This window comes from Aureobasidium namibiae, assembly GCF_000721765.1.
Source record: "Aureobasidium namibiae CBS 147.97 unplaced genomic scaffold scaffold_37, whole genome shotgun sequence".
NCBI lineage: Eukaryota > Fungi > Ascomycota > Dothideomycetes > Dothideales > Saccotheciaceae > Aureobasidium > Aureobasidium namibiae.
In genome coordinates this window covers 1-57,269 of record NW_013581172.1, presented here as the reverse complement: position 1 = coordinate 57,269, position 57,269 = coordinate 1, and the positions used below count along the sequence as shown (strand labels likewise).

Here is a 57,269-nt window from a genome sequence, read left to right as displayed (position 1 = left end):
GAAGAAGAAGAAGAAGAAGAAGAAGAAGAAGAAGAAGAAGAAGAAGAAGAAGAAGAAGAAGAAGAAGAAGAAGAAGAAGAAGAAGAAGAAGAATGAGGTTACGCAAAAAAAAACAACACAATCCTATTCTACATTGTTTTTTCAAACTCTACATGTTCAAAAACAAACATTCCTCCTTCAAACGCTGCGCCGCCCTTACACTTCCTCATCACTCTCGTCGCCCAGCAACTCGCCCTCATCAGCATCAACATGCGAGTAATCGCCCCTCCCCCTCGAAAAGCTACTACGACTGGTATATGGTCTCGAGTACGCTCCTCCACTGCTACCGCCTCCGAATCTGCTACTAGCCATACGGAAAAGTCCGCCCACAACCATAGGCACAGCAGCAAGAACAGCCACAAGCGCAGACACAGCAGCAACAGGATACTTGATCCAAGGTTGTTCAGAGTCAAAGGCGCCATTGCCATTGCCCATCATGCCGGTGTCGCCGAGTTGGATACGTCCGAACTGCCCGTCGTAGTTGCGGTACACCCAGTATCCTACTCCTGCGGCTGCGAGGATAGGAATCACAATGGCGAAGAAGAGGCCTGCTCCGCTGATGCCGTGTTTCTTCTCGAATTGCTTTTCGTGGTTGGGGCAGGGGTAGGGTTCGGAGGTCTTGTCCAGTTCTCTGCCGCCGACACAGGTGGTAAGAGGGATGCGACGGTATCCGCTTGGTGCGTAGTACTCGTCCAGATCAGGGTTGGCAGCACAGTACTCGAGTCCGCTCATGGGTTGGAAGCCAGGAACAAGCGCACAAGATCCGTCATTCTGACGTTCAAAGTTGTAATCACACTCGAAGTCTTGACGAGTGCAGGAGCAGTTCTGGGAAATATCGTGGAGATGCTGAATAGCAGGGCCATTGTAGCACTCGTTATCAGGGATCTTGCGATGGTATTGAGCAACGTGACCAAAGAGGCAGTTGTTATCCGAGAGAGGATGTTTGGGCTCCCAAAGGTAGTAGTCACTGTCTTCTGCATCTGGCTTGTCTTCGTCGAGCTTGCATTGACGATCTGTGAGACCGGAGAAGTCGAGGTTGATAGCAACAAGACCTCCAGAGGAACCCCCGTCTTTGCCCCAGAGGATAAAGTTGCGAGACATGTCGGAGGGAACAGTGGAGATGTCATCAACGAGAACCTTGGTCTCGCTGAACTGGTAGGCAGTCCATTTCTTGCCTTCGTTAGTAGTGTAGAAGACAGTATCAACGGGCGTTCCTTCTTGGACAATGACAATGATTGATCCTTGATCGCCATACTCCCACATGAAGGTTCCCTTAAAAACTTCGTGCCACTGAACACCGCCATCACGAGTGATGAATGTGTTGCCTTCTTTGTAGGGACCGAGGTTGGGTCCGACGTTACCTACAGCCATCATCAAACCAACAGCTGATGGTGAAGAATAGGTGTCGCGAGGATCTTTGCGCTCAGTGTAGCCGTGCAGATGGAGAGAACATTTCTCCATATCTCCACTGCAATCGATAGGCTTGTTGTCAGAGTCCTTCTCAGGAGGAGTGATAAGACCCCACTCTGCGCCATCGTTGTGAGTGATCATGGTCTTCAGCTTCTTCGAAGCACCGCCATCAACTTCTCCAACGTTCGAAACAACGTTGACAACTGCGACACCCTCGAGTCCTTGCATCTTCTCGAAGTCGACATATCCAGGAGTATTGCGGTTGACTGCTCCGATGCTCATGACATACGAGGTACCATTGCTGTTGGACTTGACGATCGAGCCGTACTCCTGACCTTCTCTGTTGTTGACGGTGACGTGCAAGAAGATGGCATGAGTTGAGCTATCAAGAACAGTGTAAGCCTGCTGATGAGGGACCTTGAAGTTCTTGGGGAATTGAGCATTGGCAAAAGTTCTGCCGTCAATACTGGTGTCCACGCGCAGATCTTTGCCCTCTTTGTCTCTGAGGGCGACAACCATAAATTCGGACATGGTAGCGAAGCTGATGACATCGTCGAAATGGACCTTCTTGTGCTCGTAGAAGTCGTCACTGGAAATCAGCTGCAGAGGCTTGTCAGGGTCTTCGTCCTGGTGCTGCTCGCAGAAGACCATGCTGTCGCTACCGTTGCGATCTTCTCTAGCGACAAACTGGCATTTGCGAACGAAGCGCAGAAGAGTAGACCAGTCCTCACCGTTCTTCTTGGAGACATGAGCGACAGAGTGACAATCGGTGCCAAAGCCCTTGCAATCTTGACCTCCAGTCCAGATGAGCCAGTCCTTTTGAGTTGGGTGGAAGCTCAGGATTTGTACATGATCTTGATTGGGTTCCTCTGGAGCTTTGAAATGATGAATGCTCTTGCCACGATTTTCCGAGTAGTACACTTTCTTGGAAGGAGTGATCAGGTAGACGGTATCCTGGTTGTACTGATGGGGGTAAACAGAGACAATTTCTTCATCAGGAAGCGCTTGATCCCATTTCTTGCCACCGTCATGAGAGATGTACACCTCGCGTCTGTCAGTACGCATGATGATCGTCTCGTCATCTCCAGAAGCAGAAGCGGCCCTCTCGAGGTAATAATATTCGGCAAACTTGGCACCCTTGAACTTGTTGAGCTCGTGAGATATCTTACCAGATGCTGGTTGCTTGGTAGTGTCCTTGCAAGGTCGCTTGACAGGCTTGTCTTTTACGGCACCGTCCTTCTTGTCGCAAGTGTTGCCAGGAATCAAGCGATAACCAGAACTGCCTTCGTACTCTTCATCACCATTCTTGCACGCGCCTTCAGGAGCCTTCAGAGGTCCAGCGGGTACACACTCCTTGCCGTCCTCAGACCGCTGGAAGTTGTAGTCGCATTCGTAATCTGCATCAGTGCACTTGCAATCCTCGAACTCAGGCTGGGGATCCTTGAACTCAATGTCAACGAAACAGTCAGCGTCAGCCTTGCGTCTGCGGAAAAACTGTTTGTGGCCCATGATGCAGCTTGCCTTGCCATCTTCGTCGACACGTGCAGCCCACTTCTCGAAGTCAGAGTCCTTGCACTTGTCCTCATGAAGCTCGCTGAAATCAAGAGAGTATGTGAAGTGCTCCAATTTGGAACCACTGCCCTTTGAGGCTACAAGGATGAACTTGAGACTTGTAGAATCGGGGACAGTCAGGAGGACGACGGGTCTGATCTTGTCCTTCAGTTCGAACGACTCCCACTTCTTTCCGTGGTCAATGCTCCATCGAATCTTTCTCGTTTCGGTGTCTTCGACTGCAACAAGGATCGCACCTTGATCGCCCATTTCGTAAAGGTGAGGACCTTCCAAGGCGAGTCGCCATGTAAGGCCAGCATCGTCTGAGACAAAAGTGTCGCCTTCTTCATATGTCTTGAGATATTTGCCAGTGTTTCCAACACCCATAACAATTCCAGGAGCAGGACTGGTGAAAACGCGTCCGATATTGCGCTGGTCGGTGACGGAGTGGAGATGCAGATCATCCTTGTCGACCTTCATGCCATGCCAGACTCTTCCATCGTCGAAACTGATCTGTGACTTGGTCTTCTTGTCGGCCATGAAATCCTTCTCCACCTCTTCCCAGTTGTCGACAACGTTGACAAGGACAATGCCCTGGATGTTTTGGATCTTCTCGAAATCGACGTATCCTTGCATATTGCGGTTGGTGTGCTCGATGTTCTTTGTGAAGTATGTGCCGTTCGAGTTGCTGGTGAAGAGGGCGCCCATCGGAGAGGACATGCTGGAAGTCATAAGATCGACCTGAATGCTGTAGTTTGTAGACTCCAAGAGAGTGTATGCGTTTTCCTCGAGTTTGTGGTTGCCGAACTCTGCGCGATGCCATGTCTTGGTATCGTCGGTGACATACATGGCGAGCTCGCTTGTACCCTCGGACTTTGCAGCAACAGCGATGTATCCCTTGACAGCAGCGACGTTGACGACGCCGGGAACAGTGCGACCTCCAGAGATGGTGGGTTCAACCTCGTTCTTTTCGAAGAAATCGTTGGACATCAAGAGGCGGTTGTCCTTTTGCCACGTCGAATATTTGCCTTCAACAGCACAGAGAACCTGGTTCTTGTCAAGCTTGTCGTCGCCGGTGGTGAAGAGGTCGGTGGACTTGGCCCAGAGACATGAAACAGCCTTGTCTTGGAGCAGATCAATGTCCTTGAAGCCGTTGAGGGTGTAGTAAGCCTGTAGCATGTTAGAATGGCCATCTCATGGTGCAGTGGAAGCGCGTTACCTTGGGCGTGCAGTCACCCCAGATGGAGCCATGGCAATCGAGAGTGCTGATGATGATGCGGTCCGGGTCGTCTGCGTGGAAACTCAAGGCGCGTCCGTTGGCGACTTCGTACTTTGTCTTGAACTCGGTCCAAGAGTCACCCCTATCCTTTGTGATCCAGTGCGTCTTCTCTTGACCGATGGCGATGGCTGCCTTTGAGTCGTATGGGTGAGGGAAGACTTGATCAATCTGACCCTCGGTGATGTCCTTGATGGCTTTCCATTTGACACCAGCATCGGTGGAGCGGTATACAATGCCAGGCTTGATGTCGGTGACCAGGACGGTGTCGCTATCGTCGAAGTAGAAGATGTTGGCAGGCAGCGACTTGAAGCCTGTTTCTTCGACGGCAGGCGCGTCCTTTTTGGCCGTAACGGCTGTTAATGACAGGGCCAGGCATATTAGCCTTGTCACTGTCGCTAGCCTCGTCCTCATGGTGCTTGCTGTCTTCTGAGGAAAGTGCAAGCTGGATACCTAGGCATAGCTGTTGGCGTGTTAAGCCGCATGACGACGCCTCGAACCCCCGTCTTGGCACCTCCCGTGGCTGATGCTCCCGTCTCCGCCGCTCTTCTCCGAGCCTATCACCCTTGCGTCTACGTGTTCATCTTGCAACCACACATCCAATTCTTCTGTTATCCTGTTGTTATTCTTGTGCTCCTTTGTTCATCCAGTTATATGCCATGAGTTTCCTCCAACCTGCCACTGTTCCGGTACTCGCGGAAACAGCATGGACAATGTGGACAGACAGGTCTGGACTCCTGAGATCCTGCCAACCACTACTCCTGGCAAGTGGTCCGTTGCCTATGAGCAACATCTGTCTTTGATAACACCGTCTGCTCTCCTGGACGACAAACCTGTATCGTGGCTGCAATCCCAACTACACAGCCAAGTCTCTCGAATCTCTGGGCATGCTAGTTTCAATGCATCATCTCAACTCGAGCTGTTTGAGTATCCAGATACGCACATGCAATAATCTTGAGTCGGCATATCACCTCCGTAATCGATCTCTGGATTGACCACCCGGCTGCATTTCGACTCGGCAGCTGTCCTTGACCTTTGGCCATGGATTTGATTGATTCCAATTCGACAGCTACGACGACAAGCACGTACATTCGTCGGTCCGAGCTGTCTGCAAGTTATACTAGGTTTTTCGGCAACTTCGCGGTGGAGGTACTGGACCATGCTTTCACCGCGGCCTCTACCGGTCGGGCTGCCTAGGCGTACGTGATGGTCGAGATGTGTACGAACAAGTGTCTGTTGATATACTGTCCGGGCCGTCTCATCTACATGTCAGCAGCCAGTTGTGTCACACAACTTGATCATCAGACCTGCCGGGGTAGCTCAATCGGTAGAGCGTGTGGCTCTTATCATCTACGATATATCACAACCTCAAGGTCGCGGGTTCGAGCCCCGCCTTCGGCTATTCCTAAACCATCGCTGTCAATCTTTTTGTCTTTTTGTTCTGATGCCAGAAAAACGATTTTTGAAGGTGGTTGAAAATTTGGTCAAAACTTCGAAGCCTGCCAAGATTTTCGCGGACCGACGCCCGCACGGACCCAGTGCCGAGACTCGGCTTGCCCTATCATCTCCTTCCTTTTCCCCATCCTCTCTGTCCATCGATATTCTTGATGGAATACCTGAGTGTTTTCTCACTACGGACGCAAGGCGAAAGACTAGACGATGCCGAGGGCGATACTAACCCGAGACCACAATTTTCGACCTGACGAACATGAAATTACCAGTATGGAAGACGGAGGTAAATATGTTGTCCTCGCGCACCTGGTTTAGTCCTATCGATTCTAGCTAATACCAGTCTTGAAGCGTCAAAGACATCTGAGTTCAATCTCCAGGCGATTACATCCGAAAGCATGAAGGATTATGCTCAAAACGAGTCTTACTAACAGGATCTCGATTCCAATGCTATTAGACATGTCAGATAGGGATTCAGCTTAGTCATGGACAATTCCCTATGGGTATCAGTTTGCATATTTCTTCTCGAAAACTTCGTACTACTTTCTACCCTATCGGTCCTAACATCATTTTCATTACATCCCTTCGAACTTACCACTTCAACTTACAGCAGTTGATGATGTACACACACGCGGGATTTGTACGGAAAAGCTCGATTTGATCAGCAACATCCGATATGGTCTAGTGGCTAGGATTTCTCGCTCTCATACCGTGTTGACTACGACACTACCAGGTCCGAGGAGGCCGGGGTTCAATTCCCCGTGTCGGAATCATCTTTTGTTTCTTCCCTGTGAGTCTTTTTGTCGAGGTTGTAGGCAGCGAAGTGAGACCGAGAAAGATGAACTCTTTGTTGCCAAGATTTTCGGCTTTTGGTGAACGTGGGTTCAACTCCAGGCACCGGCTGGACCCTATTTACCTTTTGTGGGCTTGGAATCGATATGGCCTGAAATGGTGGAAGAGGAGAGTGGACATCTGAAGTATCGTGGAACATCTGAACTCTGATTCCCATGCCCTTCGCTATCTTGCAAATGTGGCTTCAAAGGAGATATCGCCAACATGCATTGCTTCCGTCCATGGCGAAACTCGAACAACACACGACCAGGCTAGTCAAACCAACACTCTGCAATCGCTCTTTCATGCGAGCGATTTGCCATGAATCTGTCTAGGATGTACGACAAAATCCGGGCCTCGAAATTCGGTGGTGTGAAACGAGGCTTGCCAAGAATACCGCCGTGCATGCATATGCCTCGAGTCTCATGCTGCATGCAGCTCTTGTTCTGTTTTTGGGATTGAGATTCTTTTGCACTGCCATAGAATTATTTTGGTCACTTTACACCGAATGTCGTTGGCCAATGGTACATGAGATGTAGTCCTGATGATCACCTGCATAACTAGGTTGGTGGAATACAGCCTATCCAGTCACTGTTGGTGGTGGCTCATACTAACTCCTGTATTACGTGGACAGCTATGAAAATGTTCTCAAGTGGAGTACGCTTGATTTGAAACAAAGATACCGGCGAAGACAGATATAAAGACCTGGTCATCCCACTGAGCTAGGAAGAACATTGATCATGCCATTCTATCCAAGCAATACCAGCACAACAACTACAACACTCAAGACCCCAGAAAACTACAGCTTATGAGAATCATGCATCTCTCTCTCCCTCTCATCATTGCTACCGTTTCGCTGTGCACCGCTGCACCCGTTACCATTACCGACAGCACCCTTATCGAGAAACGAGCCGATCTGATTGAAGTCACTCCCTTCTACAGCGGCGAATGGATGAACCTCGATGAGATCGAGAGAGGCGTCAATCAATGGTGTGCAAGTATGTCATCCCCTCCTACAATCTGATCACAAAAAAACATACTAATCACTGCATCACTACAGATCAAAACGGCCAAGTAGTCCCCTGGGGAAAATCCACGAACGCCCAAATCTCCGGATTGACCCTGCACAGTGGAGGTCCTGGTATCCTCGCCGGTAAGTGCTCTGCACTCTTCGCAAAAGACCGCCGAGGGTTTAGATGTTGACGGAGGAAAACAGCTCACTATACAAACGATGACGTTCGCTCTGGTTGGACTATCAATGAGGGCGAGTGTAATGATTGGATGATGCAGATTGCGAGTTTGAGTCCCAGAGGCCGCAGTGATGGTACCCATACTCAAGGTGGGCATGGCAAAATTGGTGGGTATGGCAGTATTTGGATTGATCCTAATGCTGCTTGAGCATGCTCTTGTTGTGCGAGCGTTGACGCGGTCTTTCCTGGGCTGCCTTATGACTCTTTTTTGTTCGGTATTGGCTAGTCTTGTGTTTGCTGATTTTGTCACGCTCCTTCCCTATCGATTACCACGCTCGTTAGCTGCTTATTCTAGTCTAGTCAGCATTTTCAGCAAGTTTTGTCGCACAGTCTATCAAATTCTTTGATTTATGGTGTACTACCTCAAGCATGCCCTTCATTGTCAAATGAGGCGGATGTGCCTTTCGATCATTTCAGTGGTGCCTACAGAGTTCAAATTCATGTTCCATATCGAAAGACCATTCCACTTCTGCAGTAGAACCCTCTGATCCTCTGCATTGCACGTGCTCCCAAAGCACAGGATCACATGTCTGCAATAGCTCTCAAAACCCCAATCCGTCTTCCCTGTCTTCTCAACACCACAGCCACCACCGCAACCGCCACGGCGAGCGTCGGAGCTGACAGTTTCGGCTACTTAGCACTCCTCATTGGCAGCACTTCGACGGTGCAGCCGCTCGGAGCCGATAGACGACGAGTGCGCGACGCACATACAAAAGACGTAGATCAGGTACAAGAGAGTATTGATGGCCGATAAAGCGCTCGTGGCAGCAGGCTTGAGAATACATAGACACGATGCGTAAACGCAAGAACTTTAGTGCTGTATAAGAGGAGATGACTAACGCGGGAGATGGGAATTATGGATGTCGGGCAACTCTATCTCTTTGGATTACACTTTGTTGTTGATCTCCTTGGTGAATTTGCGCAAACAATTTGCCCAACAGTACCCGCAACGCAATTAGTATAGACACATTCTCAGAAGTTCACCATCCGAGCATTGGCCTGCTGATTGACGTTGGTAAAGACAAACTATGCCCAATCTCATGGTAGATTGTTGAAACTCCTTTGTGCAGACGTGCAATATCTAAAACGTCAAGGGTATGGCAGAGGATAAGATCTGCGATGAGATACCCGGAATCTACTTGTGTGGCGTATCTCTAGTCAGACCATGAAAGATCTCTGTCCTATACGTCTGCCTTTGTGCGTCTCGATGGTGGAAACATAGAACACTCTCGAGAGGTCGGATCATTCAGGACGCGTGCGGTGCTCGAGTACTGTCGCACTCGTGTGGTCTCTGGTTGTCGTTGCGCGAGCAACAGTCTCGCCGAAAGACGGAGCTCTGCAAAGAAGAACTGATCTGCGTGTGGTTGTAACGCCTGGCGCCTGGAGTGATTGAATCATAGGGGAAAGTTCCTCCACTGTCAACGCGATCGAGTCTTGTCCAGTAAGGGCGCTCAATCGTTGACTCTCCATGGTCGATCTTCATAGCCGAATCGTTCCATGCTTTGCGATAGCCTTATCCTATAACATCCGGCCAGGCAGAAAGAGAGAACCTTACATTGCTCAAAAGGTGAAACTCTTGAAACTCTTATATCCAGTGTTCGGCCTGGACCCTTCTTCGACTTGAACTTCTGAACGCACGTGTATGATATCCGGACCGTTCATCAAGGAGTCTCTCATACTATCGCCGTCTTCTAGATCTAGATCTTTGTTCTTTGGGCAGGAGATATGCGTCTTGTGGTTGTAAGGCGTAGTTGATCGGAGCGCATAAGACTGAAAGTCGCTTAGGGGTCTGGAACCTTTTCTCGGCGAGTGAGAGTGATGCGAGCCGAAGAAAGATATGGATTTGACCAAGGGCTTGAGGGAGGGAATGGTGCCGACAATGATGGCGATACCGGTCTCGATGACCGACCACAGGACGACGTTGGAGACTTTGACTACAAGAACTGTCAGCTACAATTCGTCTGGTGTTTAATTTGGCGACTAACATGCAAGATCATGACTCGCAGAGTACGAGTCTATGTACTTGATCCGGACAATGGTTGCTGCACTCGCTCTGCATTGCTGTCAGTTCTGAACATTCGCCCAGGGAGGACAACTTACAAGAAGCCTAGGCTCAACATGGCGGCGATTGTGAACTTCAGCCTCTTCCTCATCTGAAGATTCCACAGAATGACGAAAGGCATTATGGCGCAAGCAGAGTCGGTTGTAATCGAGCATGCCGTGACGAACCACGAAATGTTCATGATAATCTTTCCGTTAGAGCATGTGCCGGCGGCCGGGTCCCACGTGGCTTTGAGTGGTCTGCACTGTAACAAAACTGTCATCATTGCGATAAATCCGTAGCTGGCACTGAGAGCCAAGATTGCATAGAGCGTGTATAGCAGCCGCCTGGATATGACGAGTCGTATGAGAGCCACGCAAATGCTGCTCTTGATGAAGATGAGACTGGCACAGTAGAGTATCTGAAATGTCATGAGAGCCTAGTAAAGAATCAGCCAGTGTTGAAATATCAAATTCAGGTATCGTACGCGCTTGATCTTCGAGTAGTCACCTTCACCGAGATCATAGTCGTGTTGGCCCAAGCCGACTTTACATCCACACAGAACTGTGATGAATGTCATGATGCCGAAGACCTGATGATGTTTTTAGCAAAAAATCGGTGCATCGTGATAACCAGAGAGTAATACTGTGCCAATGAGCATAAGCCAGTCATCTGAACCGAAACCTTTGATGCATATCCTTGTACAGCATCGTAGTGTGACCATCACAAAGCAAACGATGCAAAAGAACATGGTCACTGCAAAGAGTATCAGGCATTGCCCTTCTAATGTGTCGGAAGCCATGATCTGCTGGTATGGATCATAAAAAAACACGAAGGGTAGAAGGTGGTGACACGTCGAAACTAGAAGCCTTACCTCTGATCTGTGGATACACTCACCATTAATGCTGGACGTATTTGGGGTCTCCCGCCAAGCTTCAAGTCTGGTGATCCTTGTCCTGAAGCACCATGTACCTGACTTCGAAGTAGCGTACCAAGATGGAGGTATCTCCAGGCTGAACGATGTCGTCAGTGTGTCCGGTGCTCGACCCTTTGCTGATTGACACCCAAGAAACGGGCTGCCACTCGAGACAATAGAGCCAGGTGCTGAAGGTTCGGCGCCTCTGTCCTCTGCAAGACATTCCAGAAGGTTTCCATGGAAGAGCTGCGATTGGTACAGAGGAGTTTCAGAGGCAATCTGTGCATGAGTGTTGACGTTTCAAAAAGTCGAATGTTGCGGCTTACGACTCAGTGTTGTGAAAGGAACCAACGCAGAAAATCCGGGCAAAAATGCGATGACTTGCAGGCATGCCGTGTGATCAAGTTCGGGGAAACCACAGGACTTTAAGGCGGCCTGCCTTATCGCGTCAGATTCGTCACGCATGACCGATCTAAATTGGCCGCTCAAGAAATGGTAGTGGTATGATGGACATATCGCAACGCGATGATGCTCGAATGGTAGTTTTCGTGTGTTGTAGCAGTCATATTCGGACTACACCTTCTCGTGTTGTTGTGACGCGACAAGGTGTGGACTGTTCATCTTCGAGGACGACAAGTTCGCCATGTTGTAGCGGGACGTGGTACTTGAGCGAAATGATACATTCGGATATGTTAGCATCATATTGCGAGCTTGCACCCTCGAGGCAAACTCGAATGTAGTTGTTGACCAAGGAGAGCTCTCTTGTCTCACTACGGGGAGGTTGTCCAAGTGCCGACAGCGGGGCTCTCCGCCGGGCCGAGGTCGCTACTCGCCTGAGCTGCTCTCTCTTCGACTTTCCAGCGGATCTAAGCAGCGACAGGATTATTCGTATGGGTAATGGGAACGTAGGCCAAGACGAATGAGCAGTTTGAACAAAGCGATAATTGCCTCGGGTGATATCAGTAGGCTCATGTTGCCAGTGTCAGCCGTTCCTTCCGTGGAGGAGGAAGGTACAAGCGCAACGCAGATCCACCCCGGGCGAACGAGCGGCGATGAGGTCTGTATATAGGCAGGACGCTCCGACGAACGCCATGAATCTCTGACTCCATCTCAAATCCGACCGAAACTCTCACAATGCCAAAACAAAAAGACCAAAAGATCTTGATCATCGGTACTGGCACCTTCGGAGCCTCTACAGCTTACCACCTAGCAAAACGAGGCTACACAAATATCACATGTATCGACAAGTGGCCATACCCAAGTCTCGACTCTGCAGGATACGATATCGTGTGTGCCATAAACTTGCTCTCTGTCGACCTCTACTGATCCCACTCCCTCTCACAGAACAAAATCATCAGAACAGAATACGATGAACCGCTCTATGCAGAAATGGCCCTCGAAGCCATCCAAGCATGGCGAGATCCTCTCTACAAGGACATTTTCCACGAAACCGGATGGATATTGACTACTCTTGGTGACCCAAAGGCTACCGCTCACCTTCAGAAATCATACGAGAATCTGAAAGCAAAAGGTCAAGCCCACAATATCGACTTTGTCAAAGGCAAAGACGAGATTGCAAAATATGTGCCACAGCTGAAGAATGCTCGCGATATCGACAACTGGAAAGGTCTATGGAACAAGCAAGCTGGTTGGGCACACGCAGCGAACGCAATCACCAAAATCGCCGACGAGGCAGGCAAGATGGGCGTAAAGTTCATTTCCGGCGCAGCAGGCGAGATGGTATCCCTCGAGACCAGCGGCTCCAAAGTCACAGGCATCAAAGTCAAATCTGGTGACATCTACACCGCAGACCGCTACATTCTCTCCACTGGCGCAGCCTCTCCCGCTCTCCTTCCCGAACTTTCCACTCAGCTCTGGAGTAAATGCTGGACTTACGGCTTACTCGAACTCACCGAAGAGGAAGCCGCTCAATTCAAAAACATGCCAGTAGTTCTCAACCACGAATTAGGTTTCTTCTTCGAACCCAGTACTGAAGGCCGCTTGATCAAAATCTGCAACGAGTTTCCTGGATACCAATGGCAGAGAGGAGAATACACCGATCCCGCTACTGGCAAGACAAGTAAATACAGCATTCCTCGCTACTTCTCCGAGTATCCTCAAGACGGCATCCCAGAGGAAGCAATGAACGCTATCAAGCATTTCATCAGTACCGTGATCCCGCAATTCGAGGGCAGAGAAATAAAGGGTGCGAAAGTGTGTTGGTGTACAGATTCGCCGGATGCGCATTATCTGATCGATACGCATCCCAAGTATCCTGGTGGGGAGCTGTTACTGGCGACGGGAGATAGTGGACATGCATTCAAGATGTTGCCGATTATTGGCAAGTATATCGCGAATGCGTTGGAGGGCGACTTCAAGCCAGAGTGGAAGTATGGAAACCGTGAGCATCTTGATAGTGGAAGGCCCGGAGATGAGGTCAAAGATCTCGAAGACGTGGGCATCGGAGGGCCTCAAGCCAGATTGTAATGTCCATGTACGTACTCTTTTTGACATCTCACCCAAGTATTGCAAAGGTACAGTGGACTTTCGAGGTCTTGAAGCGGTATCTAAGCTGGTCTATTTTTAGTGTCTTGGCTCTCCGTTACGTATCTCGAATTCTTACCAGCTCAAAACTTCTACCTGTCACCACTCACAACATCTTCCTGCTGCTGTAAACGAAGTCAAGCGACGCCAGTAAGGATTAACAACCTCGCCTCACCTTCATCGAATGACATTACAGATCAATGATCATGACCGAAGAAGAACGCAAAGCAAACCAAGATCATCTCGGGGAGAAGCAACACGAAAAGCGCCTTCGCCATTATCATTGGCAGATCCAAAATCTGATTGGGGCCTTCGCATTTCTAATCAGATGCATCGCTTTTTATATCGCCGCCAGGGGCATCGGGGTCTTGGCGACATCCATTCTGGAGCACAAGAAATTCTCGAGGGGGGTGCCAAGTTAGTGATCTGGTCATGAAGTGGTTTCGAAAAGTCAAGACATTTGCTTGTGTATCATATCAATGTCCATGACCAAACTCCTGGGTCTGTTGTTGCCATGACCACCGTTACATCAAGACCTCCCATCTCTCCAGTTCAATGTCTCTCATGACAACATCAAAATTACAGTGGATTCATCAATGAGCGATCAAGGTATGCGTCATTCATTCAGCTTCTATAGTCTTTGTCGGTCGACAGATGCGAGAACCAGACTCGATTGCCACGACCGACGGAGCCCGTGAAGCCATCGAAGAAGAGCGGCACAAATGCCAACTCCGCGCCTACCACGACGAGTTTCCGAATCTGATTTGGGCCACCGCATTGTTGATCAGATGCACTGCTTTCTATGTTCTCGTCAGGGCACTCAGACCAAGGACCTAGAATCATCGTGTCATTTAGAGCCGCGCTCATGTCAATTGGTTGAACATAGTTGGTGCTCGAAGATTTTAAGCACACCACGTATGGAACCGGGGTGTTCATTTGCGCATCGAGTATTCGCCTTGCTAGTCTCGGATCCAGCTGCTCGTTCAATCCAATCTACAACGTATAACGGAAGTAAGGGTTCTTGAAATCGGTCTTATCCTCCTCTCCCATCTTCTTCGCTCTCAAAGCTCTTTCCTCCTCCATCAACCCATCATTAGCAATAATCTTATCCAACCCTCTGTTCCTCAGCACCAGAATGATCCTCCATGCAACCAACACCGCAAATTCAAGGCCAAAGCAAATAGCACAGCCAACAACATCAGGAACATAGTAAGGTGCATCCTTAGCCTTGAAGATTTGCGATCCGGCCATATTGCCAACACAATATCCCACAAAGGTAAACGAAGAGGTGAAAGTACGTTTAGTGCGACCAGCGGTGTTTGAGGGGACCAGAGACCATGCGAGGAAGAGGGAGATGGCGTAGGGTACGGTCATGAAGTACATACCCCATTTCGTCCACTCCATGGATGGGTTGTTGGGGATGAACGCCATGCCGAGGAAGCCAACGAAAGGTGGAATAGTGGAGACGATCATGAAGTACAGGCGCAGGCCGGAGCGTTTGCTGGTGATAAAGCCGATTGCGACGAAGTACAATATCGAAAAGGCGCTGCGTGGGATGTCGAGAAGGATTACCTGGAGATTGGTGAAGCCGAAGGATGTGTTGATGATGTGCGCGAAGGTCGTCAACCCACCGTTCGGTAGTGACGAGAGGAAAGAATTTATGCCTGCGAACCAGAAACATGGGTCAATCAAGCATTCTCTGACTTGATACCACTGCCACTTCTTCACGCCAGTGCGGTCGTGTCCAGTATTATTGCTGACGATACGTGCATTGGCCATGCGGTTTTCCTTGGGTGTGAGCCACTTGACCTTAAAGGAGTCCCGAGGAGGAACAAGCAGATACAACCAACAAGGATGGTCATTGCGCCGAGGAAGTAGCTCATCCATCTCCAAGGCTCGGAGTCAGGATCCTGGGAACCACGCTTACCGATGCCGTACAAAGCTAAGCTCGAGATGATGCCGAAGCCAGCGTTCGCAGATTGAAAGACGAGAGACCTTGAAGCATGGTCTCTGGCCTTGTACCAACTGCCGACAACCAAGATGAAGCCTGGTGAGATGCAGCATTCAAAGAGACCCTGCAGTGCGCGTAGGACGACGAGGTGTGTGAAGTTTTGAGCTCGAGGGCGTCAGCAAGGTGCAACAACAGAGTGTTTGTGCTGTAAATTACCGAATCCAATGCAGAGGACTACAACACCCCAGCAGATCATTTAACAAGAAAATTTTTTGCCCATCTTGTGACGTTGCAGAACAATATTGGATGGAAACTCGAAGATCATGTAGACCAAATCTGTCAGACGGTCAGACGAGCACTCTCATACAAGACACAAAGACCGTACAAAAGACAGTAGTCAACCAGGAGTATTGTTGTCCGACAAGTCCGGTATCTTCTCTGAGCCCGAACGTTGCTTGTGTGCCTAGAGCAGTCTTGTCGGTCTGCTGTATACCATAGCATAGCCACATGAGCGGCAGCAGGTATCGGTCGATCTTTCTTCGAAGTTGCTTGTATTGCTCTTCGGTATATTTGCCCTCAGCAGCAACTGATTTTGTCAGATAGCTGGACAGGTTCCGTGCATTGGGTATGCGTACCGATATCTTCCTCGCTGATGTCTGAAATCTCGCCGGCCTCAACGGAATTGTGCTTTTCGAGCGTTGCCATCTCGATGTTTGACACCTTCTTGTCCTCGGATTGCACTTGTTCTATCGACACGATGGTGAAATAGTCGTTGATCTGCTGTCTGCAAACTGCTGCCCGAGGTCTGGTGCAATCTCGAGGTTTATATATGACAGCCCAAGCCAGTGTCACCATAGGGCAGATTGAACAAGGTGCACCAGTCCGATAGGCCTGATATCGCTTCTCGACTGGCCGGCAGCTGCGACTGTAGCACGAATAGATGCTGATATCTTGTCTGGCCCCGGTTCCAGAGCTCTTATCGAAAGGAGATAGGCGAAGCAAGTCGTGCATATACCAAGACTTCGACATGTTATCTAAGGCATATTTTGCGCGGCTTGTCTGATAAACATGGATGCACTACAAGCTGAGTGGCTGGCGATATTGTCGTGTATATCGATTGGATACCTCTTGCTTGGCGGGCTTGGTTTCGTAGTGGGCTTCTTGTCGTCCTAGATAATACCCCGCCGATAAGCATGGCCTATCGGTATCAGACAGGGATGCATGGCATGCATCGGACTCTTCTTCGCAACATCCAATGTGAATCCAATAAATTTTACTTCAAAGCCAAGAGCTTTGGTCTTGTAGTTTACATGTCTTTTCCGGGCTGCTCCGGCTTCGTGGGCGTTTGCAAGAACTCGATAGCCGACAGGCGTCCGCAACTGTTACGCACTGGTGTACTGACAACCGGTCTAGGCTGATTGAGCCTGACGACTCCCAGACTCGTAAGCTTGGATCAGAACGGCTCGTTGATATCGTCTGCTTCAACGGAGATATGTGAGGCTGGAGATTCAGTCGCTACACGCGCAGGGCTCTGCTTGGGGCTAGGCGACTGGAAGATATCGTGATCGTGCAACCGTTGTGACAGAATGACTGTACGTGGCATTGGAGAAGCAGGGTCAAGGCGACCTTCAGCCGTCTTCTTGATCCTCGATACAATGTCGGTCATTTCCACGTCTTGTAAAGTGAGAGCGTATGAGTCTTCGAATATTGGAACGCAACCAAACTTGGAAGCCACGACAATATCGAGAGCAGAAATCGCCTTGGTGACTCTCTCGCCGACAGCGGATTCTTTAGCGATTGACTCCAAACCGCCACGTGTGTTAACCATATGTCGCAATCCTGGTTGATGGACTGTGGCGGCTATACGGTGGTTGCCAGCCATACTCTCGCAGAAAGAGATGAATGTCACTGCAACCAAAGTTCCATCGCTGCAAGCGCGTGAGGGATTCTGCAATGACTTGTTAAGATATTCCACACACTTGGACGAGAGCCAGCGGAAGAAGAAAGGATTTTTCTGTGGACTGAACTCATGCGTTTCAGGCAGGTGAACACAAGACATGGCGAGAGCAGAAAAGAATAAGGCGGGGTCGTTCGTTTGGACGGACAGAGCCATTGGCCACTCGATGTCCTCGAGTGCTTCCTGCCGCGTCTTACCCTCGGGCTCGAAGCTTTCGGCCACGATAGCAGGAGCTATAGCATATTTGACTAGCGATCGGTCAGCAACTTGAGAATGATATGTGAACAGGTGTCGTAGTTTTTACAATAACTCGTAATGATACCGTACGGAGGCTTCCAAGGAACCGGTAAGGTAGAGAATGGATCGCGTTGTGATCCGATAGTCAATCGAAGCGGCGCGTCCGCGAGAAGGTAAGCATTCAAGAGAGGAGCTCTAAGTTGTCTCTCGCCGGTCTCCGTCCTTCGATATATCCTGGACGCTCGAGTTTCGTCGGACTCCTCATCCGCAGTCCGCGTGTTTGCACCTGCACGAGTTGCAGCCGGACCCTGATTTGGAAACTCTTGGATCCATCTGATAGCTATGCGCTGAGGTTGGCTCGCAGGCTTCTTGCGAATACCTCCAGGATTGTAGAAGACTATGGGTGGAGTTGGCCGGTCCATGATTTACGGGGATCCAGTGTTTGCGATATTAATGCGGGGGCGAATGGCGGAGATCAGGCCTAACGTTACGTTTCCATGTTCGGCTGTCTGTTCACGAGCTCATCGCTATACTTGGGCAGAATGCAGTCACTGCTTGTATTATTACCCTAGGGTTATCTCTGGCAGGCAGCGAGAAGAACGAGCAGAAAAGAGCCATGATGACGGTCGGTACTCCCGAGTCGCCGACTCGGCAGATACGTTTTGGGTCAACGATCGAGGGCTGGCTGGTGGGTCCAGACTCGAAATGGAAGCTGACAGAGCCTTCGGGGTCCTTTGAAGCGAGCTGACTTGACAGCGCTCCTACAGCCACAAGACACTTCTGGGTCACATACTCGCAAACAAATTTGACATATCATAAGAATTCCGAGCAGCAGAGATTGTCGAGATATGTGTAGGAAGCTGTTGTGAGGAACTCACAATCAATCGGCCGACGTGCCGAGGAAGTGTCAAGAGTCTCACCAGGCTGTCACGTGCACCACCCTCAACGTCGCGAGAATTCGTCCACCTCTTTTTTTACGGTCGGAAGGAATTCAATAATTTCATGCAGGCGCACCAGTTGTGGGCTTTGCGATGGCTCATGTCGATCGTTATCGCGACATTCAAGTCTCTGCAGTCACCATCCTCAGTGGTCAGATAGAGGTCGCAGTCCACCTTCTCCAACCAATACGAGGCCAGGAATAGAGCCTCGTCTCGCGCGGGCCGCAAGACGTTGCATTTGACTTTCCTCTCAGAGCCTCGATGCTTCTTCGAAAACACGTGTCTGCGCCATTTCCAAGAGACGTGCTTCCCACAGGCACCTATTCTCGCGTCCAACTGCCATAAGGTTGGACTTCGTTGAAGCGTTGTTACGGTAGATCCAGTGGCTTCAGCTCTGATGACGGCCCATTGTACCTATTGGGACAAGCGGTATGCGGACAAGATCGACCAACACACTCTGTTGTGCTCTCTGTCCACTAGAGAATGGCGGAGAAGCACGTTTGATGCCGTGATCAAGGTTTTGGCTGGCCCAGATCTGTCTCTCCTCAAATAGCCTCAGGCGTGGAGCTACTGAGTGGAGCTGTAGAGTCACTACCCGGCCGCACGGCTCAATATAATATGCGCGCTGTTTCTCCCAAGGTAGGAACATTTCACACTTACGAAATCCGTCCATACCACCATCAAGAGATCTCAGCCATCAAGTCTATCACATCCGCTCAACAACGAATACCTCACAGCCTACCTCTTGTACGATTGTATCCAGCCTCGTCATGATCGGACATCTTGTCGTACCGGTCCTACTTGGACTCCTACCTGCTGCTATCGCGGCTCCTGTGAAAACAACAGGCAGTACAAACCCAACACAAGTCATTGCCGTCGACTTCGCAGATCCGGATCTCTTGCAAGTTGGCTCTGACTGGTGGGCTTTCGCGAGCAACAACCACAAAACCATCGCCAAAATTGGTGGCAGCTTGATCAACGTACAAGTTGCATACTCTCCGGATTTCAACACATGGTCGGTGACTGGAAGCGATGCGTTGCCGACGGTCGGTGCTTGGGTCGACCTTAATGCCGGCAACCAAGGTGCTGCTGTTTGGGCACCGAGTGTCAGCAAGAACAAGTCTGGTAAATATGTCATGACCTACTCGGCTGCTGTCAAAGGAAGCCCAGGCAAGCATTGCGTTGGTGCTGCCGTGGCAACTAAGCCTCAAGGCCCATACACGCCGCAGGCCACGCCTCTCGTTTGTCCACTTTCCCAGGGTGGCGCGATAGATTCGGACAATTTCCTGGACGTGGATGGAACACAGTACGTTCTATACAAGGTAGATGGCAACAGCATTGGCCATGGCGGCTCATGTAATAATGGTGTCGCGCCTATCGTCGATACACCTATCATGCTTCAAAAGGTGGCAGACGATGGTGTTACTCCTGTTGGCAGCCCTGTCAAGCTTCTGGACCGCAGCGACCTCGACGGACCTCTGATCGAGGCTCCTTCGCTGATGCGTACTTCCAACGGCAAATACGTGTTGTTCTTCAGCAGCAACTGTTTTGCGACTTCGAAGTACGATGTCACTTATGCATTCGCCGACAACATCAGCGGTCCCTATGTTAAAGCAGGTCCTATGTTGGTCACCGGTACTGATAATTTGTACGCACCTGGTGGTCAATCGGTGGCTGCTGATGGCAAGCATATGATGTTCCATGCCGGCGACGTTGGTCCTGCCAACATGGATTGGAGAGCTGCTTACACGCAGATTATCACCGTGGACACTACCCGCAAAATCGTGTCATCCTAGTAAGCTGTCGATGTTACATTATGTCTCTCTTTTGTCTTATATATACCTGTTCTTCAGCGAGGCGTTGTAGCGGTTGCGTTCCTATCTGGGCGGGTATCTAGCGGTCATTATCTTATCCAAAATATAACGATTTTGATTCTAACGTCGCTCAACGCGATAAATCACGTGAAAGATGGGGAACCCATGGGGTACGATTCAATACATGCGGATCGTTGCATCAGAGGCGGCTTTGGTGCGCGGAATTCCAGGGAGCACGTCGATCTCCTGTGTTGGTGCACGGCATGGCGATATACCGAGCCAGGATAAATACCAAAAAAAAGCAAGGAAAACGGCTGACATCTGCAGCCAGCCGGTTCCTCAACCATTGTCCGAAAACAAAAACATATATATTGAGAACATATACCATGCGATTCCACGAGATTTTTGGCAATTTATGCGTCCGTTCGTTTTCCGTGTGAACGCCATGTTCGCAGCAACCACTTTCGTTATTTTGGTCCTGGCTTTGTGGTCAGGACTGGCCCTTGCGCAGACTGGACCTCAAAACGCGTCGATACCGAATTGCATACGAGCCTGGGATACACAAGCAATCAAAGCATCGAATTGCGCATCGGGAGATCAGTATTGCCATTGCGCACGATATACAGCTTTTATCGACAACATCGTGCCTTGCGTCCAGCATAACTCAACCTGTGTCAACAAGACCGCGGACCTACTGAGTACGTGCTGATATAGCTTCGAAATTGCTCTTGCTGACCAGTAAAGTATTCGAGAACTTATTCGACGATGTCTGTCGAAAGTTCAACTTATCCGTCCCTACGAATGTGACTGGCAACACGACGCTTCCAAGCCCATCACGTACCCCCACGCCATACACCAGTCGAGCTTCTGCAGACAGCGCATGGCCTCTTGGAGCCACGATCTCTCCTGTGTTACTGGTGCTCACAGCACTGTATTTTTGTACTGTACTATAGGCCCAGAGGGAAACAATGTTAATGTCTTATGATTCCACTTTCAAGTTGCTCACTGATTCCAACTTCCACTGACTGCACACGTCATCGGACCCCGCGCCGGTGTTCATCCGAAAGAGCTCCGTCTCCTCCTTCCTGATAACAATCATTTCGAACTTAGATTATCTAACAAACCAGAAACACAACCACTGTGACTCGCATGAACTGGATATTAAAAAACCGCGAGTAGCATACGACAGGACCGCAGGCTTACTCACGACTTGCAAGCCTACCTGAGGAATGTGGCAGAGAATGTCTTGACAGAGGACCAGCCGGCGTCTAATCAGATCTTTGAACCCAAGATCGGCATGCCTAAGGCAGTTTGCGCCGTTTGTCCCTCACCGATGGTATAGGGCTCTCGAGAGGTTTCTACAGAAGTCTCTTGTTCAGTCTCACTCGGCGGTCAACGGATACAACGAAACCTGCTGAGATGGCGATGACAGACCGGTTGGCGTGAGGCTGCATGCCTGAGGAGTTGAGCCCAATCAGAACGCTGCAGTAAGCGCTGCCTCAACACCAGGAAGGAAAAAATACTTGTTGTCACAGCAATGCCTTCTCGCTCTTACAAGGGAGTGACAACAATCTTGCTGATTTTATAGCAAGGCTGCTGAGGCCTGTGGTCGTCGGTGCTGGTCGACTCGAGTCGGTGGTCGTTGCTGCATGTGTCCTTCGGATAGAAAGGAGCTGCAGCGAGGGAATGCCTCCTTCGGTGCCCCTATAAAACAGGGTGCTGGCAGAAGCAAATGTGAAGCGGCAAGCCATGGGTCGGAGTATATGGAACAAACATGGGGATGCAGACAGGGCGGAGGAATCGTGGTTGCCCGTTGCAATTTTGCTGCTGACAAGAAGATGGGCGAGCGTCCGAAACGCAGGATACTTATCACCGCTTACATGAGTTTAGAAGGTCCATCGTGTCGCTGGTGCCTTGCAGCTTCCCACATGCAAAACGCCAGCGAACCAACAGTCTGTGCTCTCGCTGCATCCGTTGAGTCCAACTATACCTCGGAACGGTGCGTTGATGACGCGCTCTCTCGCCCTGAACTAATTGTTGGCCATACAAACACGGGCCAAGGCACGCGAGCTGCTTTTTCGCATGCACTCCGCGATTCCTGACTGTCCCGTCCGTCAAATCTCGACTCGCCAAGCTTCTACCGTATGTATAGGTAGAGACTATTCTGCCTGCCCTTTTGAAAGACGAAGCATTTGCATGCCTCACATTGGTCCTGCCCTTCCACCAGAGACTTACAACTCGCGCGGTCGTACCGAAAGCCTACGGCTGGCGACTTGACGGCGAGTGTTTTTGGTTATGCTTGTCGTGGTGAAATTGCTCATGTAGGCGCACGGCACCAAGAGTTGGTACACAAGGAAAATATTCGTCTGTTCCTGACATCCCGACTTCAAATGCGAGAGATCGGCGGAAACCTTGACAGCCGACGTACATGTCTGCTCACGTATGGAAGCATGTGCGTGTGTTCAACAGATAGTGTTTCGGCTTTTCCAGGTACCCGTCCGGGCCGAAACTTCCTGCAGCAATGGCGCATTGTTAGGCATCCGGTTCGACCAAGGAAACGATGCGACGGTGCAGACATCCACCCTTTTGAATCTGGGTAGACATGGTTAAGTTTGGTACTCACGCACCTAGTAAACAGTGAAAATACCCGCTCGTACAATGTCAGAGCTGGCAGGAGAAAATGCAGCCCAAAAAGCCCGTGCCACACCTTTCCACTGTTTCTCATCCTTGGCCGCATTACCCTTGATCCGGGGTACCTTCACGACGAAGGCGTTACTTTCAGCTCCAGAATTTGCCGATGGCTTAATCGAATTTGCTCGTTCGGGAATCTGTATGTATGCATAACACGAGGCAGACACCCACACGAACCCAGACAGATCTCAGCTGGCGCTTTCGAATCTAAGAGTCGGATCGTCGCATCTGCGGACTTATTCTTCCATGCGTTGCAAAAGATCATGTCGTTGTTCTGCAGTTGTATGATATGACGCGGTTGTTTGAGAATTACAACAGCGACTGGTACAACATCTCAGTGACGAGACGCGGGGAGGTTGGTCTGATACAACGATGTACTGGAAGCACGACTTTCGTGCAGCATCTGCAACGGTCTCGTCTCTTGATCGTCCGGCAATTTGAAGCGTATCAGATGCTCAAAGGCTGGCAGAGTAGAAGAGTCTGGTGAATCCAAGCAAGGATGTCTACCACCAGATCCAGGAACCGGGCGCCTTTGCTTGGGCCTGTCGATCCCCGTATTTGATGGCTTGGTAATCTGCTTCTGGACCAAACTTTGGATCACAGAAGATACACGTGTGAGGCTCTTTCCTTGCATTGACGCTAAGGTTTGACACAGTTGGCTGAATGAAACTCTCAGATATCAAAACCCGACGGTGCCTACCTGAATCTCGAAAGTCAACACTGTCAATCTTTACCAAACAGCTCTCACTACCCACACTCTGTCCTCAGCCTGCCGCTTTCTTCTCCAGAGATCCGTCTTCGAGGCCCCACGAGCTCGTCCACAAAACGTGCTTCCCTTTTCATCCGCCCGCACCCGATAAATATGCCATCCCCCAGGAACAACTTTGGGGCCGTTGCCCTTGCGTCCCTCCTTCGTCTCGCTGTCATTGTCTACCAATTTGTCGGACACATGTCTGATCGTGGGCGAAGTCTTCTTCGACGTATGCGCCGTTGGCTGGAGATGTCCAAAGAGGGGCATATTCTGCCCCTGTACACCAACCAAGGTTACAGCAACCACAAGTTCAAGAAAGACTAGCTCGTAGGTGTCGTCATCCCGTGTGCTGTTATTTCGTTACTGACTCTGTGTTGACCACAGCATCGGCCAGTCGTTCTCAACCTTCTCGACGCCTACATCACGACACTCAAGACCTCACGCAACCGCCTTCGCTTCGCTCACATTACTTTACACCACTTCACTTCAACCACGCTCGTTCAGCACACCAACGCATCGCATCTTTTACCGAGCCCCTGATCAGGGGTAGAGATCTTTCCACAAGACTACAGCATAGCGTGGATACAATATAAGAGATGGGGCCACCTGAACGGGATTCACATGTACTTTAGACATACACAACTACAGACAGCATCAAGAGGATGTAATAACACTCTCCACTCCAACGATGTCAGAGTTGTCTGTCTCGATCTTCCGCAGGACTTATGTGAGGTCCCTCGCTTCTGGTGTCGTACTTCCATAACAGTAGAGACTGTCCAAGGTCGTGACAGACCTGCAGAGGTTCATCAACAGCGATATGTACTTCCATGTGTATGTTGAAGTACGATACAGTATCCAGCCAATCTGGCACTGGAACAATGCTGTTTTTGTCTTTTCCGTCGTCACCACACGCTGGATTGCGCCCGATCCTCTCAGGAAATCCCACCCCGAAACAGAATTCTGGAACCAAGAACAACTTAAATACGTGAACTATCAGCTACCCAGCTACACGTTGTTGTTCTGAGCTAGTGAGACATCACGATAGCACAGAGCATATCTCGACTGTGCTTATCAAGGCCACCTACAATTGCGCGGGTGGCCCACGTCTGGTTGGCAGTTATGCCCACAGATTCCTCCCTACATCCTTGGAAAGGTTGAGTCTCTCTACGCCTCAGAAACAATATGTTTACCGCCTGTCTCCTTCTTTCGCTGGTCTTGATCAAGTATCGTGCCTACAACGCTGACAAGATGCTCATACCACGAAGGTAGCTCTGGAGTCCATGACGTTCGTGACTGATGCAGACGCGTAGGACCCTAGCATGGACACACTCGTCGAGAATTCTTGATGACCTTGCGCAAGTCGGGAGTGGTCAACAACACGGCGAGAAACCCAGCCACTCTACCCCATGGTACCAAGCAATTCTTGGCTCTTGGTACTGACTGACACAGCCATTCTACAAGCAATTCTTGGCTCTTGGTACTGACTGACACAGCTTTCTAGCTCTTGGTATGCATAAAGCGCATCCTACGGTGACTCGGCTGCCGAATCGGCGTTGACTTGAACGTGTGGGCTGCGGAATAACACCAGCAAAGTGCAGTCTGAGCTGGGGCGTCGCCTCTGCTATAAGTTGTCGACAAGATCCTCGAAATCATCAACCAGTTTCCACAGACAGGAGTTAAAATCTTCACACATTCTGCTCTTTACCCTCTGTCAAGGCAGTGATCACGCTGTTCCCAGCTTGTGCCGTCTTCACAGCCACGCAACACCCCACTATATCCAATCGGACAAACATGGACTCCGAGCTGGTCCTCAGTGCAATTCAGACTGTTTTCACCATACTGGCTGTAACAATCGCTGCCGTCCAACTTCTTCAACAGTGGCCTAGACCTCAAGTTGTAGTACGTCCATCCATGCTCGAATTTCTCTAGTTCGTAATTTGTTAACGCTTGTCGTCCATAGAACAACGATAGAATCTGGGTATCGGCTCGGGCCCGAAGATAGTGCTCGGCTAGATCGGCGGCCTGCGGAAGCCTAACCGAAGATGGGTTAGCTTCACATCGAACTCCTTATGCAGTTCTGATAATTGATCTTGGGAATATGAATGATGGTTGGATTGGCAAGATGTAGCCGGACAATTGATCAGAGTGTTTTTGTTTGTACAGTTTGATTCTTGTAGCGAGATATTTTCCTTACCAAGGTTCTTTGCTTTAGATCTATGGAAGTCAGCTTCATTCTGGCTCCAAGTGATGTGCACTCCGCTGAAGCGAGTCACCTGTCTGAACAATGGGAGGCGGTATCTGTTTTGGCGAAGATAGATCTGAGACGGTTATGAAGTCTCGACTAACACAGCTACGAGATGGAGGGAGCAGAAAATGACACTTGGCGGAAGAAGGACCAAAAGGCAGTGAGGCTCCCACGGCTTGGCACGGCCAACAGCTTCTCGCCTCGAGTGACGATTTTCATCTTTCATCCTCTTCGCCAACGCACTTGATGATGGTCTACCACTTCCTCGCAATGGAACGCTAAATCATGATTGACTGATTGATCTCACAAAGCCCGAAAACTTGACTCATTGAGACAAGGCAAGGCGTCCGATTGCCCTTCTCACCTGAAACCTTACATGTATACCATGTTTGCGGTCAAAATCGCGGGTTCGTCAAAGGTATCATCCTATGCGACAAGATGGATGAATAGCTGTGCCTGCATCCGACGATATCCGAAACGCCGCATCTCTCTTCGACCTATCATCTGGTCGTTGAGCGTTTCTGATCAGTGATTGGCGCCAATACTACACGCCAGCCTGATCGACCACTCGTTCCTCTAGCACGGTAGCAGTCCTATGCTGGATATACAGTTGACTGCGGTATCACCCACAGCTATCGCCGATCATGAAGCAGCTTGCTGGCTCAGGAACATTCATACACTCGTGGGATGATAGCTTGTAAGCTCCCAACGGCATTGCAGTCATGCAGCTGTACTGGAATCGGCCTCAACATCACAACCCTGTAAGTCAAGAATGCCTTTCTTCTATGTCATCCTCTGCTGACGGCGAAAAGCAACCTTTAGATATTCATGTCTGATCGTCGTCAAGAATGTTTTGACAGCTTTCGACTGCAACGGAATGAGCTCCGGTCCTCCTGCCGCCGTCAGAGCGTGGGGAAGAGGCAAGCTTACCGAGGTGTGACTTTCGAAGGCTGGTTCGCAAATTGTCTCTCTTTTCCCTTCACTTTATATCATCCTTCCCTGTTGATGTTGCGCCATACATCTTCATATCGAGCATGTTTGATACCGTGTTTTCTTGCCACAACTTCTCCGAGTTCTGTTGTGTACTAAGGTATTGATCACTGTCGCATGTCAAGGTCTTTAGCAGGCACGCTGGGACGCTTTCAGGATACAAGAACAGATGATTCCAGAATGCACAACATGTAACATAACGCGAAACAGGATAATGACAACACTGCTACTTCTCCCACTCATCATTTCATAGCCCACACATTGCGACGACACTGGATGGAAAGATTAGCCTAGTTGTGTCGATATGCAATTAGGCGCGTGCCGTACCGTTTCCGCGGTTCCATCTTTAAGCCGCTCCGTAAATCTCGAGGCTAAGCTTCATCACCGTTCTGTGAACACTTATTAGTCTCCTTCTTCGTCGAGATTGTTCACAACTATTCCCCACCCTGATCATACGTCGAGGCCATTGCTGAAAGATTTGGACAGCAGCAACACCGAAAGTAAGGATGCCGACGACGGTTTGGATTGTGCCGAGGACCAGTTCAGGATCCATGTATGGCTACCGAACCAGATATAGTATGGTTTCTCGGAGAAGAGCAGTTGGACGTGTGAGAGTATGTTGCTCAAAAGCGACGTCGACAGAGAACCTGGTTGGATTCCAAAGGACTTTGCAAAGAGTACAGAGAAGTTGAAGTTGTTGAAGAGGTTGGACTGGCCTCTTTATGATAGTTTCTGCTCTTGTCCTGGCAAGGCCTGCATCTGGCAAGCCACAAACGGCGAATTGTGGCCATTTCCATACGCCCCACCGCCTGTGTTGCGCATGCAGGCTGCATAATGGATGTCAGAACTCACTTGCCTGTCACTTGATACCCGCGCTGATTCGTCGGCTTGCTGCTCGACGCCTCATAGCGCAACAAGGCATATCATCGGTAAGATGAGAGTTACGGCGGCCGAGGATCCGTAGAAGACAGCGGCGGCCTCTGATACCCACGTAAGTATTGCGGGGCTTAGTCGAGGGGTGCATAGCCGCTTCCGCTTCCTACGTCGGGTTAGCTGGAAGCCTGTCGACCCTCTCTGGTGCCAAGCCGACGGACAGTCTACGCTGCTACAATCCACGTGCGGACAATTAATTTGTCCTCTTAGCTTCGTCGAAACACTCCAGCAGCGACATTGAACCACATCCAGTCGCTATCCTGCGCCACCTGCGCCATTCCCGGATCCATGTAGAGTCGGACTGGGCGATTGAAGTCATTCTGAATGTCCCGCCAACATTTCATGAAGAAGCATGGAGACGTAGAATATACGATCCTGGCATCGAGCCCAAAATACCTTGACCAGGCAAAGCAGTCGGGCCGAAGAGCTTTAGATATATGCCTGCTCTCCTCGGTCACCCTGATAACATCGTGTTATGGACCACTCTCTTTCGTCATCACGCGAAAAGGAGATATTATGTTCATGAAATCTGCTTCATGGACCCGATCACTTCATCCCCCGATCTATCACCTTCACATCACCTTCGAATTTGAAACAGGAGATACACATTCTCTGATTCCAGAGTCCAGGGCTGTACTGGTAACACAGTCCCACAATAGGATCATAGCCTTTCGTATCCCGAAAGCAAGATCTTACTGTTGTCGAATCAAGCGAAGTCGAATCAAACCGATAAGTTTGGGAGTGTGAACGACCTCGAATGATATATTTATCAATCTCAGACACGCCGTCCTGGAATGATGTTGGATTCGGAGCTGTGTATGTATGGTCCGTACAGATTCCAAGAGCCCTTGAGAAGACAAGAAGCTTACGCTGGAGGATCACCCCGCCCTTAAAGATTATACTATACTGTCATATAAGCGTGCGAATCGGAACGACAATATCCACCAAATCATATCAATACTCTGCTTCACCGGTGCTTTATCTTACAGCAGCGAGAGCGAACAGTAACCGCTCCATCTCTACTCGCCAGCTCGCACCAACTCACCAAACCTACTCTCAGCCTTCTCAGCCAAAACCCTCGGCACTCCAACCTCAACAACACTCCCCTGATCCATAACAACAACCCTATCAAAGTCCATGATCATCTCCAAACGATGACTCACAGCTACAACAGTATAGCCCTCAAATTCAGTCCTGATGATTTCCTGCATGACTTTCTCAGTAGCTTGATCAACACTCGAACTAACCTCATCCAACAACAATATACCACCATTGGCGCCTTGACTTGCTCGGTGACGTCTGCGAAGGATTACACGAGCCAGAGACAGAAGTTGGCGTTGGCCTGCGCTGAGGGTACCTGCGGACATCTCTGCTGTTAAGCCGCCTTTTTCGACTACTAGATTCCACAAACCGACAGACTGCAGCGCAGATTCACAGTTGTGAGGGTCAGAAATGTTGAGAGGATCCAGGTTGGTAGCGAAGGTCGTGCCATCGGGCAGGAAGACAGCTTCCTGGGGAAGTGCAAGGACGCGTTGGCGCAGTGCAGATCTTTCGATCTTGTACAGTGGTAGATTATCGATCGTGACATTGGCAGATGTCTCCGGAGTGGCATCCAGTAGCTTGAGGAATATAGCGATGAGACTGGATTTCCCACTGCCCGTACGGCCGCATATGGCAATTCTCTCTCCAGCACTGATGGTAAGACTGACATCTCGCACAGCCAAGTGAGGAGACTCGTTGTCTTGGGCTTCAAGACTCCTGGAATTCGGTCAGCAAGACTCGTGGAAGGAGATGTTTCCATCTCACTTGTAGCTGGCAGATACTCCTTCCATCACGATAGAACCTGTTTGTGGCCATTGCACTGGAGGAACAACATCTTCGTCTTCTCTGTCCTCGGGTAGCACAGTCTCGCTAAACGTCTTTAGTCTGGAGATTGCCCCAATCGACGTCTCTAATCTAGTGTAAAAGACCACGATGTCAGACAGACTCTCTCCAAATCCCATGAGAGTCACTAGGGAAGCACCAGTGAATCCAGAGCTCGAATGCATACGGACTGCAAGGGTCGTCAACACTGCAGCCATGGTCATTACCACGACATTGAGCACAAGATTCAACCATTGTTGAACCATGATTAGCAGATATGCAGGGCGCTGACTGTCGTTTACCAGGCGTGCGTTTTTGTCGAGTTCCTCCGATATGAAACCTGTAAGAATTAGCGTGAAATTGCTTTCGGAGCCAGCGTCGTCAAACGTATCCAGAGTTTGCGAGATTCTTCAGAATGATCTTGTGGATCTGATTTGACATCTGCTGAATCACCATGGTCCACTTACCGAAAGCTCTCAAAGTGACAATGCCTTTTGTGGTGTCGAGAAAATGTGTACTTGATGATCAAGTCAGTATGGGACAGTATAACTTGTTGATGACTAAGAGTAGCCGAGTGATAGACCAAAACTTACTACAAGGGACTTTTGGCCTCTAAATCGAGCAATCTTAACTGCCTGGCGGTCCTCAAGTAAAACTTCTGTACGATATACAGCAACAGGATCAGGAATGGGTAGCTGATAGCCATATAAGGAGAGGATGTGGGAATCACGGCTGCTTGTCCGATAGCTGAGAACGACTGCGCACAGCGAAATTAGTATTTGGTACTTCAGTCTAGATCTTGCCGAAACACAGCACTCACAGCAAATAGGAAGTTGAGTAGCGCATTCGGTAACTCTGTATCAACCAAATTGAGATCCTGTGAGAAAAAGTTTGTGACCACTCCGGTGTCGGTGCTAGTGAAGAAACTCAGAGGCGCTTTGACGAGTGTATGCAAAGCAGTCTTGCGAAGGTTTGCCCCTACTCGTGTTATTGAGACAATGAAGATGACTATTCCAAGCGACAAGAGTGAGAAGAGCCCACAGACTTGAAATAATGCGTACAGCCCAGCGTAGTAGGCCCATGGATGGACAGGATGGGGCTTCGAGACATCGTTTGACCAATATGTGAGCCCTGTAATTAACCAGTAAGTAATGGCGCATCGGACTCACATGTGAACTTCAGAGACTTACAGATAGTGGGAAAATTGGTGAAGAATCCCCAAAGAGCTGCAGAGAAGACTGCGAGTCCGGCCAAAGTCCAACCCATGCTCTTAAGGTAGTGCGTGTAGACAGATTTGTCACCTCCTTGCCTTAGAGCATCTGCCGTACGTATCGGAGTTGACGGTGGAAGCTCAACCTTACGACCGGTAGGGGTTTCCGGACCGTGGGTGTTGCTTTCCGAGCGAGATATCCCAGACGAAGACTTGTCATCCATAGAGTCCCAGGTTCTGAGACGGTGCACATAACCTTCACGAGCCATGAGCTTCTTGAATTCACCTTGCTCGGCAATGGTACCATGTCCCAAAGCTATGATTTGATCTGCTGCCGGTAGATGGCTGATGCTATGTGTGCAGAGCACAACAGTTGCTTGTCGTTGTCTGAGCAATCCACCTGATCCAAAAACTCGACGGAACACCTGATCTTCGGTATCAGCATCCAGACCACTGAATACGTCATCAAGTACGAGCAGGTCTGTCTGCAGATATAGAGCTCGGGCAAGAGAGACGCGTTGCCTTTGTCCACCCGACAAAGTTATGCCATCAGATCCTATGTTGGTCGAATCGCCTTGTGGAAGCGAGTCTAGGTCGAAAGACAGAGCGGTAGCCTCGATAACTTCGGCATAGCGTTTGGCATCGTAGGGTGAGAATCCCACTATGTTGTCTCTAAGGGATCCGTTGGATAGAAACGCTATCTGTTCGCAAACACCCACATGTGGGACACTGGTGGTGAGCGTCATTCTGCCTTTGGAAAATGGAATCTCACCAAGCAAGGCTTTGCAGAACGTCGACTTTCCTGAGCCAACGGGCCCTACCACGATCGTGAGCGCCGACTTTTTGATTTGTGTCGTCACGCCGTGCAGAACATGCTTATCTTGTTCCCATCCAAACTCTGCGTTCTCCATGTCGATAACGCAACTAGACTCGGAATTTATTGCAGCACTTTCAGATGATCTCATAGTCTTCTTCTGACTTGAAATGTGTGTACTGCTCATCTTGCGGAAATCTGCGTGCGATTCACATTCCAGATACGCTTGAACTCGACTTAAGCATGCCAGTCCGGACAGGACTTGCGGAACCGCTTGGAAGATCTGAGTCAATAGACTTAGCAATAGTGTCAAATATGAGAGACTGGTGAATGTCCTTGACACGTTCAGAGTCTTTTGCGTGAATGCGAACGTCAAGGGTGGACCCAATAACATCGGGGCAAAGCCTAGGAACGCAGCGATGATAGTGATTTTGCGAAACCGGGCACCTGCAGCGATCTCTTCTACGCGAAGTCCCTGAACGAAGTCTGTGATGGTGCCGGAAAGTCCGGACAGCTTCAAACTCTTCATGCTGGTAATGACAGTCGCGGTCAGACTGACACGTTTCTGAACTCCGGCCATCCATGCTCGTTGAGAGTCCCCAGCAAACTTCATGAAGATCACAAGAAGAGTGAATGAGACAAGCACTAATCCGATTGGTGCCATAAAGAGTATGCCTAATTGGTTGTATAGCAACCAACTGGCTAGACCGGCTTGTACGACGCTAGCCCAGATCTCGTGCAAGGATCTGAACCCCAGATCTATGCGTTCCATGTCAGTACTCATGAGAGTCACCGCTGCATTCTCGTCAGATGATCCGAGACGAGCCTGTGTAGTCCTGAGAAAGATCTCGGTGACGAGTATAGATCTGCTCATAGTACGCAAACGATGGTAGCAATACCTTGAGTTGTGTGTCAGTAAATATTGAGTCTTGAAGGTATAATCACTTATACCAATACAAAGCCGTCGAAATGGCGATTCCCGAGTATATCAATACACTCGCACCGATAAAGCCGTATCCGACATTTGCGTCAAGCTCTGGCTGTGAAAGATAATTCAATATGCTCTGGATAAACAGAGGTTGACAGAACGTGAACGCCAAAAGAGCCAGGCGTGGGATGACAGGGATTAGCAAGGGGCCTTTGAGAGTGCGTATAAGTACCTTGACAAGACCGTACTTGTCGCCGTTCAGCCTCGTGTAGTCCATATGCTCGGAAAATTTGTTATGTAGAGTTTTGCCATCCAGAGCATTGTCGAGTGGGTAGAGGTCGTCCAATGTCAAAACTCCTTTGTAGCCGTCCAAGAACATCTTGTTGAGCCATGCGAAGACACCAAGCGAGAAGATGCCACTGAACTCCTCTGGGCTATGATCATTCTTATCCCAGGCCAACCATTGAGACTTTTTCTTGGCCTCCAGCAAAAGTATGAGTATCTTCAAACTGAGTGCAGCAGAAAACACGCTGCTGTAGGCGACTTCTGAGCTATCATCAGACGAAAGGAAGAGCGTCCTCGCTTGAGCCGCGTCGGGAAGTAGTGTCAACGAAAGGTAGATACCAAGTAAGACTGACGGGCGTGGACTCTTGTTGTGATCAGCGAGACTGAGGGTGACCATTGTCAAAGCAGACACTAGTTTGAGGACCGAAGCCGCCAGAAACGTGCTTGAGGCCTGGAACCTGGACAATGCTGCAAGCACCAACAGTGCTAACTCGAGAGTCAGATATATGATGATGGTAGTCTTATATTCTTTGTCAGTGATGCTTGCTTGGCGTGTGATCGTGATGCTCGCGTACCAGTTTGATAAATTGGAAGATGGGTGCCTTCACCAACGTAGGCTTCCGAAGTTGAGTGGCAGCTCGCCATGTTGATGCGACAATGAAAACCACTGATGGCACGATAGAGAAGAAGAGCTGTTCGAATTGGACATTGAAATCGAAATCAACTTGGTCGAAGTCGAAGAGGCCTTGCTGCCCGGCGTGGAACGGCATTGTCGCCGTTCGACAAGCGGAGAGGTGCCGACGACGTGCGTTGCTTTCTTTGTACAATTGACACGAGTGGAATCTCCGACAAAGATGAGAGGTACGACCAGGCACTTTTCACTTCTTCAGTAGCCCGAAGAGATACAGAGACAACGAAATGGAAGCCAACGGCGTTGCGATTAATCTGCGGCGGTTTACGGCGCAGCCGGATAAACAATTCGGTTGCCTAGAGGTCGCCCGCCGCGAAGCCTGGAGCTTGTCGCTGGTTAACCTTAAATGGTATACGAACATTGCAAAGAGTAATATAGACTAGGCAAACAGATAATGAATTGGGTATCTCGTACATAATACAAACAGATTGTCCTCGGCAACGCGAAAATGCGTGATCATGGACCCGGGTTGCGCCACCAGCTTCGCGTCTCGGCTAATAACGGTCATCCTCATCCTCGTCGTCCTCGAACTCTTCTGTCCCGATATAACTCCTATCAATGGCGAAGATCCACTCGCTCTTATCCCTCTCTGTTCTAGCTGCAAACACCCACGCTTTGGTACTGCCGTACACTGCGAATACATTCTCGGGTGCTGCTACAGCAGGAACACCGTGTCTGCCCACCGCTGTTGGCGTGCCGCCTTCGCGTCTGAGCAATTTTGCAATCTGTGGTGCTGCATCGACACGCGACGAGTTCAAATTGATTGCGCCAATCTCTTCATGCTCTGTCGCAGTCGCGGAATGGACATGCATGTATGGTTGGCGAAGCTCGACGTAGCGTCGAACCCAGCGTGATGGTTCGCGAGCTGCTGGGTCAGGCGTGAGCAGATAGCCAGCTTTGAGTAACGAAGGATTTTTAGGTATGAAGTGAACAGTCGCCAGTGATAATGGCATACTTGTGCCATTGGTGGCGAAAGCGGCCCCCTTACGAGGCGAGTCTGTGTTTGCTTCCGTGAGGATCAGCTTACCAATGGCTGGCTCGGCTGTCCAGAGCTTGAGTATCCTCCGGATGAGAGTGTTCTGTCGCTCGTCTGGTGTCCTTTGTGCTGCTTGAGCCGACGTTATGTCCATGGAGAGACTGTGTGAGCTGAGCGCGCCTCTTGCAGCATCAATCTCAGCCATCTTCCGTTTGCTTGAACGACTGTCAATGAAGTCGTGAATTAGTGAAACACCACGTGGTGACCAGCCTTGAAGCAGCTCTTCGCCCTTGATGTATGTGTTCGATGTGCTAAGCCGCCACAAATCCCCAGCTTTTTTGGATGGTATCGGTTTGACGGTGACAGAGAACGCACCGCTGGTCGAGCGGACGATACGTGAAGAGCTAAAGATTGACGAGAACAGCGAGGTTTGACGCATGAATGATCGTCCTCGCATCTGCACTGCCAGGTCTGTCACAAACTCTATTGGCTCAGCCAACTTGGGTGATGCCATGGTCCAGGCAAATGACAACTTGACACAGTATCCCTCGGCTGTGGGTCTGTCGAGTAGGAGTGACTCATGAGAGCTGGAATCCCAATGTGTGACGATGTGGATATTGGTCGTCCCATCGGGGTTGGTGCGGATTATTGGTGGAGACACAGGAGTCAACGTCACATCGGTCTGCTGAGAGCTCAAATCGGGCACTTTACCAGATGGGTCTACCAAATGAACATTACCGACTCGTAAAGATGTAACTTCCTGAAGTGGTAGAATGTTGCCCGAAGTGTGTGTCAAGTTCAGCGAGATACGACGCTGAAGGCCTTGATGAAGCTGGTATGTGCCAGGATCCATGATGTTCTTCTGTACAACCTCGACAGGTTTGTAAGAGCCGTCTTCCCCAATCTCTAGCACTTGAATACGCGCGAAGACGTCGTGACCTTCTTCGTTGTAGTACTCATGCTCTGCTATCCGAGAGTTGTTGCGCTTCAGCTGAGGTCTAGCTGTTGAATCACGCATGTCATCCCAACTGAGCAACTTGTCTAGATGTGTGCCTGTTACTCGCGCAAACACAGAGACTCGCAAAGACGAGTCACGCGGACTGGCGAGCGGCAAACTCATGCTGTGCACGCTATCGAACCGTACAGGGCCTTCGTCAAAGTCGGATACTATCTGCGTAGTGGATGCACCATCCTCTTCCGAGATGCCTGGGAAGAAGAGCTGCGCATGCACTTCAGTGCCTTCCTGCTCTGAGAAGCCTACAAAGTCGTGCATAACGACATTGAACTTGAGCATGGACGATGGCGCCTCAGCTGACGATGGCTCCAAGGAAAGTCGAACAATGCCGACCATCGTATTGGTATATGGTGAATAGACGTCGAGGGTAAAGTCTTGCACTCGACACTCGAAGACGGCGGCCAATGAGATGTCGGCGTCTCCAATTCGGGTATACTGTGGTAGGCATGACTCCGAGAATGGATTATCCAGGCGGAAATGCTTAATATACTCTGGCCTGTCCATGTATTGGAACACCTGACGCATCAAGCGCACACGAGCACGCAGCTTATGTAACGACCAGAGGTGGACAACGTTGTTCTTGAAGTCGATGACTCTGACCGCGGTGCAGGGTTTGCGAGCCGTGTGCAAAGCCATATCGTCATCAGCACTGATATCGCTCAGAACAAGGTCATATGACGACCCGTATGTGTGACCTGCATCCGCGACAGTAAATTGGAAGACAACATTCTTGTCCATCTGCTGGCTCATGACTTGAGCTTCTTTCAGGATGGCCGCATTCTGTAGCAAGGCAGCAGCCATGGCGACATACCGTTGCTGACGCCAATGCTGGATACACGACTTGACGAGTTGAAGTTGCTTCTCTGTGAGACCAGTCTTACGATCTACAGGCTGCGCAGTAGTGCTCCGAAGCTCTTTCAGTTGACGATCGTATTCGTCCTTCTGTGCTTGAAGTCGCTGTTCCATATCCTCTTTGACGGCTTTGAGATTCTCCTCCATCTTGGTCTTCTCTGCGCGTATCGTCTCTACTTCGACGTTCATTTCTTGCGCGGACTGAATCTGCGCTCGGTATTCTTCTTTCTGTCGTTCGAGTTCGGCTTCCAGCCCCTCCTTGGCTAAACGTAACGTCTTGTCTTCATCATCGTCCTGTGGTGTTGACGGCATCGTAAGAGCAGTGTCCAACGAGAAGTTTTCCAATGTTCCGTTCGACAGGTACTTTTCTCGGACAGGAAACGAACTGACCGAGTCAGAGTCGTCCTCGTTCAAATCAAACAGTCGGCTCTCCGGTCTGCCTCTTCTAACGGCTCTGACTTTCTGTAGGTCGTCAAACAGATTGTCCAGCTCGTCATCCGTGAGAGCCGCAATCTTCTGATCTGAGCCGAGCATCGATGATACAGCCTCCCTTCGGGCGAGATCATAGTCATTCTCGCGACCACTCAGACTACGCATGGGCATTGGCGAGTTGGCTCTAGAATCCGAGTCATAATCTGGGTTCAGCCTGCTAACGTTACTCCACGAGCGGTCATGGCCAGCGGATGGCGAGGGAGATGAAGGGTCACCGATCTCGTCTGCTGTGAACGACTGCTTCAGCCTGCTGCCTGCCTCCGCTCTTTCGGCCCTTGCTTCTTGCGGGTGATTGAAGCGGAAAATATGAAAATCGCCAAGTATGATACGATAGCCGCTGCGCAGTCTCTTGGGCTGGTCGATGCGTTGACCGTTGACCATGACAGCTGCATTGTCTCTGGGCACTACTGTGACAACATCGTCTTCATTTTCGAATGTACAGTGCTCATGCAAGATCTTGGAACCATTGAGTCTGATCTCTGCTGTCTTCGCTGTCTCGACATTACCGACTGTTGTCGTGCCTGGTTTCAGATTGTAGACCAAACATTCCGCAAGTAGCGGATCGTCGCTCAAGTTGACCAGATGAGGCATCTTCTTAGGCGTCGATAAGCCAACGAAGCCTTTTTCGATGCTGATACCAAGCTCTTCCAAAGCAGCTTCTCGCTCCTTGTGGATAAGCTCAGTTTTCTGTAGCTTCTGCTCCCAAGTCTGATTCAGATCTTGGTAAAGCTTCTCTGACTGATCCAGCTGTTCCACGATTTCAGCTTTTGACACTTGTTTGATAGTGCCGTCGGCTTGTGTGATGGAAACCATTTGCTTCTCCAGAGGTGTGTCTGGCGGATATTGTTCGCCCGCGACGGCACCGCTTTCGCCTCCTCCACCACCTGCGGTAAGTTTCGAGCGTAGTTGTGCGAGTTCCTCCTTCAATTCTCTGATCATGCGAGCGTTGGCGTCCTCGTTTACGACAGCGTGGTTCTTGATACGCTTGGCAGAGTCGGCATAACGGAGTGTAGAGAGTGTTTCGTCGAAGTTGATGTCGGCTGGCGAGATTGCAGCAATCATGGCCGTCATACTGTTACCACCTAGGGAATCTTTCAGCAACCACGTGAGGACAGAATCACGATACGGAACCTGAGCGGTTTTCTTCTTGGCACCAGGCTTCGCACTCGAGAGATCGGCCAAAGCAGCGATGACACGGCCAAGTGTAGACAAGGATCGATTGATCTCAGCACCTTCTTTCAGACGTGCACCGGTTGCACCTGTAGACTGAGCTCTCTCTGAACCAGCCAAATCGACCAGCGAGATTTTGGCGGCCTTTTCTGTGTCCATTCCAGTGTCTGCATCATGGCGTTTCTGGCTCAAGGTGAGGGTGAAGACGGCATGCGATCTACTACTTGTCTCGTTCATGTTGGTAGCTGCGACAGTACGGGCCTTGTTGCCCTCGTCCATGAGGTGATCGATCTCGGCGAAGGAGCGCACAACGAGTTTGGCAAGGTCTTCGACATACGGACCGGTCGAGGGATGTTCACGGACTTTGAGGTTGCCTTTGGTCGAGGGGTTTAACAGATCTCTGACGCGCTCGTTGTAGATCTCGAGGTAAGAGACCTCGACGGTACAGTTTAGGTTGGCGTCCTTCTGAGCCTCTTCGATGCGCTCGAACATTGATCTGCAAATCTTGGGAATTACACCTTCTTCTGGACCATAACCCATCATCGAGTACGACTTTCCGGAGCCAGTCTGGCCGTAGGCGAAGATGCAGTTGTTGTAACCTCCAAAGGCATTGTCCAGCAAGGGCTTTCCGAGGTCGTCGAAGAGATTGTCTTGGCCGGCATAGCTGGCATCTTTCTTGTCGAAGGACCAGTAACTCTTGTCGAAAGCGAATGTCTTGGAGCCGTCAATGGCGGCCTTCGCGTTCTTGTTGCGGGCATCGGTATTCGTTGGCGGAGAGAGCACCGTTTGCTCGCCTTTCATTTGGACGATGCATTGTGCTTTCCGGTCAATCTCTGCATGGTCGCAGGGTTAGGATTGGGTGAATCGTGTCGAGGTTGTGTTAAGGAGGTACCTCTGCTATTGAAAGGTCGCACTCTCACGACGACCTTTATGTTTCCTCCACCACCCAACGCCATCTTGTCAGTATTGCGGATGTTCTGAGTCGCGTATATATTATGGCCAGGTGCTGAATTGGACGCGCCAGGAAACAGACGGCATGGCGAGATTGTTGATGGTTGCTGTAGTTGGATTGTGATTTGGTTAGGTACAACAAGACAACTTCCCCACACGCCACAACCTGCGTCACGCAGCCACACCAAACATCTCCCACCAGCCACATATCGAATCTCGCAGAACAAACCCTTCAAACATTTCCATCCACTCAGCCCACGTGAGAGGTGATACTGACCATACTTCTCAGTATAATCCACTATTCCTCACAAGACGACCAATGGCAGAAGACATGTTCAGACCTCCAGTCAACCGCGCCATGCGCGTCCTGGATCGCTCCTTCTTCCACAAAAAAATTCCTGCTTCGGCTGCTCGCGTAGTCGACAACAAGACTATTTCCAAGTGCAGATCTGAACTTTTCCGTGCAAACGATGTCCTCCGTCTCGAAAGATACCAGATCGTCCGACCTGATCCTAACGAGGCTGACGCACGAGCTGGAAAGAAATGCATCCTGTTGAGGCCGCAAGTGGACGACAAGGGTAAGCCGCCATGACTCTGTTAGCCTTCGCATCAACATCTAATGGATACACAGGCGCTGAGTACCCATGGAGCAAAACTGTATCAGAATTAGAAAAAGCGAACATGATTGATATCATCCCCTATGAAGTCCACCTTGATTACGACTACTGGGACTACCGTAAGTTCTAAACGAAAACATTGACTGTACACACGCTAAACTCAGCAGAGGACATCGCCAGTGCCGTACTTCCTCAGAGCGAAGAGCATGACGAGATCCCATCTGGCTTCACCCTCGTCGGTCACGTTGCACATCTGAACCTTCGTGACCAATACATGCCTTACAAGAATATCATTGGCGAGATCTTGGTCGATAAGAACCCTTCTGTCAGGACTGTAATCAACAAGATTGATGATGTTGGTGAGGAGAGCGAGTATCGCACTTTCAAGTACGAAGTCCTTGCTGGGCCCGATGATATGGACGTCGAGATTCGCGAAGCAGACTGCACATTCAAGTTCAACTACGCAAAGGTCTACTGGAATAGCAGACTGAACACTGAGCACCAAAGACTTGTCGACTCCTTCGCCCAGGGCGAGGCTGTTTGCGACGTTATGGCGGGAATTGGACCTTTTGCAGTGCCCGCAGGCAAGAAGGGCGTATTTGTCTGGGCCAACGATCTCAACCCGGACAGTTATGCCAGCATGCTCGACGCTATCAGCCGCAACAAGGTCGACCAATACGTCAAACCTTTCAACCAGGACGGCCATGTCTTCATCAAGGAAGCCGCACACAAACTTCTGACAACCAACCGCAAGGTGGAGGTTCTCGCAAAACAAACTCGCACTGAGGCCAAGGCGACCAAAGCGCCGCCCAAGGTCTTGCAAACCATCCATGAGCCCAATACTTTCTCCCACTATGTCATGAACTTGCCAGCGAGCGCCATCGAGTTCTTGCCTGCATTCATTGGGTTGTACACGGAGGAAGACAGGAAGCTACTCCCCGCCGACTTCAAGCTGCCGATGATTCACGTCTACTGCTTCGACACCAAGAGCGATGACAACGTACAAGAAGGCATCAGCATCTGCAAGAAAATATCCGAGCAGATCGGCTACGAAGTCACACCGCAAACCCCCGAGCTCAGCATCTTCGATGTTAGAGATGTTGCACCAAAGAAGAGGATGTTCTGTGCTTCTTTCCGTCTCCCAGAAGAAGTTGCTTTCGCACCCAGAAAGTCTTTGCCTACGAGGTAAGAGCAACAAAATATTTCGCGTTGTCATTACACGTACTATATATCCTCAATGTCCACAAAAAAGCTTTCAACAACAACCTTTCGCTCGAACGCCGGAAAGACATAATCGAGGAGCAAACCGCATAGTATAGTCGGCCGGGTATGCATGTGTTTCATTGGTCAGAGCACCTTTGTTATGAGCGCTCAGTACCCTTGAAACCCACCACGTCGCTCATCAGCAGTATTATCCTCGGGATCGTCAAATGGTGACCTCACTCTAGCCGGTTCCTCAATCGATGATCTTGGACTGATCACATACTGAGCAGGTCCTGTGCTTCGTCGTGCAGGTCGTGCCTCATATACACTAGCGTTGCTCGAGTACAGCGTACTCGCGAATGACCTTTGAGAAGGTGACCTCGTGATGGATATCGCGTTCGCGTCGGAAAACGGCGAAGCGAGATGAGCCACCGGGGAGACTGGTGAGATCGGTGAAACCGGTGCAAGAGCTGCAGTTTGTACGATACTCGGCTGACGTCGCTCCGAAGATGTATGGCTCAACATACTTCGTGCCCGGTAGGGTGGTGGTGGATCCTCGCTCGTGGCGGCTGAGTGCACGGAAAATGTGTCGAGCCCTGTGAAGTAGGATGCATTCTGAGACGAAGTGATGAGGAGTTGGGGAAGCTGAGGGGCCGCTGTTGCCTCATCGATCGGTGACAATATAGTTGTGTGAGTCGTATGATGAACACCCGGGATAGGTTTCTTCTCCGCTGCCTTCTCGGCCATCGCGATAGGTGTTGCCGCGCCAGCGACGGCGACATCACCGGCGCCAGAGACAGTGGCACGCTTTCGTCGTCTACGCAGACAAGTCAAAGCTACGAGACCGCTCGCCAGCAAGATTACTATCGGAATCACGATGCCAGCAATGATGGTTGTGTTTGGACCGTGGTGAGCTTTCTCTTGGGTGTCCAGTCCAGGGGTCAGACTTGCAGCACTGGTTTCAGACGAAGTCGCTGTGCTGATGTATGACGGAGTGTATGACCGCCATCCAGGTCGCCATGCTGGTTGAGTCCACGAATAGCTCGTCGTCATACTTGGCGTTGTGGTGGACTGAACAATCGACTCAGAGGTGATCGTTCCCTCGCTCGTCTGCGACTGAGCAGCGTCATATGAAATGCTCTCCGTCGTTGTCGCAGTGTTTTCCAATGTTGCTGTCGTGGATCCGAAAGCAAGAGCAATTGCCGTTGAGAAGTCCGATCCAGTCTTGTCGTCGTACCCGCTGCTGCTGGTATCCTGATCATCATCATCATCGTATGTCCCAGAAGCCGACTGTGAGGCTTGTGCAGCAGAGTACAGTGAGGCATAATAAGAGCTTTGCGATGCAAAGTATGAGCTACGCGCCGCCTGAGGAGGCTCTTGACGAGCTACAACCATTTCGACAAGAATCAAACACGACTGACTGATATACCAATGTTGAATGCGAGCAGAGAAAGAAGCAAGTCAACCTGATCGATTTCGGGGAGGAACCAAGTCGAAAGATGTCCAAGAGCTGAGATGTCAGCCGTATTACTGTTCTCACCTCCAGCTCCGCCCAGGTATCATGTACTCTTCATGCAGCTGATTGCGGAGCAGCGAGTGGGGTTCCGATCCCCCGGCAGAACACCTCCGTCAAACTCTCCTTGTTTTCCATCATACTCGGACCAACTCCATCTTGGACGAGTGCTTCCACAATGCCATTTGCCTGTCTTTGATCCTTTTCGCCATTGGAGTCGCAGTCTAGGTACCGAGTTTCGTCTCGGTCCGAGATGACTCCCATAGTCGACTTCGACCATCCATGACACTCCCGGAACCTCACTGTGCCTGACCTGCGTGCCTCACTGCTGTACTCATCTGACCTGCTGAAGCTCTATTACCGAAAAGGCTATGTTTGCTGCTCATCACCGCTTCGCTGTCTATTTATGCTGTGGTGCAGCAAGGCCATCCCGACTAAGCTTGGCCAGCCTTGCACTGGAAAGCGACGAATTTCGGCGATTACTCTGACCTATCGCTCACCCTAACCGCTGGAACGAATCTTCTATGAGACGGTGGCAGGGTGTTGATTATCTTCTTCCGACAGGCGTGAGCGAAGGCCACCAACATCTGTAGTGCAAAGTAATCTTCGCAGGTTCTGAAGACTTCGAGGCTACTACTTTAGTAGCCTCTCCGGTTGCTAGAGTCAACCAACTATACTCTGGTCTTGTCAGGATCCAAGCCTTAGCTTCGATTATGAAGATGCTCAACATTCTCCAAGGACAGTACAACCTCCACTCAACACCTGAACAAGACGGTCTTCCAGGACGTGACCGCGAGTGTGGGTCTCGACATGCAGTCATGGTCAGATACATACTGCACTCTAGCCCAAGTACTCCCGCACATCTTCACATCCGAGACACAGACAGGCTTACAAACTCACCCAATCATCTCGACACTCAGACCAAGTTGTGTCACTCACAGCACGTCTGCGATAGTAGACTTTCTCGACCAACCGTCAAATCGCTGTCACCGATGCCATAGTACAGAATCTGCGACTCTATCGACCTGTCTGGATATGAAGTGATGCATCCCGCCGCCACAAGAACATCACGTCTTTCTCAGCTCACGCGGATACGATACGTTCGGGTGATTGCCTCGTGTACATGTTGCGTTGATTGAACTCGATCTATGGGATGTTGCAAGCAAAAACGGCCTCTCACAGTCTACTATGGGTCAATCATGCTAGAATATCACTGCAATCCTATCACATTTCATCATCATTTTTCAACATCGAATGAGGAAGCGCTTCGTATCCGCCAGAAATTAGTGTATGATAGGCAGTGGGATTCAGAAGACCGTGATTGCTCAAACTCATTTATGTATGACTGACATATGGAACAGGAGGGTCCGAACTCCAGCATGCGAAAAAAACTTACTCGTTGTAACTAGTAGTAAGAAACAGGCGACGACAACCGCCCTGGTAGTTCCAAGGATTACAACAATATTCAGTAGCCACACTGCCGGTGTAGTATGCTACAAGATCGCTCGATAGGAGTATCGATGAAGCAAGCCTCGAAGGGTCAAGTAGGTCAGTGACTCGTTATACCGCGAAGCCCAATGACCCATTCACCTCCCCTATCCTGCTTGCTCTCCGGGAGAGATATAGACCACATGCATGTTAGAACGCGAGCGCCGATGATCGGACTCGTCTTGGTGTTCCATGTTATCGTATGCTAGTAGCAGATGGTATTGCCTTTCCAAGCGAGTTTCACAAGAGCGAGAAAGCTGCTATAGTATGCGATGCCACTGACCGGTTTGTAGAAAGGAAAATATTTGTTGTCTAGGGTCCGCACCGCCGCTTGAACGGACGGTATAGGATCTCAAATCCGCTGATGATTATGCGGTCTTTTCGTACTCAACAAGTGAAGTGTGTGATTTAGTGACGACTGATACTCAAACATCGGCGCTCGCTGTCAGATTTTCTGCATTAGGTGTATCTCAGATATCTTATAAGCACGTGAAAAACGCTTTGTATCATACTATACGTCTTGCGGACACAACACTCAAGTTCACTGTCAGGATCCAGACGCAATGCTGTGATGGGAATGGTCCCAACACACATTAGATCATACGACTGAAAGGGTTAGCATACTCCGCGCAGGTGTAAGTGAGTAACGGGGTCAGTGATACACCATTTCTCGAATCTGTCTCATGTATGGTAAAACCTAAGTTCCTCATGATATAAAATGTTTGAGTCCTGTCCTTAACCTCATAACCCAACTTCTCACCGAATTCTTACGCCATGCTACAGGGATCCACTCCTCTGACCTTGGACTCATGAACCTGGAGACTCCGTGTACTCACCGTCCTATGTTGACTAACAGACCGTATAACAAAGCCGGTCCGGATGATACAAGGGCTGGTCAGGTTGATGTGTCAAGTGGACAAAGGCTTCGAGCTTGACGCTGCTAGGTTTTTGAGGACTATGTCAAGAGCAAAGAAGCAGGATTACCCATATCGCATTCCTCTTCTGATGATCCATAAAGATTTCTCTATCAAGCATGTCTCCAGTTTTGTTTTTTCTATGCCACTTTACCTTGAGCCACCTACGTTCTCGCACATCCCCCACATCTTGAACAATGCATGCAAACTCCACCCCTGCCCGCCTGTTTTCCTGGCATCTTAACTTGTTCAACCGCTTCGCCCTCTTCCTCTTTCTCCTCCAGATCCTCCAACCCGCTACCTTCGCTTGTCACCAGACTTGGCACTAAACTCGGCACCTCACTCCCTCTCCTAGTACTTTTCGGCCTCAAAAACGCCTCAGGAGATTCATATCCCTCAGCCCTACAATTCTCAAAGATAAAAGCTCTAATCTCAGCATCAGTGACGGTAAAGCTAGACGAGAGTGGTGGTCGCGAATTCCTCGAGCTTCTCCTTCTTTGTGTCGTTCGGGGCGCGGTAGTGCCAGGTCCAGGAGCAGCCGCGATGTTATCCAAGGGCAAAGCCTCTTTGTACAATTGGTAAGGAAAAGCACAATCGTCAGGGTTTTTTCGTCGTTCGTAAGCGGTATCCCACACAGCAGTCCAAGTATCATTGCGATGATCTGGTATCAATCCTTGCTCCACACAGGCCAATGGCTCTGTACCATCGATTGCTGTAGGAGTTGGGACCACTGAATCTTGACGTGTTCGCTCGGTCGAGATCTTTGCAGCTTCTTCTGATCCTTGGTTGTGAGGAGCAGCTGATGCAAAACCTCTCATAGCATCCCTTGCTGCATGCTTTGGTTTGTAGGGGACTTTTGCATCGGTGGGTGGTGTTGGGCTACAAGGTTCTTTTTGTAGAGCGGTGTGGGTGTGCCAGCCGGTGACCAGATCTCTGGAAATAGTTTTGATGAGACCGAGACCAGGTGGTGAATGCAAGGATATTGTTGAGCGACGATGACGGGACGTTGTTGAGTTTTTGCGTGGAGCCTCTGATGGGTTGTATATCGAAGTAGACATTGTGAAGGTTATGATGACAGAGTCGATCGAAGTGTGTAATCACAATTATCGTGAGCAGAGGTAGAGAGCAGATGTTATGAATATGGTGTTGCTTGAGCCAGGGGAAGCCAGATTAGAAAAGAAAGAAGATGTTGTTGATGGAAAAGAACGATCAGACAGCCCTGCCCTTCGTGATATATCTCTTCTTCTACACCAGCTTCACACATTGTCAAAACGACAAACTCCAAGAACCATCAGTCCATCAAATACTGAGACAAAGATCGACAGCGCCATAGCTCGCCCAGCACGAAGATACATGTGAGATTCTCAAGACTGACATCCCAACCTCATGTGCGCAGCAGGTGGACTCGCAAAGCCAACCCATATGTGGAAGTCGCAACTCTACGCGATACCCAAACCCAACACGCCTTACCGATCATACGTGCGGATCAGTGGAGTCCAACTCCTCATCCAGATAGCCATTGGTCAGAGTGTACAGAACAAATCACTCACAGGTAGAGCTGTGGTTTTATCTTTGGTCACCCCAGGCGTGCTTTGGCCCAGGCTCCAAGAATCCCCCAAAGTAGAAAGAGGGCCCATGGGGGGGATCCATTAGACTCGAACCTTCAGAATCTTGTAGCCCTGAAACAGCCTCACCCCATCCATCCATGCCAATCACGGTCCTCCGCTAACAGCAGACTTCACTCTCAACAGGAACAGTATTTGACAGGTGGTTTATGCAAAAAGTCTATATTCTATCGACAAGAAAAGTCAGACGTTGATACGCTTACGAACAAGGCGCAAGCAACATCACTTTGCCCTGAAAACTCTACTCCTCGTCCGAATCCTCTTGATCGAGGCCAAGCCAAGCAGTCCTGCAACGGACCGCTTCCGTGCGCACAGCTCGCTTGCCATCGTCAAGACAGCCCATCAAGCGCTTAACAACTTGTCTCCTATACGGCACCACCGCTTCCCGTTTAAACTGAGTTGGGAGAAGCGTCAAGCAACGCAGAGCAGCCTTACGAACCTGCGGTGTGTTGTCTGGCGCCGCTGTGCATGCGAGCAAACGCGAGATCAACGAAGAAGCGTGCTCGAAGAGTGCGGATGCGTTTTGCGTGATTACAGTCTCCAACGAGACCAACGTGGCAGATTTGACATCCTGGTGGGTTTGATCCTGCAGATCGAGAGATTGAAGTAGCAGCAACACAAGCGTTGACAAAGAGTTCTCAATAATCGTGTAGGGCAGCCATCTGAGTATTCCAGATAATGCAACCAGGTAGTTTGGCTTTACGGCCGAGTCAGCGGATTTGCTGGAAGCGGAGATGGCAGGTACTGTCTGGTTGAACGTTTTCTGTTTATAGAGGCCAGAAACGTAGCAGTGATTCTCTTTTGACAAGATGTCGTCAGGTGCGAGGATCGTCACGAAGCCACGAGCTGCCACGCTTCCAAATGTTGTATCCGATAATAATTCCAACAAGCTTTGAAGATAAGCTGTGGTGTATTTGTTGCTCTTGCCCTGGATTAACAAGCCCTTCACGACAGAGAAGGCTAGAATGATGGACTCGGAGGAGCGAGTCTGGCCGAGCAGAGACGCTACGTCCGTAGAAGTGTTGACCAAGGCTTGCTCTAGATCTGCCGGTGGTATGAATTTGTTTACTACCAAGGCAGTCTGTCGAAGGGCGGAGAGCTGCACGGCTGGCAACGTGGATTGACTATTTGCGGTACGGGCCAGCGCACCGAGTAGGTTGGTGGCTGACTCCGGAGTCATTGACTCCCGTTGGAAAGCAGCGTTGAGATGTAGCGAAGCGATGACGGCAGCTTTGGAGTAGGCATCGGATGTATCCTTTCCGAAAGAGTTGAATGCGGACTCATACTCCGCCAGTACTTGATTCTGCAGATGCATTGTTTGTGGTTTGAGTATGATGTTGCTGATACGCCCAATGATGTCTGTGCTTGTGTGATCGCTCAAAGAGCGAGAAGTCCCTTCTGAGAGGCCCAGAGCTTGGTCTAGAAGTGGCTTCGCGATGTCTGAGAAATACGAGAACTTGATGATGCCGTCTTCGGTGCCAGGAGATCCATTGGAGAAAGCGAAGAGTATGGCCATCAACAGCGCGTGAATGTAGGTGATGTTTGCTTGTTGATGCAGAGCAGCTTGAAGCTTGTTCTTCAAGCGCAACACAATCGTATCAAAGACTTGTGTCTCTGTGCTGAGCTTGGTAAATGCCTCGAGGATCTTCTCGTACCCCGTACCCGTGGTAGGGTTGTCTGGCAACTCGGCAAGGAAGGTGGGTAGAGCCTTCTCCGACGTAACGATCGGACTGTGGTGAGCAGCCACAGCCAATCCACTGATAGCTGCTCCTTCAACTTCTGAGTTCGTAGCAGATCGTTCTTGAATGATGATGTCTGTGAACGATTCGATGATACGTGAAACATCGCTATCGGCCAACAACTTTGGGATCTTGATCATACCGATGAGACCCGCGATGGCAAACAGACGGAAAGAAACTTCGGACTTGGGAGCGTTCACAACAGCTCTGAGCATGGCTTCGAGAGCTTCTGCACTCCAGTCGCGCAACGCACTCTCATCGGCACGATCTGCCACGAGGATGCCTTCGGTGTTGTAGATCATCCATTGATCCGAGACGTCTTTTGTCGCGCTGATCAACGAGTTGAGGACCTCGATCAGACCACGACGTTTAGCGATTGACTCCGATGACTGGAACAGCTCGAACAAATGAGGGAGGGTAGCCTTGGTCATTGTGTTGGCAAGCTCGGGAGAAGTCTTTGCAATGCTGTTGATGATGCGACCAGCAGCCTGGGATTGCTTGGTGGGAGCGTCTTCCAGGTGTTCATTGCACTCTTTGATAACAGGCTTGAGGTAGGCAGTGAGAGCACCTTCTTGCACTTTGCTCAGCTGATTGGCGATCGCAGCGAGAATGGCAAGTGCCTCCTGTGCCAAGTCTTCCTCCTCGACATTCAAGATCTCAAACTTGAGCGAGTCCCAAAGAGTGACGGAGTACAAAGAAATGGTAGTAGGCTCGTAGTTGTTGACGCAACCCTTGACAGCCGCTAGAACATCGCGCTTTGTGTTGATAGAGCTAGAATCAAGTTTGTCGAGCAGTGCAGGGAACGAGTACGGAGCAAAGTCTGACGAGGCCGAGATGCAATCTTGAAGACGCCCCTTGAGATCTTGCGCAGTAATACCATACGGATCGCCCGGAGGCGGCTTGAATGTGATAGGGAAGTAGTTGAAGACCGAATCGAAAAGGTCCTGGGCATGCGGACCGAGATCCCACTCAGTCATGGGCACCTGGAGGATAGAAAAGACAACCATCAGGTTCCTAGGGTCCTTCTCGCCATCAAAGTAGGTAATGAATCTGGCCAAGAAGTCATGGTCATCGTTGTGCAGATCCTTGAGAGCTTTGCGGTAGTTCCTGAGCAACAGATCCAGAAGCTGAAGGATTGTGAAACGCTCGCTTTGCAACTTGTGATCCCGTAGAGTTTGGGAATCACTCACGAAGCTACACAGGTATTAGTCGCGTGCTTGACTTTCTGATTGGTTTGAGGATGACGCACGTATTTGCAATGTTGGCCGCTGTTTCCGAGTCCCATTTACCAAGTTTCTCCAGAGCCATCAGTGCCCTGGCACAATGACCTGTACCCTCTGTATCATCGGCAACTCTGGTGAGAATGAAGCCGCATAGGAGATTACGCTGTTGACCTTTCAAGACCTTGGGTGCGACTTGTTCCAGAACATCAGCCAGGTAGGAAAGCGACTTGATTCGCATTGAGGGATCCTCGTGATTGATGTATTCGCCGGCATTTTCGATGAGTTGGACAAGCTTGAGGTCTCCATTGGCAAGAGCATCCGCAGAGCGAGCGGCCAGCCTTCTAGCCTCGTCCTTGTTCTTGTCGGCCTCGACTAGGTAAAGCTGTATGTCGGACATGATTGGGGTGTGTTACTGTCGATTGCTCTAGCCCATCGACATCTGAATTGCCTCTCCAGCGCTTTCTTTGATGAAGATATATTCTGGGACAGCGCAGTCGGCGTGTTACGCAATGACGTTCGTGGTGGTTTGTCGCGGCGGAGGTCAGAGCGTTGCGGCGTTTCTGCGCGCTGATTGGTGCGTCGCAATGCCGAAACATTTTTTTTACTTGATGGAACAGTTTTGGTGGGGGTTTTGGGAGTCTGACTCGGAAGACGTAGGAAAGATTTGAATAGGGCCAGACACAGAGTGAGTTCTTTCTTTGTTTGTACTTACTTTCTTGAATACTCTAGAAGCTTCAACAGCTATAACAGACCCTTTGAGTCGGCGTTCAGAACTCATTGACTCGGAGTCGAAACCAGCACTATGAGCAACAACCCCACTTCGTGCAAGGTCGTCCTTGCGGCCAACATCGCAAAGAAGCTCCAGGCCGAGGTGGCCGAGGGACTGGCCAAATTGAGTCGCAAGCCTCATCTGGTCGGCTTCCTCGCGAACAAGGACCCTGCGGCGCGCATGTATGCCGACTGGACTGGCAAGACCTGTATCGACAAGTGAGTCCCATCCTCTTCCACTCGTCCTCTGCTCCCGACTTCCCGATAGGGGCATTGCACGCGGGATAAGACCGAGAGCTCATGGCTAACACATACAAGTGGCTTTGCATTCACCCTGCGCGAGGTCGAGCGTGAAGAGCTCGAAGAAGCCATCCGCGACGCAAACACCGACGACAGCGTCGACGGCATCCTGGTCTACTACCCCGTCTTCAACACTTCCCGCGACCGCACCATCCAATATGTCGTCGACATGCACAAGGACGTCGAGGGCCTTTCTCCCAAGCTCATCAACAACATGTACCAGAACATCCGCTTCCTCGACCCTCCCCACAACACCCAAAAGTCAATCTTGCCATGCACTCCTCTGGCCATGATCAAGATCCTCGAGTACCTAAACATCTACAACACCATCTTGGATTACGGAAAGAGACTTTGGGGAAGAAGGATCACGGTCATCAACAGGAGTGAGGTTGTTGGAAGACCTTTGGCTGCTTTGTTGGCAAACGATGGTGCTGAGGTCTACTCGGTCGACGTTACTGGCGTGCAGAGATTCAGCAGAGGCCAGGGTCTGCGCAACCAGCAACACGTCGTTGAAGAGAAGCCCGACATGACAATGGACGACTGTCTCGCCATCAGCGACGTCGTCATCAGCGGTGTCCCCGGCGACAAGTTCAAGGTCCCCGTCGACAAGATCAGAGACGGTGCCGTGTGCATCAACTTTTCAAGCGAAAAGGTGAGTCCAACCACCTCTGCAGAACAACGACACGAAAGAAAAGCAACAAGCAAAGACTGACAAACCACCCCCTAACACCAACAGAACTTCACACCACAAGTCAAAGAACACGCCTCCATCTACGTCCCCGCGGTCGGCAAAGTCACAATCATGATCCTCCTCCGCAACCTCCTGGTATGCACAGCCATGGCCACTTACTTCAAATCCCTCTCCCCTGCCCAACTTTCCGCTCTGAAATCCCTCGAAACCACCGCAGAAAACACACAGAGTCCCCTCATCGCGTCAGAAGAAAACACTTCAACCCCTCCCATCGATTCAATGCTTTCATCAAGCATACTCGAATCCCCTGCAAAGATGAACGAAGAAAACAGACTTGATCTTGTTGAGTTGCGTCTCAGGCAAACTGCTGACCAGTTGCAGCGTATGGTGCAGAATAACCCTGATGTTGACGCCAAGCCGGCGGAGGCTATTGAGAAGACGGGTACTGTTGAGGAGGTTGTTGCTGCGTAGATTGGATGACGAGAGGGTGAGGAAGGAGAAAGATAAAAAGAGAAGCATAGCAGGGAAGGACGGATACAGGAATCGGCGTTGTGTTGTGTTTCGAAATATAAAGGAAAGGCAAGCGAAAGAGGAGCTTATAGAATATGGATCAAAGGAGCAACTTCCAAGACAAACATTGAAAGAAACAACACACCTCGTACCGACGCCGCCACGAACGTGATCTTGCAAGCTTTTGTATCATTGTTTTTTGGTATAGTAAAAAGCATTTGATTGATGACCCTGAACTCCACGCTTTCTGCAAAAAGAACACGACAAGTACTTTTTTCTCTTCTCGCATCCACTTATGTTTTGACCATTCCATCACAAGATCAGAAAAGATTCAAGCCATAACGCATTCCACGCCCGTGTATGACCTTAAACACGAATCTTCTTGATCTCAACACCACCATCGGTCTCGACATCTTCGCCTTCGTCGTCGGAAACCACGGGGCCACCTTCGGTGTCGTCGTCGTCTCTGTTGCGCTTGAGACCCTTCATCTTTCTCGTTTGCATGTCGTTGAGGTCCTGCTTGCCGAGATGGATGCGGCCGACCTTGTCGCCGATGATGTCGGTTTCGATGTTCTTCTTGCTCTTTGCCTGTTGTTTGATTGTCAGTGACTTGCTGCATCACACCAGTGATCAGTGATGGTAGAGGTAGGAAATCACTTACCTCGAGTCCCTTGGGCTTCTTCATGGCTGCCTTCATCATATCCACATCGGCCTCCTTGACCCTACCAACCCGGAAATCAACTCTGGGTCCCATCTCCTCAACCTCCACCCTCGGCAAACTCTGTCCAGACTTTTTGGTGCTGATCATATAAGTCCTGAGACAAATCTTTGGTGCTGGCTGTGCATCCTCCTCTTCAGGCACGGAAATGTGCACCATGTACTGCAAACCCTCCACATCCACATTATTCGTATCCTCGCCCTTGAAAAAGTCGAGCAGCAAAGACTTGGCCATGGTGTATGTGTTGGCAACGGGAGAATCGAATGCAGTGCCCGAAAATGATACCAGAGGCTTGAGTCCCACTCTAGCCTTGTCACTCTTGAATTGCGAAATCGTCCTGAAGGTATCCGCATCAACGTGCAATTCCAGCATCTCCAACACTTTGTGGTCGAAGAACCGGACGAATGTCACCGTATGCGGGCGTTTCTTCGAATGCGAGCCAAACACCATCAAACTGCAATCATTCTTCTCGGCGAAAAACTCTAGCGAGGAAGGGTCTTCGAAGGGGTGGATGTCGTTCTTCTTTGTGAATTTTTGGGCCAGAGGGCGTTTGAGGGAATGCAGGTCTCCCATGCAGAGTTGGACGATTTCCGAGCATGAGGTGTAGCGGAGGAAGAGGGTCATTTTGGGGTTTTCGTGCAACTGGGGTGCTTTCTTGTCGAGGGCGCGCTTGCTGCGGGCGTTCTTGGGTTTGCTGTTTGGAGACAAGTCAGCAGACTATCCTTGACTACTACAGATAGAAATTGCCAGGGCAAGAGAATGCGCACATTTGTCTCAACATCATGATTGCGATTTGTTCGTGTGTTATGTCGGATGCAATGTATGAGTTCTGCGCCGCTGCTTGCAAAGGCAAACTTTTGAGAAAGTCTCGCTGCTCGGCGTTTTACCTTATCGATAAGAATCGGGCTTGGCGCTAAGATCTATCTATGCTGTCTGGGCCACCCTGTCTATAAATTGTCATCCTCCAAGATCTTCGATCTTCGTCGGTGTTCAACGAATTGGATTCTTTGCTGAGCAAAAGGAAATTCGATGTGATTCTGTCGTCCTCGCCAAGTTCTGCACCGTGAGGTTGTTCGAGTCTAGCTGAACAGGTCGAGAATTGTGTGGTTTCTACGAGGGCAAACTTACCGGCTCAAATGTGTCAGCATAACATATTGATAATGCCAGATCGGTACTCTAGATCTCAACGAAACGTTGAATTGAGCGGAACTATGTACATTTACAATATGTCGACTTCGGTGGAGTTTTCGAAATGCCCAATTACACACTCGGCTTTCTTTTGGCCGGAGCTTGTACGCTCATCGCGTGCTTGGGGTTCTTTTCCAACACTCGCATCTTGCTCAGATACGGATCATCGTCCAGGTAAGCACCTCTCAGCCATCTCTCACCGCCAGCAAATGCTGTTCTGGCGTGCAAGATACGACGGTTGTCAAAGATCACACACTCACCGGGTTCCATTTGTCGTTTGTACACTGCCGTCTCGAGTTCTGTCAAGTCTCGGAACGTTTGTGCCGCTCCATGCCATGCTCGCATGCTTCTGGCCAGTGCAATATCACCCTCGGTATGGTTGAAGGGCGCTTGGAATGGTGGTGCCCAGTTGACCGCCTCCATATATGTCCAGACCTTGTCCGAGCCTTGGGGAATCTTGGTTGTACCCTCTTGCAATTGGAAGGTACGCCGACTACGGAAGTAGTGGTGGTTGTCGTTGTCGTAATGAAAATTGACTGGTATGTCCACGAGAGCCTGGAATGCAGCCTGATCCAAATCATAAAGCTGCTGCATAGCTCGGTACGAGTCACTGAACAACGAAGCACCGCCATGTTCAGATGCACGGAGGCAGTGGAGGAGTTGCAGTCTGGGAGGCTGCTGCATGTAGAGAAGGTCCATGTGGAAGCCGAGGTGTACATCAGTATAAGCAACATTCTTCGCGTTCGAGACGCTTCGCACATCCCACGTCTCGCCATAGAAGGTGTTTTTCAATGGCCCAATGCGATTGGCTGTCTGGATGATCGATGACTCCGTTTCGGGAAGATTCTTGATGAACACGAGACCCAACACTTTTAGTTGTAGTAAGAGATCGAAGAGTACCCTGTCGTCCGACATGTAATCGTTGTAGGCAAAGGTCTTGACCCTTTTCGAGATCTGCTTGTTATTCCAAGCTAGTTTCCCGTCCTGATAGGTGTGGGTCACAGGTGAGTGTGGCGCCTGCTTGAGCCATTTATAGGGCAGGACCGTCGTGTGATCTGGACCAAAGCCAGGGATGTCGTGCTTCCAGGTAAGTGTGATGGTGCCGTTGCTTGCGTCAGACGTCATATGCCTGATTCTGATGTTCGAAGGTATATCGGCAGAATCAAAGCGCTTCTGGCGCGTCGATGTGTCTACACACTGAGCGCAGGTGCAAGAATCACGAAGAAAGACGTTGTCGAATGTTTGTCTTACACCTCTGTTGGCGGGGTTATCGATTTTGATAGTTTCCAATGGGTTCATGCGCATGGTGTCCGACGACTTCGTAGAGGCTCCTACGGAAGCGTCTTCTCCTGCATCTTCTGCGGGCGAATCAGTTTGAGCCATGTTTTTCTTTGCTGTTTTGACAGAAGGTTTCTTGACTGCAGTGGTATCAACAGGAGTCTGCGGCTTACGAGACTTGGTCGATCTTGTTGGGGCATGACCCTGGTCTTTTGTTTCTGGTGTGCTCCGACTGGGCTCGGCTGCCGTAATTGGCGATGGTTCCAAAGTAGGTTTAGGTGGAGGAGTTGGCGACTCGCGAGATTTCATCAACCTTATTGGGACAGGCTTCTGGTCTTTCGTATCTGCTGTATTCGAATCGGGTCTGGATACATGAGTCGACAGGGTCTCCAAAGCAAGTTCGGGTAGAGGGTTTGGCGAGAATTCTAGAGCTTCGATAGTGTCTAGAGAGCCAAAAGGATCCAGCGTTTCTGGTGCTTGTGCATGCTCTGGCTCTTCCCGAATTGGCTGCGGTGTGCGTCTGGTGGACTTCTCCGGCGCGTGGTGATCGGTGACTTGGTCGGACGAAGGCTTATACACTGGGAGAGGCACACGTCGAGGTTTGTATTCGTCCTGGGCAGGCATTCTCGCGGGCCTGGGTGGTGCACTTTTGGCGGATTGGTATCTGGGCTCTGGTCGAGCATCATAGCTGTCAGACGTTCTCGGCGCCGGAGCATCGTACCTGCCAAACGTTCTCGGTGCCGGAGTATAGCTCGAGGCTGGATCGGGGGCTGGATCAGCGGCAGTAATGGGTTGGTAAGTAGTGCTGGGTCCTGAATAAGGGACGGGATCGTTGTGCTGTTCTTGAGTGGGTACTGGTTCGTGCTGTTGGTGCGCATATCGTTGAGCAAGCCGGTCGCGTTCCGAGCGCTCTATTATGGGAGCGGGTCTGGGCTGTCGCTTGTTGGGATCAGGATACTCGGCCTCCATAAGATCGAGCATCTCGTCGTAGGTTGCCGGCTGTCCACCAGAAGTCTGCCATCGTCGAGCGATACATTGTGTGATGGGTACATGGCGGGTCCTGCGCAGTATGGCAGCCGTTGGTCGCACAGCTGCACTCATTGCTTTTGGTAGTGCGAGCAGGACTCGGAAGAGAGTGTCGAAGAAGAGACCTGGGCGAGGCAAGAACGACCGGTCATCATCACGGCGTCCAAGCTTTGTTCGCTCTTTCTTCCTCGGCTCTCCAGACTCGGCGTCCAGCAGCCTACCCTTCCCTCCGAATCGACAGATGCATGTCTGAGAATAAGGTCGAGCAGCTCCGAGATGAGGGCTCTCGTATGCAGGTTGTCGCCGCTGGTGCCATAGCCGGTCTTGTTTCTAGGTATGCGCTCGAACCTCACGCCTTCTTGCTTTCCACGCAGTCGTTGACAAAACACTTTGCGCCAGATTCTGCATAGCTCCACTGGACGTCGTCAAGATCCGCCTGCAGTTGCAGAGTCACTCACTCTCTGATCCGCTATCATACGCTCGCCATGCACACAAGGGGCCTGTCTACAAAGGCACCTTCTTGACCCTCAGAACCATCCTTCGCGAAGAAGGCTTGACTGGACTATGGAAGGGAAACGTGCCCGCAGAGGGCATGTATCTGGCATATGGAGGCATACAGTTCCTGGCTTACCGCTCCGCTACCCAAGCCATCGATGAACTCTGGCCTAATCACAAGCTGCCTGGAACTGCTGTAAGCTTTGTCGCTGGAGCTGTCGCCGGCACAGCTGCCACTACAGCCACCTACCCTCTCGACCTTCTTCGCACACGCTTTGCTGCCCAAGGAAACGATCGCGTTTACAAGTCTCTTCTGTCGTCGATTCGTGACATCGCAAAGGTCGAAGGTCCCACAGGCTTCTTTCGCGGCCTCGGTGCAGGTATCGGCCAGATTGTGCCATACATGGGTCTCTTCTTTGCCCTCTACGAGTCATTGAAGCCCGCCCTGGCCAACGTCTCCATCCCTATGGACTCTCTTGGTTCTTCAGACGCTATCGCTGGTGTCTTGGCCAGCATGATGTCCAAGACGGCTGTCTTCCCACTCGACACTGTCAGAAAGAGGCTGCAAGTACAAGGTCCCACAAGAGCAAAATATGTGCACAAGAACATACCCGTCTATGAAACAGGTGTCATCCGCACCATGGCCTCAATTGTTGCCAAAGAAGGTGTGCGATCTCTCTACAGAGGACTGACTGTTGGCTTGTTCAAAGCTGCTCCTGCCAGTGCTATCACTATGTGGACATATGAGAGAGCCATTCATAGCTTGCAGTCGTTCAAAGTATTGGAATGAGACCATGAGTCAAGCAGAGGAGCTCGTGGTCATGCATTGATAACATAGGACATAGCTTTTTATCTACAATTGAGAGGCGAGCTTCGTCTATCGTTCTTCAACTCTCATCTACATCGGTCATG

The 57,269-nt window shown here is 50.3% G+C and overlaps 18 protein-coding genes across 18 annotated transcripts; 6 read left to right on the top strand and 12 right to left on the bottom strand.

Annotated features, from left to right (window-relative positions):
- Positions 1 to 195: 195 nt before the first annotated feature.
- Positions 196 to 4,690, bottom strand: M436DRAFT_59067 (Oligoxyloglucan reducing end-specific cellobiohydrolase; the record flags this gene model as incomplete). The annotated part of the gene is made up of 2 exons (XM_013566851.1): positions 196 to 4,170; positions 4,220 to 4,690. The coding sequence occupies 2 exons, from the start codon at positions 4,688 to 4,690 to the stop codon at positions 196 to 198; spliced, it is 4,446 nt and encodes a 1,481-aa protein (XP_013422305.1).
- A 2,683-nt stretch (positions 4,691 to 7,373) lies between these two features.
- M436DRAFT_86662 (uncharacterized protein) lies at positions 7,374 to 7,954 on the top strand (the record flags this gene model as incomplete). The annotated part of the gene is made up of 3 exons (XM_013566865.1): positions 7,374 to 7,554; positions 7,617 to 7,709; positions 7,773 to 7,954. 3 exons carry the CDS (start codon positions 7,374 to 7,376, stop codon positions 7,952 to 7,954), a joined length of 456 nt encoding a protein of 151 aa, XP_013422319.1.
- A 1,619-nt stretch (positions 7,955 to 9,573) lies between these two features.
- M436DRAFT_17574 (uncharacterized protein) lies at positions 9,574 to 10,634 on the bottom strand (the record flags this gene model as incomplete). The annotated part of the gene is made up of 5 exons (XM_013566849.1): positions 9,574 to 9,740; positions 9,792 to 9,859; positions 9,907 to 10,286; positions 10,335 to 10,439; positions 10,494 to 10,634. Coding segments are annotated over 5 exons (861 nt in total), but the record flags the coding sequence as incomplete, so codon positions are not given.
- Positions 10,635 to 11,897: 1,263 nt separating this feature from the next.
- Positions 11,898 to 13,250, top strand: M436DRAFT_86660 (putative sarcosine oxidase; the record flags this gene model as incomplete). The annotated part of the gene is made up of 2 exons (XM_013566864.1): positions 11,898 to 12,050; positions 12,108 to 13,250. The coding sequence occupies 2 exons, from the start codon at positions 11,898 to 11,900 to the stop codon at positions 13,248 to 13,250; spliced, it is 1,296 nt and encodes a 431-aa protein (XP_013422318.1).
- A 1,050-nt stretch (positions 13,251 to 14,300) lies between these two features.
- M436DRAFT_77120 (major facilitator superfamily transporter) lies at positions 14,301 to 16,287 on the bottom strand (the record flags this gene model as incomplete). Its single annotated transcript, XM_013566863.1, has 6 exons — positions 14,301 to 15,116; positions 15,158 to 15,423; positions 15,520 to 15,594; positions 15,644 to 15,844; positions 15,894 to 16,004; positions 16,137 to 16,287. The coding sequence occupies 6 exons, from the start codon at positions 16,285 to 16,287 to the stop codon at positions 14,301 to 14,303; spliced, it is 1,620 nt and encodes a 539-aa protein (XP_013422317.1).
- A 667-nt stretch (positions 16,288 to 16,954) lies between these two features.
- M436DRAFT_9387 (uncharacterized protein) lies at positions 16,955 to 17,389 on the bottom strand (the record flags this gene model as incomplete). The annotated part of the gene is made up of 1 exon (XM_013566848.1): positions 16,955 to 17,389. A coding segment is annotated over one exon (435 nt), but the record flags the coding sequence as incomplete, so codon positions are not given.
- Positions 17,390 to 19,268: 1,879 nt separating this feature from the next.
- M436DRAFT_32941 (Arabinanase/levansucrase/invertase) lies at positions 19,269 to 20,096 on the top strand (the record flags this gene model as incomplete). Its single annotated transcript, XM_013566850.1, has 1 exon — positions 19,269 to 20,096. A coding segment is annotated over one exon (828 nt), but the record flags the coding sequence as incomplete, so codon positions are not given.
- A 598-nt stretch (positions 20,097 to 20,694) lies between these two features.
- M436DRAFT_59075 (uncharacterized protein) lies at positions 20,695 to 20,868 on the bottom strand (the record flags this gene model as incomplete). Its single annotated transcript, XM_013566852.1, has 1 exon — positions 20,695 to 20,868. A coding segment is annotated over one exon (174 nt), but the record flags the coding sequence as incomplete, so codon positions are not given.
- A 7,965-nt stretch (positions 20,869 to 28,833) lies between these two features.
- M436DRAFT_86656 (putative ABC multidrug transporter) lies at positions 28,834 to 33,684 on the bottom strand (the record flags this gene model as incomplete). The annotated part of the gene is made up of 8 exons (XM_013566862.1): positions 28,834 to 29,572; positions 29,621 to 30,017; positions 30,145 to 30,194; positions 30,271 to 30,434; positions 30,498 to 30,808; positions 30,868 to 32,600; positions 32,653 to 33,434; positions 33,490 to 33,684. The coding sequence occupies 8 exons, from the start codon at positions 33,682 to 33,684 to the stop codon at positions 28,834 to 28,836; spliced, it is 4,371 nt and encodes a 1,456-aa protein (XP_013422316.1).
- A 415-nt stretch (positions 33,685 to 34,099) lies between these two features.
- On the bottom strand, positions 34,100 to 39,066 carry M436DRAFT_86655 (kinesin-domain-containing protein; the record flags this gene model as incomplete). The annotated part of the gene is made up of 2 exons (XM_013566861.1): positions 34,100 to 38,943; positions 39,003 to 39,066. The coding sequence occupies 2 exons, from the start codon at positions 39,064 to 39,066 to the stop codon at positions 34,100 to 34,102; spliced, it is 4,908 nt and encodes a 1,635-aa protein (XP_013422315.1).
- Positions 39,067 to 39,380: 314 nt separating this feature from the next.
- On the top strand, positions 39,381 to 40,867 carry M436DRAFT_59107 (uncharacterized protein; the record flags this gene model as incomplete). The annotated part of the gene is made up of 3 exons (XM_013566854.1): positions 39,381 to 39,639; positions 39,693 to 39,797; positions 39,846 to 40,867. 3 exons carry the CDS (start codon positions 39,381 to 39,383, stop codon positions 40,865 to 40,867), a joined length of 1,386 nt encoding a protein of 461 aa, XP_013422308.1.
- Positions 40,868 to 41,049: 182 nt separating this feature from the next.
- On the bottom strand, positions 41,050 to 42,276 carry M436DRAFT_68418 (uncharacterized protein; the record flags this gene model as incomplete). Its single annotated transcript, XM_013566860.1, has 1 exon — positions 41,050 to 42,276. One exon carries the CDS (start codon positions 42,274 to 42,276, stop codon positions 41,050 to 41,052), a length of 1,227 nt encoding a protein of 408 aa, XP_013422314.1.
- Positions 42,277 to 44,960: 2,684 nt separating this feature from the next.
- M436DRAFT_68417 (uncharacterized protein) lies at positions 44,961 to 45,854 on the bottom strand (the record flags this gene model as incomplete). The annotated part of the gene is made up of 1 exon (XM_013566859.1): positions 44,961 to 45,854. One exon carries the CDS (start codon positions 45,852 to 45,854, stop codon positions 44,961 to 44,963), a length of 894 nt encoding a protein of 297 aa, XP_013422313.1.
- Positions 45,855 to 46,662: 808 nt separating this feature from the next.
- Positions 46,663 to 49,780, bottom strand: M436DRAFT_86652 (MMS19 nucleotide excision repair protein-like protein; the record flags this gene model as incomplete). The annotated part of the gene is made up of 2 exons (XM_013566858.1): positions 46,663 to 49,354; positions 49,410 to 49,780. 2 exons carry the CDS (start codon positions 49,778 to 49,780, stop codon positions 46,663 to 46,665), a joined length of 3,063 nt encoding a protein of 1,020 aa, XP_013422312.1.
- A 405-nt stretch (positions 49,781 to 50,185) lies between these two features.
- On the top strand, positions 50,186 to 51,613 carry M436DRAFT_86651 (methylenetetrahydrofolate dehydrogenase; the record flags this gene model as incomplete). The annotated part of the gene is made up of 3 exons (XM_013566857.1): positions 50,186 to 50,370; positions 50,470 to 51,103; positions 51,188 to 51,613. The coding sequence occupies 3 exons, from the start codon at positions 50,186 to 50,188 to the stop codon at positions 51,611 to 51,613; spliced, it is 1,245 nt and encodes a 414-aa protein (XP_013422311.1).
- Positions 51,614 to 52,018: 405 nt separating this feature from the next.
- Positions 52,019 to 53,151, bottom strand: M436DRAFT_77110 (Brix-domain-containing protein; the record flags this gene model as incomplete). Its single annotated transcript, XM_013566856.1, has 3 exons — positions 52,019 to 52,240; positions 52,314 to 53,064; positions 53,138 to 53,151. 3 exons carry the CDS (start codon positions 53,149 to 53,151, stop codon positions 52,019 to 52,021), a joined length of 987 nt encoding a protein of 328 aa, XP_013422310.1.
- Positions 53,152 to 53,630: 479 nt separating this feature from the next.
- Positions 53,631 to 54,857, bottom strand: M436DRAFT_59103 (Clavaminate synthase-like protein; the record flags this gene model as incomplete). Its single annotated transcript, XM_013566853.1, has 1 exon — positions 53,631 to 54,857. The coding sequence occupies one exon, from the start codon at positions 54,855 to 54,857 to the stop codon at positions 53,631 to 53,633; it is 1,227 nt and encodes a 408-aa protein (XP_013422307.1).
- A 1,250-nt stretch (positions 54,858 to 56,107) lies between these two features.
- On the top strand, positions 56,108 to 57,147 carry M436DRAFT_86649 (solute carrier protein; the record flags this gene model as incomplete). The annotated part of the gene is made up of 2 exons (XM_013566855.1): positions 56,108 to 56,196; positions 56,262 to 57,147. The coding sequence occupies 2 exons, from the start codon at positions 56,108 to 56,110 to the stop codon at positions 57,145 to 57,147; spliced, it is 975 nt and encodes a 324-aa protein (XP_013422309.1).
- Between the last annotated feature and the right edge of the window lie 122 nt (positions 57,148 to 57,269).